We start from the raw sequence: 64,883 nt of genomic DNA, 5'->3' as shown, positions 1-64,883 counted from the left end.
CACCGTGTTACCCCAAAATGGTAAAGCACCATTTACTGGCCCTAACAGCATGCTTATAGGGAATGGCACTCAACATGTACTGCACTGACAGAAATTTCAGAATAATAAGAAGATTGTGGGAGCTGTATTGTTAGACTTCAGTACAGCCTTCGATATTATTGACCATCATTTGTTAAAATGTATACTTTTGACCATCATCTGCCATGTCATGGATGGAAAGCTTTTTATCTAATAGAACACAGATACATTTTTTAATGGTAGCTTCTCTGGGGTAAAACATATAAAGTGTTGTATTCCACAAGGAACCTGTCTTGGCCCATTACTATTCTCTATTTTTACTAATGATCTACCACTAGCCTTAAACAAAGCCTGTGTGTCAATGTATGCAGGTGATTCAACGTTATACAGTGAACAAAAATATAAACACAACATGTAAAGTGTTGGTCCCATGTGGTGGTCACACCAGATACGGACGGGATTTCTGATCCACACCCCTACCTTTTTTTAATGTATCTGTGACCAACATATGCACATCTGTATTCTCAGTCATGTGCAATCCAGATTAGGGCCTTATGAATTTATTTCAATTGACTGATTTACTTATATGAACTGTAACTCAGTAAAATCTTTGAAATTGTTACATGTTGTGTTTTATATTTTTGTTCAGTCTATTTTTAGCTGTTTGAAGTGTACAAAATCTATATTAAGATGGAAAAAATTAATCTTAACGGGAAGCATTGAAATAGCTATGTAAACTTGGTCGGGTCATCAAAGAAGTTACATATTGCAGTTTTAAGTTGAAAAATGTATAATTGGTGGAGCACTGTGGATACTACTATCCCTGTGAGCCTCTCAGGCCAATGTTTTTAAATAGGGAGCAAATTTGTTTTGAGCATTTTATTTCCATGACTGATCAAAACTTGCTTTCTCATGGCTTGAATTTGTCCCTCTGCAGCAGAGATATCATGAGCAATATGTTTGGAACATTGAATCGCAATAAAATCACAGTATGGAATCACAATACATATAGAATAGTGAGAATTCCCATGCAGATACTATATGTATCTAAGCATCGTGATAATATCGTATTGTGAGGTCCCTGGAAATTCCCAGCCCTAGTCTGTATGATGTCAGAGTAGTATTGAGGAAATTATCATTCCATCAAAAGCGCCTGGAAACCTCTATGCTTTGATGGTGTACAGCAGGGTTCCCCAACTGGTGGTCTGTGGGCAGGATTCGGCCTGCAGGTGGTTTGATTTGACCCCCCAAGTTATTTTTTATTGTTTGACATAAGCAACTATAAAAACACCAGGAAATCAGCTCCAAGTGATTTTAATTTTGTTAATGTGTTCTTAAGTATTCCAACACATAATAGAGAGACACTTGTGATCGTACACAAACGTAAGCAAGGTTTGAAATAACTGGCTAAAGTTGGCGAGCTTGTTAGCTACTTCCAAACACAAATGAGAGAACACCTCACTCTGACAATTTTACTCATCCTAGCAGATGTGGTTAGGCTGTTCTCATGTTAGCTAGAGCGTTGACTGTAACTGTGCTGCTGGAAATAATTTAATAACGTTATTTTTGCTGACATTTATATTCAACAGGTGTTGCGTGTTCGTAAATTTATCAGTTATTCTGCACTCTGATACACTCAGACGAGAGTGCTTTGAAATTGGAATAGATAGCCAGAGTGAATTTACGAACGCACTCAAAGTAATGGTTCATATAGTTCCTTTTCGTTCATTTTTTTAACCTTTGAAATCAACGTCGTTTTTACATTTAGCTAATTATTTTACCTCACCAGCTAGCACGTTTAATTGGTCATTTAGGCTATTACTAACATCATAACTTCACAGAATTACGCAATTATATACTAGACATTAGGAATATTTTTGGAACAAAAAAGAACATTGGTAATCAGTTCTCAAGAGTTGAAAATAAAGGTTCTGTTCCAGAATACTAGAGATCACTTTCGTTCTCGGTACTGTTTATATTACTCAAAAAAATGTTGTTCTATTTCCAGCTTTCGGTTCTGTTCCCTGAACCGGTTCCAACCCCTGGTTATAGTTGCCATGTTGTCTGTACAATCTAAAATGCTCTTGATCCAGAGAGTAGAAGGTATGCAAATGTAACAGGTCTGTTTCCAAATTGTACCGGATAAGCTCACCCCACAGCATTTTCGGTGGCTCAACTGGTTTGTACTTAAAGCAGAAGTGCGGTCATATGTGTTGGCGAACAGAAGACTATTGATTCAAGCCTAGTGTTTCTGTTTAATTTCAACTTTATTTAACTAGGTGAGTCAGTTAAAACCTCTACGGGATCGGCGTCCCCCCCGCGGGACGTTGAGCTAATGTAGGCTAATGTGATTAGCATGAGGTTGTAAGTAACAACAAATATTTCCCAGGACATAGACATATCTGAGGTGGGCAGAACGCTTACATTCTTGTTAATCTAACTGCACTGTCCAATTTACAGTAGCTATTATAGTGAAAGAGTACCATGCTATTGTTTGAGGAGGGTGCACAATAATGAACTTGAAAATCTATTAATAAACCTATTAGGCACATTTGGGCAGTCTTGATACAACATTTTGAACAGAGATGCAATGGTTCATTGAATCAGTCTAAAACGGACACACACTGCTGCCATCTAGTGGCCAAAGGCTAAATTGTGCCTGGGTTGGAATAATACATTATGGCCTTTCTCTTGCATTTGAAAGATGATGGTACAAAAAAACCTGCATGTTTTTTTTCTTTGTATTATCTTTTACCAGATCTATTGTGTTATATTCTCCTACATTAATTTAACATTTCCACAAACTTCAAAGTGTTTTCTTTCAAATGGTATCAAGAATATCCATATCCAGGCTTGAAAAAAAGTGTCTAATCCTTTTAAGAACAAATTCTTATTTATGATGACAGCCTACCCCAGCCAAACCTGGACCAATTGTGAGCCACCCTATGGGACTTCCAATCACAGTCAGATGTGACACAGCATGGATTGAAACCAAGGACTGCACTTAGATGCAGTACCTTAGACTGCTGCTCCACTCAGGAGCCAGTAGAGGAAGCAAAGATGTTGGCAGGGCAGTGCTATAATTCACGCAAACACATGCACACCCCTTGATTTATCAGAGATTAAATAAGACATATCAGATTTATTTTACTAGGCAAGTCAGTTAAGAACAAATTCTGATTTTCATTGATGACCTAGGAACAGTGGGTTTAGGTGCCTGTTCAGGGGCAGAATGACAGACCTTGTCAACTCAGGGATTTGAACTTGCAACCTTCCAGTTAATGGTCCAACACTCTAACCACTAGGCCAACCTGCCGCCCCAGTTGATGTATAATAAAATAAATGTGTTCCTGTACAATAAAATAGCCAAGCCTTTTTGTGAAATAGCACAAAGGTCTTTACACTCTCGCTGTGCAATGGTACCTTTCCCAAACGGCACCCTAGTCCCTATATAGTGCACTAATTTTGAGCAGGACTGTCCTTCCCGCTCTCCCTCGTTTCCCTGTCAGATCGTGCTGGTATTTCTAAATAATCCAGTAGGTGGCAGCCCAAGTAAAGTGTGGCCTTATCTTTACCCTGCAATTTCAAAAAATGACCAGCAGAGATCAGAGTACTCACATTGTTGACAGCTGAAGAACAAGCATTTTAGCTTCGACAATGCAATCATATCACATTAAGATGACTTTATTGATCAATTGCACAAAGGTCCAACCGAAATTTTACTTCCGCTTTTAACACCCCCTTCGAAAGACACATACATACATAGGATTTTGGAGAGGCATGGGGGGGTTAAGTGCCTTGCTCAAGGGCACAATGAATGTGGGCAGACCCACGAGCAACTGCGCCCTCTCATGATGAGTTAATATGTTTTGTGGCCCTCACCCCCATCTATCGATAGTTATGTTGGCCTATCATCATACAGTCAGTCATCTATGATTTTGAAATCAACTCGTCATTTGGAGATGGGAAGGGATATTATTTTACGTGGTCCAGCGAACACTAACAATGCACCTCACAGTCAAACAAACATTTTGTTGTGTCAAACTTTACGTGACATTTCATTACCATTCCATCCTCGGAGTGGCCGCATTGTTTGTACGTGCTTAGCTAAACATTTCTACCCTCGATGTATACGTTTGTTTCCAGTGCATTCTTTCTTTTGATTCTCAATGTTTGGAAAGCACATCTATCTACAATAGTAGGCCGCAAAAAAACTAATAACCTACAGGTCACTGCAAAGGTGGAGCGCCTCATTTTACATCTTCAGTGCGCCTGTGCAGACTCACTAATCTGTCCACTTTTAACAGCGATTTCTGGGCACAGTTTTCAAATTGGTAGCTAGCTAATACGTAAGTTAATATATATCTAAGCAGTCTATGTACAAATTAAAATGTATACACTATAGTAACCTGATATTAGTTGTTGCTTGAGTTTTGGCACTTTAGGTAGCTAAATTAGCTGGATATTTTAACTAGTTCCGGCGTTGTAGCTAACACGGGGATTTAAGTCGAGCGACTCAGCTTTTGGAGCAATATTTCAAAGGTAAGTGCATAGCTAGCTATTATATCTTATTTTTCAAGATACATAACTGTCTCACTGAGAACATGCATTATTGTGTTCATTGTTAGGTCAGGAAAGTAGTTAACTGGTTAGTGAATAGCTAGTCATTCCGACATTAGCCGGAACTCTGAAAACTACTATAGCCACCTGTTGCTTGCTTACGTCAGCTATTTTACTAGTAAGTTCCTGTACTTTTACTATAGTAGTGTATCATATCACATACTTTTTTTGTGTATCAACATGCTAGCTAGCCTTTTCATTAACGTTATAGGTAAGGTCAATCTTTATTCTGTCTGACTAAATGTTCTTATAGCTAACCAGCTACAGTAACTATATGATAAATTAGTGCAACTAGCTTGCTGGCTATCCAGCCAGGTAAAGTCGGGTGTAATGCACAACCCCATTTTCCATAACATAACTCCTTTGCCGATTATTTTGTGCCACTATAACGTTAATGGCACAGCCAACATTTTTGCCGACCAAATACTAAGTTGATGTTAAGTTCGTTAGCGCATTAGTTATTTCTGCTTGATAATAGACCCAGTCAGTGCCCTGCTCTGGTTTGCCCACCTGTAATGCCAAGTGCCAAAACAACAATATCTTATAGGTTATTGAAGGCCGAATAGACTTGACTTTTACCACAATTTCACACTATATTTCCATCTGTATGCCATCAAATAGGCATAAAAGCAGTTTAACACACACACACGTGCCAACAAAAGCTGTTTTAAATGGGCTAGGTCTATTTTGTCTACGACAGTCATCAGTTGGAATGTTTTCAGGACATTGTGTATCATCATGTCAGCAAAAAAACAGATGGAGCCATTGTTTACAGATGGCTCATTTCTGGGGTCCTTGATCAACCAAACCTAAACTGTTAGTTTTCACCAAAATAACGTTTCATGTCGAGGCATATCTAATATCTCTTGGAACAATACTTACGATTCACCCCCCCCCCCGTACTATTTCGTGAACAAACGCTCACACTTAACTTTGCTGATAGTAAGTGCATTTTAACTCAAAGTAACTATGACTGATATGTGGTTGGCCCACCTAGCTATTTTAAGATGAAAATACACTCGCTGTAAGTCGCTATGGATAAGAGTGTCTGCTAAATGACTAAAATATAAATCTCAGGTTATTTTAAATGCTTATTTGATAGCGAAGGACACATTCAAATGCCAAATCGTAAGTATTGTTCCTAGAGATATTGGAAATGCCTCTGTTGATGGGAAACTTTATTTTGGCGAAACAGTAGTTTAGGTTTGGTTGATCAAGAATGCCAGGCTGTAAACAATGGCTCGTTGCAGGACTAAGCAAACAGTAATAACCCTTTGAGGGTTATCATTCAGCATTATTAGTTTCTCCAGTTTAATTACCCTGTGCCTCATTCAGTTTGATCTCTCTGGTTTCATTACGGTTGTGATTTGAATTGAAAAGAGACTGCTTGTGTAACCATGTAAAACATAAGATTAGTTGACTGTCATGCTGCTGGGCGTTTTTTAGTTTCCACTCATTTAGAGAGTAGAGGAGCAAATACCTCTCAGGAATTCCTTTACAGCCATTTCAGCTTGTTCCAACAAGTGTCAAGTGCCTTCAGTGCTGACTGGAGGTGGTAAACGGCTCTGTAGAATAGGATACCTCAGGGTTTGTCTGAATCGTCCGGTTCTTTTAGAGAGAAGATGAAAGAAAGGGATTGTTTTATCAGATCGAGGTACTCAATTGTATGCTAGTCAGTCGTTTTAAAGGTAAGGCTATTGTTTCACTTTGTTTTATATAGGCTGCTTTAACACTTCACTGCAAAAGGTGATGGATATCTGTAGTCTGGGTTCAAGTCCATGGTTTTAGTGAGGACATTGATAGATTTCTTCACTTTCCAATTCAGCACATCGTCACATCCATGCTACCTGATTAATAGGCCTACGTGTAGTTAATTAGGGCCTATTTGTTTCCAATGGAAAGTTAATGATGTGTGGTTCATTGTTTCAGACTTTTAATGGTTACTGTTCTGCTGTCAGTTGGCTATATGAATAAATTATAACAAGCCCCCCCCCTCCCTCTGTGTGTTGACATGGCCAGTGCTGCAGAATGAACCCGACACAATGGGTGATTGTACCCACCCAGGTCTTCCAAGCTCTTCCCAGGCTCGCAGCATTGTGCTCTGCTCTAGGAACAAGCCTTTAATAAGATGTCAGGGAGTACAGAATAAGCTGCACTGGTTGTTGCCCTCTACAATATTTATGAACACTATCTCACAATGAAAATGGAGAGTAGCTGATTTAGCACCAGAAGTAAATTTATGTATGCATTTTTAGTCTGATGTAGGCGTTTTGTTGCATCAGTTCAGTTTGAGAAGTTACTTTTCAAATGCCAGGTACAGGTGGCATTACTAATCTGTAGCCTAATAAGTAAAACATCAAAAATTAGGTAGGTGCTTATATTTGTTAGATCTCACATGTGCAAGTGTGTATTATACACGTGTGAATTGTAAATGTGTTTTTTGCTTATCGTAACTCCCCCTGAGACACCCTCGGATAGTAGGGTCATGGCCATGGTCTGGCATTATCAATGGCAATTCTGACGCAATTAGGGTTAGGTGCCTTGTTCAAGGGCACATTTGCCGATTTCTTTTCTTTCTTAATGGCTCAGGGATTTGAACTAGCAACCTTTCAATTACTGGCCCATGCTCTAACTGCTAGGCAACATGTCGCCCATGTAGGCAATGTGTGTATGTAATTGGCACAGTCGAAGGAGCACCCACACGGTCACACACGCACTTTAATTTTGATGAAAGTACCCAAAATCTCATGGCTGCATCACCTTAACAAACCTGAAAATCTGTCTTCCTTCACCTGTCACTTCATTCCTTTTTGTGTCAGGTTCTGGTTTCCTGATGCAGGAGAGAGGCCATAGGACTCTAAAACGGTCAAACAATCACCTAAACATACCAATAAGCACAGAGAGATGGGTCATTACCTGCTCTGCTCACCATTTGAAGTTAAATGGCGCTAGACTGAGGTGTGTGTGAGACTATCTGTTACTTTTTCAAGTGTTCAGGCCAGGACCTATTGTGCATTATGGAGGCCTAGTCTAACCTCTAGTTTACTCTCAGATTGGCCACACAAAGCAGCAGCAGCCAGGTGAACATTTTGTTTGCCTTTCCTGCCTGCTCATAACAGGTCATTTGTTGCTTTTTAAAAGCTAGCCTAGTCTACCTCTCCAGATCTGCATGGGAGTTGAAGTAGTCTATGAGCTAGGCCCTAATGCACAGCTTGGAATTTTGAGTATGGAACTGAGTGAAGCACAGATCTTTCTCTCTAGTGAACAATTTGTGGGCAACCTCACATTGGCTTTACTTGGGCATCCATGTGAAGGTCAAAGGCATTGGCTATATACATGTAGGCCTATAAGAAATAGTCTACTGATTATGCCATTCAATATAAGCAAGCATAATAACCAGGCAGATACTTGGCAAGCTCTGTCTAGTTCTACAGGTGCCTGAGCCTAATGCCCTGGCAGTGGGGATTAGTTAGGCTAATTTAAGTGGCGTACAGACGTACACTGCTACTGCCGTGGAGAATGACATCACGTGTGTCTGTTTCTGTGTCAGTGTCTACTCACTGCAGGGACATTGCCAAACCGGTTAGACAGAGCATAGCTGACCATGCGTGAGATTGCTGCAGCTGAAACGGGACGGCCTAGCCTATGTCCTGACTGTTCTAATGGTTATTTACATCTCCAATGTGCAGCAGCTACATTAGTGTTTAGGTTCATCAGTTCAAGCGGTGTGTTTTTCATGTTGTCAAGGTGAAGTTGTCATGATGTGTCTGTATTAGTCCCTAATGACCGTCCCTGACCTTCTCCTTGGTAGAGATATTGATCTGTATGCATTTTATTGGCCCCAGAGGGCTTCAGTGTTGTCAGCACTCTCTAGTACAGTGCTATACAAATCTGCAGTAGTAGTCACACCTCCAGTCTGTCAGGCTGTTTTCCATGAGGAGTATGTTATTTTGTTTGACCTTCACTGACTGTTTTTCTCTTTTTATATAGAAATAATTCAAGTCCTTCACAGAAGTCAGGAATCCCAGACACTACTTGGCTCTAATCACAGGAATCCCAGACACTACCACTGACTGGGGGACGTTACAAGGCCTATGGTCTTCTGAAGTGAGTAAGTAACCTAGCTGTTGGCCCAGAACGGGCTCCACTTAGTCCAAGTCGTGCTCACTGGCCACCTTGCCAGGGCTGTTACCTTTTGATTGATACAGTGGTTCCTCCTTTAACTTCTTGACGCTACCCATCCCTGTCGCGGGATCATTGTCGTCAGCAACCGCTGAATAGCATAGCATAACTGACAATGAATGGGCGACAAACCTAAATAGTAACTGATAATTGTGCACGACTTCAGTATTACTTACTAAAATGTTACACTAGGGTTGCACTAGTGTTGCTACAGATGTTGGTTCAATACCCATGGCGGCCTCGACTGGGAGACCCATGAGATGACTGTAGGTTTTTCTCCCTCTAAAAAAATTAATTCTAAATCACAAACTGACTTTATTTACAAATTAGTAACAATGTCTCGTCCCATGTTCAAGAATGGCCTTTTTCTCGCTCATTTTACATTATTTGAAAACAAAATCATTTCCAATTATTTTTTCAACAAAGTGATTATTATTAATTTAGAAATATATAAAATCCCATTTGATATTCTCACAGATATATTATTAACCCTGTTATTAGCAGGACAATATATATTGGTCATGGCTCCCGAGTGGCACACAATGGAACTGCCTTGAAGTTCTCCAGCTGTATCCACTGAAAGTGCGTAAGGTTCAAGGCGCGAGGGCAGGGGGCACAGGATGGGCTGCAGAGCCACGCACAGAAGACCGACCGAGCCCATGGGGAAGGGAGGAGGGGGGTGGACCTCCACACTGAACACTTTAGGGGCATTGCACTAATAATGGCGCTGACTAGGGAAACGTTCCCTCTGTTCTTAGTGCCAGTCTGCAGGTTCAAACTAAAACAATGTAATTAATAATGACATCTTTATGCTTTCGTTAGTCAAATAAAAATACTCTGTGAATGAATTACTATCACTGAATTACAGAAATATTGGAACAACGTTTTCTAATGAAGGTAAGCAAATTGTTGCTTACTGGAAAATACTTTTCAAACACACGGTTACGTTGTACGTACCATTATGGCTATTAGCAGGGCTATATTTTGGCCTTTATGGGTGGTGCACAATTGGCCCAGCATTTCTCTCCCTCTAAAACAGAAATACATGTTTTTGCCTTTACAAATATTTTTGCCTTTATTCAGATTACAATTGCTCTCTTTTGTGTTTTTGAAAACTAAATAACCTCATATCTTTATATATTATCAAGTTGATGACAGTCCTATAGCTGGCACCTATATAAAGCTGAGTGACTCACTCATTCATGGCTTTAGATCAAAATAAATAAGTACCAACATTCTTTCTGATAGTCTTTTTAATAAAGAAATGTTTTGGTAATCCTGACCTGCACAGCATGTACAGTATTATAATAGCCCATTATGGGCTATTAGCAGGACAATATACCTTTACCAACACCTCTCTGTATTTTGATACTTTGTGGATGGGGCTCCGGAGTGGATGGTAAATTCTTATTTACAAGGACAGCTTACTCCTTCCTCCCCGTCGGGGATTTGAACCCCAGTCTCCAGCGTGCCTACAGGACACTGGATTCTTTAGCTAAATAGACTAGTACTGTACTCCCGACCGTTACGTTGTACAGCGCCATATTTTACGTTCCATCCTAATGGAAACCCAGAGGGTTTTTGTTTTCTTTGGAAGAGAAACAACCTAATATTAATTAAGCAAGTACCAGTCAAAAGTTTGGACACAGCTACTCATTTCAGGGTTTTTCTTTGTTTTTACTGTTTTCTACATTGTAGAATAATAGTGAAGACATCACAACTATGAAATAACACATATGGAATCAGTTAAAAACAAAATCTTATTTACGAGGACTGCCTACTCCTTCCTCCCTGTCGGGGATTTGAACCCCAGTCTCCCGCGTGCCCGCAATCTCTAATACAGCTATTATTGCAGGCTACCAAATGCTTCTCAAAGATGCCCTCTGGTGGTCAAACTAGCACTAACTAGCATTAATGGTACCAGTGGTTCACACTTAAATAATGTGGCATAGAATTCTGCGGCATCATGCAAGCTGCGCCGCAGTACGCTGCAACTTTTAAAGGAGGAACCACTGTATGTAGGTCAAAGATTTGACTTCCTGTTTGAGATTTGGACCCATGTTCACTAGGCACATAGAAATGTCATAGAGCAGACAAGAGTCCTTTTTCTACATTTCAGAGGGCTTCTTTGTTCTACATGACGTGCAGTGCCTTCATAAAGTTTTCACACCCCTTGACTTTTTCAAAATGTGGTTTTTACGTCCTGAATTTAAAATGTATTCAATTGAGATTATTTGTCACAATGTCAAAGTGGGATTATGTTGTTCTAGATTTTTCAACCCCTTTGTTATGGCAAGCCTAAAGTTCCCAGAGTAAAAATGTGCAAAGTCACATAAGTTGCATGGACTCTCTGTTCAATAATAGTGTTTAACATGATTTTTGAATGATGAATGACTACCTCATCTCTGTACCCCACACATACAATTATCTGTAAGGTCCCTCAGTCAAGCAGTGAATTTCAAACAGATTCAACCACAAAGACCAGGGAGGTTTTCCAATGCCTCTCAAAGAAGAGCACCTATGGTAGATGGGAAAAGAAAAAATCTGACATTGAATATCCCTTTCAGCATGGTGAAGTTATTAATTACACTTTGGATGGTGTATCAATACACCCAGTCATTACAAAGAGACAGGTGTCCTTCTGACTCAGTTGCCAAAGAGGAAGGAAACTGCTCGGTGATTTCACCATGAGGCAAATGGTGACTTTAAAACAGTTAGAGTTGAATGGCTGTGATAGAAGAAAACTGAGGAAGGATCAACAACATTGCAGTTACTCCACAATACTAACTTCATTCAGAGTGAAAAGAAAGAAGCCTGTACAGAATGCAAGTATTCCAAAACATGCATCCTGTTTGCAACAAGGCACTAAAGTAATACTGCAAAGAATGTGGCAAAGCTATTCACTTTTTGTTCTGAACACAAAGTGTTATGTTTGTGTCAAATGCAATACAACATTCTCCATAATTTCAAGCATAGTTGTGGCTGCATTATGTTATGGAATGCTTGTAATTGTCACATGCCAGATCCAGTGGGAGGCACGGTGCTGAGGATGCAAACACTCTTATTTAATATCTGTACACTGTGAGTGTTGCTTTACCACTCTCCATCACTGATGTGGACTACACCTCCGCTGGTATGTTTTGTGCAGAGGGGGGCAACTACCGCTTTTGTTTATTCACTGTTCCGAGCAGGCTAGTCTATGCAATCAACTTGTCTGCCATGGAAATTGATGTGAAGTTGTCCGTGGTCACATTTCTGCCTTTGCCCACGTAAGGCTCCCCGAGTCTCAAAGCCACAGTCTCGGACAGTTGCTCACCCGCTGGCCTTGTCTCATCTTTCCCCAGATATGAAAAACCTTGGTTTCGACACTGGCGGCTAACCAACATTTTACTGAAGTCACATGCACCATTATCAGTTTCTAGCACCCATTCATTGATGACAAAATAGCATATTTTAATTTTACGATTATTATGTTACTAGTTTTTGCTTATAGTAGCCAGAGCAATTCTGCTGCGTGAGTGGTCATGTGCCAAATGCATGGACAACACGGATATTCTTTGAAAAATTGGCATTTGGACCTCTTGAATTTGGAGTTATTTGACAAAGGTAAGTGTCATTGAAACGGCAGAATATTATTTTTCGGATACTATATAGAAATCACAATGTTTTTACCTGCATGTGACTGAAGGAGGATTTGATAAAGCAATGCTCCTTTCCCCACATCTGTCAATTACAATATGCGCCCTTCTCTTCATGTACAATTTGACAATTGAATTTCCTAATGTTGTCACTCATCAGGTTATTGTTGATTTAACCTTGTCTATAGGTTAACTCTTATGTGTGAAATTAGTTTTGGTGTAATTTCAATGTGCAGGTTGACTGGCATCATTTGTTTCCCCCTCATCAACTTGGCTAGAGTCAAGGATGTTTTGTATTATTTTAAAGGCCTTCTGCAACACATGGCATGTTTTCATTTCCCTTACATTAAATTAGTAATAGTTACAGTAAATAAAACATTCCTGTAACAGCTTCTTTTTACAATGTAAAACGTCAGAGAATGGGATCAACCTGCAAGGTGTGCCATCAAATTATTAAAATGAGCGCCAACGCTGATAAATAGGCAGCTCATCATCACACTATTGTTCACACTACTCATCATCACACTACTACAGTCCTAATTTAAATTCTATTGTGAAGTAACTTACACAGTTATCGCCCATTTGCCATTCATTAAGTGGGCTGGCATCGTTTGCCTTGCTAGATAGTCAAGTATATGTTTTGCATTATTCTAAAGGCCTACTGCAATATGTAGCATGTTTTTGTTTCCATTCCAATACATTTGATTAGTAATAGCGTTATAGTAAATAAAACAGTCCCACAACAGCTTCTTTTTACAAATTAAATCATAAAAGAGAGTGGTGTCAACCTGCAAGGCATGCGGTCAAAAGATTTACTGCTGATTTTAATAGGCATAACACAAACTCATTGTTTCTAAATGAAATCAACCTCTTTACCCTCCTTATTCAGTTAGGCCTAATTTAAATGCAATTGTGAAGTAAGGTGCACAATTATCCATTTGTCATTCATTCAGTGAAGAGCGAGAGACTGCATTAGTGCCTGGCTGGGTTCCAAAGTCCTACAGCACATTGTGTTGGCTGATTTTAAGTTAGGAATAGGTGTGAGGAAAAACAGGTACAAGGGCTCATCCTTTTCAGTGTGTGATTTTCAATTCTGACAAATGAGTAGTGTAAAATACCAACCTTTTTAAGGATAAGTCAGGGAAGGAGTAGGTCATAGCTTTTTTGTGGGCTGATAATTTAAATCATAATGTGGCCTACGGCAGTTCAAGTGTTTAACTGGGGAGTGTTTCAGATTAAAAAATAAATGCAATTGACCTAAGCACAGGCAAAATCCTAGAGGAGAACCTGGTTCAGTCTGCTTTCCACGAGACACTGAGATTAATTAACCTTTTATCAGACAATAACCTAAAACACAAGGCCAAATCTACACTGGGGTTGCTTACCAATAAGACGGAATGTTCCTGAGTTAGCTTTTTTGTCTAAAATCTGGCAAGACCTGAGAATGGTTGTCTTTCACTTTTTGATTTTATTTAACTTGGCAAGTCAGTTGAGAACAAATTCTTATTTGCAATGAGAGCCTTCACCGGCCAAACTCGGACGACGCTGGGCCAATTGTGCGCCGCCCTATGGGACTCCTAATCACGGCCAGTTGTGAAAAAGCCTGAATACGAACCAGGGTGTCTGTAGTGACGCCTCAAGCACTGAGATGCAGTGTCTTCGACCACTGCCACTCGGGAGCCCCAGTCTTGCAATGATCAACAACTAATTTGACAGAGCTTGAAGAATAATGGACAAAGGTTTCACAATCCAGGTGTGGAAAGCTCCAAAGGTAATTCTAAATTGTATTGACTCAGAGGGTTACCTATCTAATCAAGAAATACTATTGTTTTTTTATTTTTATTTTTAATGTTAATTTTGTTTTGAGTATTTTGTGTACATTGTAAAAAAATATATTTAAAGACTATTAAATCCATTTTAATCCCACTTTGTAACACAACAAATGTAAAAAAAAAAGTCCCGGGGTGTGAATACTTAGCGGCAGGCACTGTATTTCTATCTGGACATTCCACAACGTTTTGAATAGCTGAACGCAACCCAACCTTGTTTCTGCTCAGGTTAGTCACGTGGGCAGCAGGGAGTGATTCTTTTTATTTTGGTCAGGAGACTTTGTTCAGGGACTACTACATTCCAAAGTGCTGTACCTACCACTAACCGCCCTACACATTTCCTGCTATGATATTCCAGGACCACACCTACTCCTCACAAGTTGGGTGACCACATCATTCTGTGTTGCTGCATTCACTGTTCAATTCTGTTGTGATCTTCATGGGATTGGCCCTTTCTGGTAATCAACTTTGTCAGGTACTGATCCAGCCCTGGGTCTGGTTGCATCTGCTTCAATGAACAAACAATCCCACTGACTGTTTCTCTCTCAGTTCAAAGAGCTGCTCTGAGCCTCCCTGTATACCCTATTAAGCTGTCCTAAGCTGTGATTACAGGAAAGGTATCTGATCACTTGAAGAGGTGATTGTTCCTGCGGGTCATATACAGACGTAGGCTTCCATTTAATGTAATAAGTCACCGGCTACACTTGGCCTGTCCCATTGTCCAGAATAGAGAGTAACATAATTAACTGGTGCTTTGTTTATACATTGTTTGTCATGTAATAGGCTGTAATAAAGAAACCCTACGTGATATCGCCTCCACATGTCAAATCTAATTGTATTAGTCACATGCGCTGAATAAAACGGGTGTAAACCTTACAGTGAAATGCTTACTAACCACCCTGGATGGTTCCGACCTTGAATATGTGGACATCTATAAGTACCTAGGTGTCTGGCTAGACTGTAAACTCTCCTTCCAGACTCATCTCAAACATCTCCAATCGAAAATCAAATCAAGAGTCAGCTTTCTATTCCGCAACAAAGCCTCCTTCACTCACGCCGCCAAACTTACCCTAGTAAAACTGACTATCCTACCGATCCTCGACTTCGGCTATGTCATCTACAAAATTGCTTCCAACACTCTACTCAGCAAACTGGATGCAGTTTATCACAGTGCCATCCGCTTTGTCACTAAAGCACCTTATACCACCCACCACTGCGACTTGTATGCTCTAGTCGGCTGGCCCTCGCTACATATTCGTCGCCAGACCCACTGGCTCCAGGTCATCTACAAGTCCATGCTAGGTAAAGCTCCACCTTATGTCAGTTCACTGGTCACGATGGCAACACTCATCCGTAGCACGCGCTCCAGCAGGTGTATCTCACTGATCATCCCTAAAGCCAACACCTCATTTGGCCGCCTTTCGTTCCAGTTCTCTGCTGCCTGTGACTGGAACGAATTGCAAAAATCGCTGAAGTTGGAGACTTTCATCTCCCTCACCAACTTCAAACATCTGCTATCTGAGCAGCTAACCGATCGCTGCAGCTGTACATAGTCTATCGGTAAATAGCCCACCCATTTTTACCTACCTCATCCCCATACTGTTTTTATTTATTTACTTTTCTGCTCTTTTGCACACCAATATCTCTACCTGTACATGACCATCTGATCATTTATCACTCCAGTGTTAATCTGCAAAATTGTAATTATTCGCCTACCTCCTCATGCCTTTTGCACACAATGTATATAGACTGCCCTTTTTTTTCCTACTGTGTTATTTCTGTTGTCTGTTCACACTGCTATGCTTTATCTTGGCCAGGTCGCAGTTGCAAATGAGAACTTGTTCTCAACTAGCCTACCTGGTTAAATAAAGGTGAAATAAAAAATATTTAAAAAAAAAAAATAAAACCAACAATGCAGTTAAAAAAACACAAGAAATAAAAGTAACAAATAATTAAAGAGCAGCAGTAAAATAACTATGGCAAAACTAATATATATCACACACACACGTGGGTACCGGTACAGAGTCAATGTGTGGGGGCACTAGTTGAGGTAATATGTACATGTAGGTAGAGTTATTAAAGTGACTATGCATAGATGGTAAGAGTTGCAGCGGTGTAAACATGTGGGGTGGGGGGGACTATGCAAATAGTCTGGGTAGCCATTTTGATTAGTTGTTCAGGAGTCTTATGGCTCGGGGGTAGAAGCTGTTTAGAAGCCTCTTGGACCTAGACTTGGTGCTACGGTACCGCTTTCCGTGCGGTAGCAGAGAGAACAGTCTATGACTAGGATGGCTGGAGACTTTGACCATTTTTATGGCCTTCATCTGACACTGCCTGGTATAGAGGTCCTGGATGGCAGGAAGCTTGTTTCTGTTTAAGCGGAAGCTGTGCAGCTGGTACTGTGGTTGTAATTGGCTAACAAACATTTAGGACCTGTGATGCAACCCTGCTTGAATCTGTTCCCTAAAGGAGGGGGAGGGGGTCTCTGATGGTTGATGGGCAGCTCTCGGGGAATTGTGGGGGAATCTTGAATGGTTGTTGGCTTGGCTGTTGGGAGTTAGGTCACTGGTTCGGGTCCTTGATTTGACTTGGTGGGAGATCTGTCGACATGCAGTTGGGCGGGGCGCTTGACCTTGGGTCGCTCTGGATGGGAGTCTGCTAGATGACTGAATGTAAAGTAAATGTTGAGCAGCTTCACTGCAGATTGTATGTATGTTATGTTATGGTTTGGTATGTTTGTTTGTTTTAAAAACAACTTGCTGCTGTCCCATGTGCCCAGAGTCCTAAATGAATTGTGTGTATGAGTAAACATGGCATGTGTTTCTGTGTCTGAAGTGGAAAGCTCAACATCAATGAATTTTTTTCCTGTCTGGTGAGGGTCCATTAACGCAGTGAACACCACAGGTAGTTAACAGCCAGTGCAGCCAGAGGATTAAGGGCCATGTTCATAACTTGGGACTGCCAGGGAAGGCGAGAGACTGATTTCTAAGCTCCATGTGTTAGACTCTGATAAACCATTTTGAATATGGGGCTAGAGCTATTCATTTTACGGTAACTAAACTGCTTCTTCCTGATTGAGGCTTGTCTTAGTCTGTTGGGGAGATGAGAGGAAAGCACCATTTTACTACGCTGTGGCTCCTCTCCCCCTCTTAAAGACAATGCTAGGCCTGCTGGAAAGATGATCTAATATGGTGTGAATTACTCTTTTTAACCAACACTCTTATGAGGGTTAAGGACATCTGATGATGGTCTCCATTGACACACACACACACACACACACACACACACACACACAGAGAGTCATCGCATTTGTTTGTGTCTGATGGTGCCTATTTTAATCTGTTGTTAATTCTACTTCCTCATTTGCTCAGTTTCGTCCCTTGTTTTGTCTGACTTAGGAGCTGTTGTCTGCTGTGCTTTGGACTCTGTGATGGCAAATCGGGGTAAGAAAAGTATGATTTCTATGTAGGCCTGTATCCTATTCTATCATAGCCTACTCCTTTATGAAAAATGGCTTCATTTCTAACATGTCATGCCCTTTTGTGTAAATGGCTTAGGCCTTGTCTAGGAAAATTAGATTTTGTAAGTGGTGGTCTTAGTGCAAAAGCTAAGTCAAAACATCTGAAAACCCACAGAAGACTGTTCTAGCCTAGCTAGTTCTGATAAGTCTCACATGCGACACTGTTGTGCTTTGGAGATTACTATCAGACATGGTATCAGGAAAGCCGAAAGTGGTGAGTCAACACTAATAGTATAAAGTGGCTGCGCTGGCGATACTCTGCAGTCCTATCCATTATGGGGTAGACTCAACGCGACACATAGCTCTGTTGAAACAGTCAGGGGCTATTTGATTGGGCCTGTCCCAGAGCACCCACCTGTATGGGGCTATCTGATTGGGTCTTTCCCCAAGCAGAGGGCACACCTATAAAGGTTAGGAAACAGCTGTTTTTCTTTACCAGCCCCACACAGCCTTGGCTCTAGTCTCTTGTTTCAACCGCAGAAGGACCTCCGTGTGAGTCCATGGAAGAGGACATAGTATCTGGTCTAGACTCGTTAGTTGCTGCCTGTCCTTGTCACAGACCTATATGTTCTGTTAATTGATCTATGAAAGGCTCAAATGGTTGTACGATCAGAGTATAGATGTGAGTAAAATGCTGTTTCTGTTGGTGATTTTGTTTGTTCTGATGAATGTTTTTTTTTGTTCAACAGTTTCAGAAAAAAAATACAATGTCAGTTATTTGTAAGGTGGTTTTATCTGAAAGACTGAATATGATAATTGAATGAGAGAGAGGTGTGACTTGTTTTTACTGGAAGCTGATCCACATCATGTGATGGTTACCGTGTGTGTGGCCTTCCTAAGCCAGGCAGTGAAAGATGTATGGGCTGGTCTGTGTTCTCATTTATTAAACTGTGCAGAGGATTCGTGTCAAATGGTTGTGTACGGACAAAAATATTCTGATATATAACACAGTTATACACAGTGCGCATCCATGTCCCACGCCGGTTTCCCTTCATAAATCACCGTCAACTCGAAATTTGGAGCGCCTTGTCCCGCCCTTTTTAACGGCCATAGTTTCCTAGAAATTAGTCGGTGAAACGCCACTAATTAATATTCATCCATACTGTGTGCATGACGGCAAATCCCGACAGAAAGGCAAAAAAAGAAAACAATGGAAGTTCTCGTAGTGGAGGTTGAAGCAAGAAAAGAAAATAAGTGTTTGGTGGACACAGTGTAGGCATTACAAATGCCAACAAGGCGCTTGTGGCAGATGCTCTGGATGCTGCTGCTCAGAATGTCGGACCCTCTCAGAAATGAAGTGGTCCGGCATAAAAGTGGAGGCCAAAAGGCACAGCCTTAGACAAAGTGTTTGTGCCACGGGCGGAGGAAAGGGGACACCGGAGCTCAACCCCCTTGATGAGCAACTTGCCGGTGTTATTGGGGAATCCCTCCTGAGTGGAGGAGTGACGTACAGTGGGGAGAACAAGTATTTGATACACTGCCGATTTTGAAGGTTTTCCTACTTACAAACCATGTAGAGGTCTGTCATTTTTATCATAGGTACATTTCAACTGTGAGAGACGGAATCTAAAACAAAAATCCAGAAAATCACATTGTATGATTTTTAAGTAATTAATTTGCATTTTATTGCATGACATAAGTATTTGATACATCAGAAAAGCAGAACTTAATACTTGATACATAAACCTTTGTAATTACAGAGATCATACGTTTCCTGTAGTTCTTGACCAGGTTTGCACACACTACAGCAGGGATTTTTGCCCACTCCTCCATACAGACCTTCTCCAGATCCTTCAGGTTTCGGGGCTGTCGCTGGGCAATACAGACTTTCAGCTCCCTCCAAAGATTTTCTATTGGGTTCAGGTCTGGAGACTGGCTAGGCCACTCCAGGACCTTGAGATGCTTCTTACGGAGCCACTCCTTAGTTGCCCTGGCTGTGTGTTTTTGTCTCATCAGACCACAGGACCTTCTCCCATTCCTCCTCTGGATCATCCACATGGTCATTGGCAAACATCAGACCGGCCTGGACATGCGCTGGCTTGAGCAGGGGGACCTTGTGTGCGCTGCAGGATTTTAATCCTTGACGGCGTAGTGTGTTACTAATGGTTTTCTTTGAGAATGTGCTCCCAGCTCTCTTCAGGTCATTGACCAGGTCCTGCCGTGTAGTTCTGGGCTGATCCCTCACCTTCCTCATGATCATTGATGCCCCACGAGGTGAGATCTTGCATGGAGCCCCAGACCGAGGGTGATTGACCATCATCTTGAACTTCTTCCATTTTCTAATAATTGCGCCAACAGTTGCTGCCTTCTCACCAAGCTGCTTGTCTATTGTCCTGTAGCCCATCCCAGCCTTGTGCAGGTCTACAATTTTACCCCTGATGTCCTTACACAGCTCTCTGGTCTTGGCCATTGTGGAGAGGTTGGAGTCGGTTTAATTGAGTGTGTGGACAGTTGTCTTTTATACAGGTAATGAGTTAAAACAGGCGCAGTTAATACAGGTAATGAGTGTAGAACAGGACGGCTTATTAAAGAAAAACTAACAGGTCTGTGAGAGCCGGAATTCTTACTGGTTGGTAGGTGATCAAATACTTATGTCATGCAATAAAATGCAAATTGATTACTTAAAAATCATACAATGTGATTTTCTGGATTTTTGTTTTAGATTCCGTCTCTCACAGTTGAAGTGTACCTATGATAAAAATTACAGACCTCTACATGCTTTGTAAGTAGGAAACACTGCCGATTTTGCAGGTTATCAAATACTTGTTCTCCCCACTGTAGGTGGAGGGGGAAACAGACAATTCAGGTATGTAATTAGTATTCCCTCGTTTTGAAAAGAGTAAACCAAATGCATTCAAGTTGTTTTAAACATTTATTTACACAAACAATTGGCATTTTCTATTGTTTTTGGTTGCTGCCTGTACCAACGGAGTCAGTGGAGCTGCAGCTGAGCAGGAGCTGAGTGCGCCCAGCCTCCACTGCACCTTGTGCGTCACAACCCTCCAGTGTCCGTGTCCACACAGATGCAGTCCTGCAAACGCAGAGACACCATCGACGCTATTAACGAGACTGGGAGTTGAAGGAAATAATAATTATTTTGTGTGATATAAGCTGTACATTGAAAGATTACCCAAAAATGTTGTTTGCATACCTTGTGTTTTTACAAGCGATGCATCACATCCACACGCTGGCTTACGGCAGCTGCGTTTGGTTCAAACGCCTGGGGATAGTGGTCGGGTCCAACACAACCAACAGCGTCAGGGGGTAAAGCCACGTTCCTTAGCTGCGCCACATTATGTATATCACAGCACACAGGCCCCACAATGTCGCAGACCTATTCAAGCTTGTATAAAAGGTTTCCGCCTGAGTCGTCGAGGCAGTACCATCTGCCCTTCAGAAGCCCGATGGTGCGCTCCACAACAGCACGTACCTGGCAATGGTGCACATTGTAGTTCCTCTGCGGTCTGTGGGTTGGAGAAAGGGGTGTGCAGCCACCGCTTGAGGGGATAGCCACTGTCGCCTGCAAGATTTAGTGAATGGGTTAGGCACTGCAGTAGAGAAATTGCAATTGATTTAGAATTTCTACATTACTCATCCGTAACTAGAAGCCAGCCATCACGCACAGCTCCGGCCTCAAGTCTGCACCCAACACTGCTGTTTCTCCATATCAATGAGTCATGGGTTGACCCAGGCCACCGAGCAACTACATTAGTCAGTACCATGTCCGCATCACATTTGATTTAGACTAATAGAATGCAAATGCTTTCGATTTAATAAAGCTAATTCATTCTCACTCGGTGACCTTATAGCAACATGAGTGCAGTTAATAGCACCGAATACATTTGGGAAACCGAACATTGCTGCAAATTGCACTTTTTTTATTTGCCTGTTCACACACCGTGTAAGGAAACTTTTATCTAGAAGTGCGTCAATCCAATTATACCTCCTAACACGTCTGGCATAACATGACTAAAGGTAGATCAGGGATCTCAGCCAGTCAGCCAATTCCCTTTGAAAAGTGCCGGTTGCCAGAAATCCAAGGGTTGTCGGGACTTGAAGTAGGACAGGCATGGCTTGGTATCTGCGGGTGCTTCTCTGTAAAGCTGGGCTCACTACAGCACAGAGATCCAAGAGAACAGCTCTTGGTAATCCAAACCGCCTCATAAGTCACTCATCATTGGCCAGTAAATCTTGCTGGTCTCTGAAAATTTGCTCTCTCCAAATTCTTCCATTTGGCAAATCTTCCAACAGTGCCAAAGCAGCCATTGTGCGTCATTACGCATTGTAATTGCATGTCTTTTTATACCCACCCATTTGTTTGTCAAAGCTACCCAATTGCATAACACCTTCAGGTGTGGTCATTGTCAGTTACAATCAGGGTAATTACAGGGCCATTATCACATTGACAGTTCTGCACAACGAACATGTGATAACATGTATCTGCCCGACTGAGGCATCGAAAACGGCATCAGTTTAAATGTAATTTGTCCTACTGTTCACCTTATTATTTGAGAATACATTTCATAACATGCAACTGTTGTTTAATAATTACAGATCCAATTAAATGATTCCCAATTTAGCTGTACAACTTATTTGAGGGGTTATTTTGCAAAAACCAATCTATTTTTATTATTAATGATCCTAAATGTTTTTTTTTGTGTGCACTCCAGGGAACTCTTCATATATAATATGTGAGATGTAATATTTCTATTTTTTACACAATGGTATAAATTTCGAAGCGTTTCTCGAGTTTCATCCTCCTGCCATCAGTCGCAGTTTCTAATTTCTCCAGGTTTTTTGTGTGTATTCGTATGGGTCAAAGTGTCCGTGGAGGGCCGCACATTCTCATGTCAAGTTAGTTTTTTAAAATAAATGCCAAAGTTTGCTTACAGTGGTGTATGCCTTCCTTTGTGCCTACGGAACGTTTATAAATGAGGCCCTTGGACATGTTAGGGCCTGGTTGACCAACATACATTAGGCCTATAGCAGTCGTCACCAACCGGTCATCGCGATCCAGACCGCAAATTAAGTGCACCTGTAGGTCTACCGCTGGCCAATCAGATGGCTCAGATCACTGTGTCTGCAAAGTTTCCTCATGCCATAGACCGTAAGAAGCCTCCAACGCAAAGCAAAGTTGATTAATGGGAGATTTTCAACACTTAAAAAAAAAAAACATGTCTAGAGAGACACAATGAATACAGCAAAGAGCTGCTGTTTTTATGAGTAAGTTTAAGTAGTTAACTTAACAAACTATAGTTTTGGCAAGTCTGTTAGGACATCTACTTTGTGCATAACGCAAGTACATTTTCCAACAATTGTTTAGACAGATTATTTCATTTATCATTCACTGTATCACAAATCCAGTAGGTCCGAAGTTTACATACACTAAGTTGACTTTGCCTTATAAACAGCTTGGAAAGTTCCAGAAAATTGTCATGGCTTTAGAAGCTTCTGATAGACTAATTGACATAATTTTAGTCAATTGGAGGTGTACCTGGTGGATTTATTTCAAGGCCTACCTTCAAACTCAGTGTCTCTTTGCTTGACATCATGGGAAAATCAAAAGAAATCAGCCAAGACCTCAGAAAAATAATTGTAGACCTCCACAATTCTAGTTCATCATTGGGAACAATTTCCAAATGCCTGAAGATACCACGTTCATTTGTACAAACAATAGCACACAGGTATTAACACCATGGGACCTTGCAGCCGTCATACCGCTCAGGAACAAGACGCTTTCTGTCTCCTAGAGATTAACCTACTTCAGTGCGAAAAGTGCATGTCAATCCCAGAACAACAGCAAAGGACCTTGTGAAGATGCTGGAGGAAACGGGTACAAAAGTATCTATATCCACAGTAAAACTGGTCCTATATCAACATAAACTGAAAGGCCACTCAGCAAGGAAGAAGCCACCGTTTCAAAACCGCCATTTAAAAAAGCCAGGCTATGGTTTGCAACTGCACATGGGGATGAAGATTGTACTTTTTGGAGAAATGTCCTCTGGTCTGATGAAACAAAAATATAACTATTTGGCCATAATGACCATCGTTATGTTTGGAGGAAAAGGGGGAAGCTTGCAAGCTGAAGAAAACCATCCCATTTGAAGCACAGGGGTGGGAGCATCATGTTGTGGGGGTGCTTTGCTTCAGGAGGGACTGGTGCACTTCATAAAATAGATGGCATCATGGGGAAAGAATGTTGTGGATATATTGAAACAACATCTCAAGACATCAGTCAGGAAGTTAAAGCTTGGTCGCAAATAGGTCTTCCAAATGAACAATGACCCCAAGCATACTTACAAAGTTGTGGCAAAATGGCTTAAGGACAACAAAGTCAAGGTATCGGATTGGCCTTCACAAAGCCCTGACCTCAATCCTCTAGAACATTTGTGGGCAGAACTGAAAAATTGTGTGCGAGCAAGGAGGTCCACAAACCTGACTCTGTTACACCAGCTCTGTCAGAAGGAATGGGCCAAAATTCACCCAAATTATTGTGGGAAGCTTGTGAAAGGCTCCCTGAAACATTTGACCCAAGTTAAACAATTTAAAGGCAATGCTACCAAATACTAATTGAGTGTATCCAAACTTCTGACCCACTGGGAATGTGATGAGTAATAAAAGCTGAAATAAATAATTGTCTCTTCTATTATTCTGACATTTCACATTCTTAAAATAGTGGTGATCCTAACTGACTGAAAACAGGGAATTTTTACTAGGATTAAATGTCAGGAATTGTGAAACTGAGTTTAAATGTATTTGGCTAAGGTGTAGGTAAACTTCCAACTTCAACTGTAACCAATAAGAAGACCATATTTGCCCTTGACTCCTGTGTGTGACTTGATAACACAACACAAATTCCACAATACTGATGAATTGAGTCATGCAGTAGCCTGTTTTTATTCAGCTTAACTGTTTGTTTTTTTCATAGTAGATGTGACGAGGAGAAAAAAATCTACCTATTCATTTTCACAGAATCTGTTTCCTTTGATTTTAGGCTGGTATGGTTTCCTATAGAGACCAGCTGACAGCCAGGGATGGTTCCCAGGGTAGCGGGCCTGATTAGGACCTTTTTATCAAAAAGATCACCTATAGCCTTGCATTCCTAACATTCCTGCCTGTCATTTCCCCTTGAAAGAGCTCTTTTGTGTCGTTACCTGGTTCCACCTCTAGAGAGGGCTACAGTGGTGTGCGCTATAGCTCAACAGAGGCAAAGGTTTTGGAATGGAGTCGTGTCAGATTTGAGAAGACACACACACACACACACACACACATTCAATGTTTATTTTAAGTTAAGGTAATTCACTGTGGACATTCACACACTGACAACTTCATTCAGAATAGTTGGCTACTTTTTATGGGTTACACATGTAAAAATAGCTACTGTTTGAAACCTTGACATAGGTTTGAACTTGTGTGAAGTAAGTTATCGAGCCAAGAATTGTTCTACCTCTAATTGAACGGTTTAGGCACGTGTTATATGTTCCGTCTCAAGTCATTGACTTCATAGTTGCCTGTGCCATTGAGGTGCTTTACAGTGTCAACAAACAAGCTGCACATTCCCACAGACTACTAGTCTGTCAATCGTTCATTGATTTATGGTGTAGCTCAGTTAGTAGAGCATGTCACTTGTAGGTTCAATTCCCAGCACCACCCAAAAGTTTAAAAAATAAATAAAGTAAAAAGAAATATGCTCGCATGCCTCTAAGTCACTTTGGATAAAACTGTCTGCCAAATGGTTATTATTATTATTATTATTACTACTACACGGTGGCCAGTTTGTTAGGTACACCCATCTAGTATTGGGTCAGACCCCCATGCTTGAAAAGCACAGGAGGGTGGTCTGTTTCTGAGATACCGGAACCGGCACGCTTGTCTCCGACCATCAGACCTAGGGCTGTTATGGTGACTGTTTTACAGCCACAACGGCAGTCACGAGTCACGTACGCAGTCAAACTCCACGTGACCGTTTTGTCATGGTAACTAGGCTTGTCCAAGCTCTGATGCTGCTGATGGTCATTAGTAGTCTACCAAACTTGCTAACTGCCTGGTACTGAGCACTCTCTTGTCCCTCTCATCACTCTGACATCAATGCAAATGTACCGTTCAATCAAACAGTAACTGAACTATAGCAAGCCACAGCCACGTCTGTTAGCACAAACCTTTTTTATTCACAAAGTTCAACTCCGGCTATGTGAGTTTGGTTGTCTTTTTATTGTAGGCTAGCCTTTAATGGTTGAGTAAATGCAGTTCTGTGACTGCGTAGGTTAATTAGGCTACTCACTTAGTCTTAGGCAATTATAGCTAGACTAAGGGAAGAAGCAACTGTTGATTCCTTCATGCTCCCAATCATAGTATGAGATGGACTTTCTTCATGTTGCTATTGGTATTACTTAGATGTTTTCTCTATCTTCCAGCAGGGGTTACTGTGTTTCATAGCAGTTTATCACATTTTTAGGTGGGCTAATCTGTTATGTTTTGCCACAGACTGAGTTTGAAGGCATTTTCATCTCTGCAAGATTTATTTTCCAGGAGCGATTCAAAATCATCGCTAGTTTGTTAGGCTATAGGCCTAGCTATTCACAAATTTGCTTCGAGGTCGACCAGGCAACGCTGACTGGTCTGGCAATTGTCAAGTCTGCTGTTGATTGTCAGTAAATGGAATGTGTTTGCAGACGTGAAGGGGTTGCATCCCTAGTCTAGTGCACAGCCTGCTCTGACATACCTTCTTCTTACCTCCATCCCTCTAACTAACCTTATCTTCTTAGCTATTTCTCCTCTCTCCCTTTCACTCTAAACAGACTGATTTACATGTAACCACACCACTCACTGCTAATACAGTTCAGTACAACAGGACTGAAGGAAGATTTGCTGTTCTCCATGCTCAACAGGGATTTCTGACTGACACATTAAGCATTCACTGAAATCTCCTGCCCCTCTGTCAGTTCACTTCCCCCAATAGTCCCACTATGAAAGAATGGATGGTTTTAGAAAGCAGAAACACCTATTGAGGAAATATGTGCTTCGGTTTAGAATTTAGCATGCACTGAGATATTGTGGTGTTGATATAGCATTGTGTTGGGGCATCTTAGGTGAGCTGCTATGCTAGTGTCTTCTCTCCTCCTCAACAGTTCTCTCCTCAAGCTGTCCATCCAAACTAATCCATCCATAAAATAAGAAAAGTGTTTCAATTAAGCTGTCAGCAACCGCTCAAACATTCAGCTGGCCTTCTGTACAACAACACATGCACATTATCGGCTATATGGTTGACTTCGGGTGTGCAACACGACACCTGAGTGACATCACATCCTTTCTGGCTGGTGCAGAGCTCCACCTAGACTGGTCTCACCTTCCACCACTTCTCATGTTACAGAGAGAGGGAGAGACCTCCCCTCCAGTTACCAACCACTTCCCCTCAGGAGAACTGGGATCAAATACCATTTGAATTCTCTCAAATACTGTTTTGCCTCCTGTGAACTTTGCCATGAGGAATGACAGGCTTCGGAGTCTGCCGGTATGCAACTGCCTTAACTGGTGTACCTTATTTATGAAGTCAGCTACACAGACAAGGGACTTTGCAAATTGTGAGAGTGTGTGTGAGAGCGAGAGACCGAAACACACAGTGAAATAGACTGAGGAAGGAAGGGAACAACGTGACCCGAGGGAGTAGGAGAGTCTTGGGTTACAGGAGCATTAAGGCGGTTGGGTTTGTTGGCGAGGATCTTAGCAGGGGATCTATTTTTCCTCTGTATCCCTCCTCCCTACCGTGGACACCTGGAGAGTTGGGGGCCGGTGGGTCAGAGGGGACAAGGGCGTGGGGTAGTATGGGACAGAGTGCCAGCGACGTGGAGACAGTGCCCCAGCAACACCAACCGCAACCTGCTCAACACAACACTGGTGAGTCCAAGGACAGAACAGGAACCTGTACAGAACTTGAGGACATGAGCTTTTGTATTTGTTTTTGGAGGAGGAGTTTGAAGTAGCCTACTCAGGAAAGCTCTATTTGTTTGTTTTAGCATGGAAGAACCTGCTTTTGTATTGCTGCCTATGGGAGAGGAGTTTGTTTGTCGAATGTTTTGTAGAGAACTGTTTGTTTTAGCATGGAACAGAAAGGGTAGGTGGATATGGAAGATATGTGTTGCAGGGGTTTTTGTTTTGGAAAGCGAGACCGAGAGAGAGGAGGCGGAGATGGGCAGGCACAGACAGGTGAGGGAATGTATGCTGATGGAATGTGGTGATTGTGTAATACACCGACCCACACTGCTGTCTAAACTCCCTTTTCCCCTCACCCCCCTCCGTTTTACAACGGAACATGGGATTTTTTTGTTAACAGTGGTGCTGGGAGTGCAAGGCACCAGGCTGTATCACAACCGGCCGTAATTGTACGCCGCCCTATGACACTGCCAATTGGCCCACTTCGTCCGGGTTTGGACGGTGTAGGCCGTCATTGTAAATAAGAATTTGTTCTTAACTGACTTGTCTAGTTAAAAGAAATCTGCCGTTGTCTGTTTCTCAGGATTCCATCATTAATTATGGTGCTGTACCGTTTGCCTAGCCTAAAGCCCCCATCGTTCCTCTCTAATATACAGAGACAAACACAGAAACCTGTTTTTGCCGCTGTGACTGTCTGTCAGAGGGCGGAACACATAACTGTTGAATTTGGACAACTTGACTGCTCCATAGTAAACTGTGTGCAGGGAGGGGTCTCTTGATGGTGTGGTGGCTCAGTGTAGTTTATTAGGCTGGGGTTGTGAGTTCTAGTCAGTGAGAAGAACACATTACAGTTGGATTTAGGCCTAATTGTCTCTGTACCATGCTGAGTTTAGGTGGGGGTGGTGGCTCATCTGGGATTGTCTTAGACGGGTTGGAATAAAACAGCATGCTACTTTCTGTGGACAAAGTCATCTCCATATTATCCTGCTTCTTCTTGTGCTCAAGTTTATTGGGCTTGTATTGTGATTTTCCAATCCGTCTTTAACTTAGCCCCTGTAGGTTTATTTGCTTAGTAAAAATGTGAACCACATGACACTGTCTGGTCAGTCAGTGTTTGCTGTGTCATGTTGTGGACTTTTAATAGGTTAGCATTGTTTTGTTGTGCACTGTACTTTCAACTCTTTAATAACTAAACAAATTGCATGCCTTGGTTTAGCCATTTGTTTCTGAACAACTGGGTTTTATATTGGAGCCCGTGGGGGAATGTTAATGTACTGTAGGCCTAGTATTAGTTGGAATTGCATACTTTAGACTGACTTGGTAATGTAGTTATTGCATACAATAAACTTGTAACACATGGTGGCAAATACAGTGGAGCACATGCAGTACATTCGGAAAGTATTCAGACCCCTTCCCCTTTTCCACATTTTATGTTACAACCTTATTCTAAAAATGATAAAATAATGACCAAAGTGAAAACAGGTTTTTAGAAATTTGTGCAAATGTATAATAGAACAGATACATTTTCATAAGTATTCGGACCCTTTGCTTTGAGAAAAACCAAGCCATGAGGTTGAAGGAATTGTCCGTAGAGCTCCGGGACAGAATTGTGACAAGGCATAGATCTGGGGAAGGGTACCAAAAAATTTATGCAGCATTGAAGGTCCCCCAAGAACACGGTGGCCTCCATCATTCTTAAATGGAAGAAGTTTGGAACCACCAAGGCTCTTCCTAGAGCTGGCCAGCCAGTCAAACTGAGCAAGCGGGGAGAAGGGCCTTGGTCATGGAGGTGACCAAGAACCCGATGGTCACACTGACAGAGCTCCCGAGTTCCTCTGTGGAGATGGGAGAACCTTCCAGAAGGACAACCATCTCTGCAGCACTCCACCAATCAGGCCTTTATGGTAGAGTGGTCAGACGGAAGCCACTCCTCAGTAAAAGGCACATAACAGCCCACTTGGAGTTTGTCAAAAGGCACCTAAACAAGTTTCTCTGGTCTGATGAAACCAAGATTGAACACTTTGGCCTGAATGCCAAGTGTCACAACTGGAGGAAACCTGGCACCATCCCTACGGTAAAGCATGGTGGTGGCAGCAACATGCTGTGGGGATGTTTTACAGTAACAGGGACTGGGAGACTAGTCAGGGTCGAAGGAAAGATGCAAAGTACAGAGAGATCCTTGATGAAAACCTGCTCCAGAGCGCTCAGGACCTCAGACTGGGGCGAAGGTTCACCTTCCAACAGGACAACAACCCTAAGCACACAGCCAAGACAACGACAGGAGTGGCTTTGGAACAAGTCTCAATGTCCTTGTGGCCCAGCCAGAGCCCGGACTTGAACCCGTTCGACCATCTCTGGAGAGACCTGAAAATAGCTGTGCAGTGACACAGCCCATCCAACCTGGCAGAGCTTGAGAGAATCTGCAGAGAAGAATGGGAGAAAGTTCCCAAATACAGGTGTGCCAAGCTTTGTAATGTCATACCCAAGGAGTGTCGAGGCTTTAATCGCTGCCAAAGGTGCTTCAACAAAGTACTGAGTAAAGGGGTCTGAATTTTTATGTAAATGTAATATTTTGTTTTATTCTTAACCTGTTTTTGCTTTGTCATTATGGGGTATTGTGTGTCGATTGAGGGGGGAAAAAATATTTAATCAATTTTAGAATAAGGCTGTAACGTAACAAACTGGAAAAAGTGAAGGAGTCTGAATTCTTTCTGTATGCACTGTAAGTATAATTGTATTTCTTTAGTACAGTACTCTCCTGTGCATGCTTCCACTCCATGCATATATGGTATACCACCACCGTGCTATGTTCATAGCAATAGAATGTCATTCGAACTTCATGGCTACACTACTCAATGCAGTTGTCAGAAACTATGTTGACTCAGTGCGTGTCATGTCATTGTTATGGGTCATTTACCTTATGGACCATTCAGTATGACTGCTGGTTGAGTAAGAACAAACCAAGGCTTCTCTAACCGCTCTCTGCTTCTCTCTGCTTGTCATGTTCACCACAAAACAATGGGTACATTCACCTTGACAATATTGTCACAGATTTCTGTTCAAACAAGACGTTTGTGTACTATTGTTGTAAAATATGTAGCCTGCATGCCAGTAAGACAGTGCTCAGCCTGTAGATGGATGTCAAACTGTTTATTTGATGGCCTGTCAGTCTCTGTGGAGCAGTGGCCTGTCAGTCTCTGTGGAGCAGTGGCCTGTCAGTCTCTGTGGAGCAGTGGCCTGTCAGTCTCTGTGGAGCAGTGGCCTGTCAGTCTCTGTGGAGCAGTGGTTACCATCAGTCAGTCCAGGGTTGTTTGACTGTGCCGTCACCTTTTATTCCCCAACTCTGATACCTGCTTTCTCTTCTCACGTTGTCACGTTCTATTGTAACACAAGGACGCCTCGCCCCACACAGACAGAGCCCCTTCCAGCACCAATTAGTGTCTGTCTGTCCAGGAACAGCTGTGAGGCTAATGTGTTTGACAGAGGGAAGGTTCAACGCCCACCACCGCTCCCTGTCCCCCACATCACTGCAGTGCCATACAGTTCAGGTTAGGACCTCTTGGTCAACTGGGGATCACACGAGACCCATATAGGAACTAAACGGACAAACAGACTTGTTTCTCAGAGATACATGCATCTAACAACATGGTTGTGCATTTAAAGGGACTTAAAAAGGAACACTCATTTTGAATGAGATGAATCATTCACAGCAACGTAAACTAAGGCTTAGACTTAATCCGAAATGAGTTAATGTACTATACAGTGTAGCTAAGCTAACAGTTATGGTAACTTGGCATAGTGATTGCTGGTGTTTTGAAGTTCAGTTGGTATTGATAGTTCTGGAGACCATGATAAAGTATGATTCCTCAGTTGTTCCTGTATGGAACTGTCTGTACCCAAATTAAATGTAATATCCTGAGCTTTGCTGCTGCTACATTTAGTTTAGACTAACCTTGAGAAGAACAACAGTATTGCTGGGAACTGCATCTCTGAGTGTTCACTGTTTCCAGACCAGCACAATTACCATGTGGCCTGGATGTGGAACTACAGTATTTACAGTATATATTACGCATACTAGATGCATATTCTCAGATGAATATTGGCATTGGGTCTGACAGGCTAGATGCTACAGACAAAACAACTGACCTCAAAGTTCTGGTGGGATTCTCTAATTGTTTTGTTTTTGCTGGCACTGACTGGCTTGTCTCGCTCACTCTCAAACTGTTTTCTGTGGAACTGGCGCCTGCCTGCCACAGGGATATCAACACTCTAATTTTTCCCCTTATGAATCCTGTCCCCGTTTCGCACGACTTCCCATGTCTTGTCTCCGACCCCTCTCTTTTTGCTGTTTTGCTCTCCCGCTTTCTTTCTCTTTCCTCTCTCTCCCTCTCTCTACTAGTCTTTTATAACATTATCTATTTGTTTAACAAACACCCTTGCCCTCAGTGAATTGCACTGACTGGTATGCTGTTTTTAGCATTCGTTTACTATTTAGGGGCATGATATACCTCTGTCTGTCTCTGTAAAATGATCAAGTGAATTCGATCTGTTTTCTCTCCGCTTACCTTTCATCCCTCTTTCTCATGCCAGGGTGTTTTCTGGTAAGAGTCAGAATACAGGGGGATGTGGGATGAATGAATGAAATGGAGGATGCAAATTGCCACTGTCCCCCATAGACTGGACTGTTGTGACCTCATCAATATAAGGCCGATGACTGTAACATATGTCTGGTGTTTTTATATAGATCTCATGCTATTCAAAGCTTCCTGGTTTGTTCCTTAGGGTGTGACTCAGTCAGTCATCCATCAACATGCTGTATGTCCTAAGCACCGTCCTCTTGTGCAGCAAGTGTGTGTACGTGTGGTTGACTTATCACCTAAGAATGTGTGGATATTTCACGCCCATAATAAGTCTTCCTTGCTCTATTGCATGGTTTACAGCAGCATGTGATGTCATCAGCTGGAGACCAGTTATGAGTCATGATTTCTGGGAGACTAACCTTATCCTCTCCAATGTCTTGTTTGTTTGTTTATTCTGCTCTCTGTCTGCAGTTTCTGTAGTAATTATGTTTGTACTCTTGACAGGAAGTGTGTTGGGCTTATGTTTGTATTGAAACTGTATTGAAACCATCCCACTCTCTTTCCATGCTGGTGGGGAGAAGTCTCAGTTCAATGTTAGAGACTCGGCAGCCAATAAGAGTGGAATTCAGAGCAGCCTTCAGCTTTAAGCCTGGCTAAGTCTGTATTGTGGTCTAGTATAACACTCTGTACAGTCGTGGCAAAAAGTTTTGAATTACATAAATATTAATTTTCAAAGTCTGCTGCCTCAGTTTGTATGATGGCAATTTGCATATACTCCAGAATGTTATGAAGAGTGATCAGATGAATTGCAATAAATTGCAAAGTCCCTCTTTGCCATGCAAATGAACTGAATCCCCCAAAAACATTTCCACTGCATTTCAGCCCTGCCACAAAAGGACCAGCTGACATGTCAGTGATTCTCTCAGACCGTCTCCTAAAGTTGATTCAGCTGCAGGATCGGGGCACCACCAAGTACAGAGCTTGCTCAGAAATGGCAGAGGGCAAGTGTGCATCTGCATGCACAGTGAGGCGAAGACTAATGGAGGATGGCCTGGTGTCAAGAAGGGCAGCAAAGAAGCCACTTCTCTCCAGGAAAAACATCAGGGACAGACTGATATTTTGCAAAAGGTACAGGGATTGGACTGCTGAGGACTGGGGTAAAGTCATTTTCTCTGAATCCCCTTTCCGATTTGCTTGGGGCATCCGGAAAAAAAGCTTGTCCGGAGAAGACAAGGTGAGCGCTATCATCAGTCCTGTCTCATGCCAACAGTAAAGCATCCTGAGACCATTCATGTGTGGGGTTGCTTCTCAGCCAAGGGAGTGGGCTCACTCACAATTTTGCCTAAAAGCACAGCCATGAATAAAGAATGGTACCAACACATCCTTCGAGAGCAACTTCTCCCAACCATCCAGGAACAGTTTGTTGACGAACTATGCCTTATCCAGCATGATGGTGCACCTTGCCGTAAGGCAAAAGTGATAACAATGGCTCGAGGAACAAAACATCGATATTTTGGGTTCATGGCCAGGAAACTCCCCTGACCTTAATCACATTGAACTTGTGGTCAATCCTCAAGAGGCAGGTAGACAAACAAAAACCCACAAATTCCGACAAACTCCAAGCATTGATTGTGCTAGAATGGGCTGCCATCAGTCAGGATGTGGCTCAGAAGTTATTTGACAGCATGCCAGGGCGGATTGCAGAGGTCTTGAAAAAGAAGGGTCAACACTGCAAATATTGACTCTTTGCATCAACTTCATGTAATTGTCAATAAAAGCCTTTGTAATTATACTTCAGTATTCCATAGTAACATCGGGCAAAAATACCTAAACTTTGTAGAAATTAATATTTGTGTCATTCTCTCAACTTTTGGCTACTACTGTACTTTAACATGACAGTGGAATGTAGCAACAACCAGCTCAGGCCTAGTTCATACTGTAATGTTACTGTTGAAGATATACTATAGAGTTAGTTAGGGCCTATTATCATTTTCTATCCCCCTTGCCTTCATCTTATATCTTGTAATAAGCGTCATGCCATTCCCCTCCCTCTCTCCCTCCCTCTCTAGATGATGAGGTGGACTTGCAGCATAGTACGACAGGGAGCGAGGGGGAACTCATCAGGCGAAACCCCTCCCTCCAAACGCAAGGGCAAGTTCTCCAGCTTCGGCAATATGTTCAAGCCCTGGAAGTGGAGGAAGAAGAAGAGCAGTGAGACGTTTCTGGAAACCTCAATAGGTACCTACCCTTTAGAAATAGTAACCTTGATGTATGGATTGTACAACTGTAAGGACCTGTTCTCTTAAGTCAGCTCAAGTCTTCATGGTCTCAGACAATGTTACTCATCAAGCCACCTCTGTTACGGGAAAATGAAACATTTGTTTACTTTCAGTGTTGGAGAGGAAGATCTCAGTAAGGAGACCTCGTCAGGAGCTGATTGACAGGGGAGTGCTGAAAGAACTTCCAGAGAATGGTATGCAGACCAATGCCCGTATCCACAAAGACCCTCCGAGTAGGAGTGCTGATTTAGGACCGGTTTAGCCTTTTAGATCATAATGAATATGATTATATGGGAAAATCCTAGCTCTGCACTCCGACTCTGAGATGCTTTGTGCATACGGGCCCTGATAGGTAAAGGACCTACAGAGATACTAGTGGCCTATATTTTATGAACGAGAAACAAAACTATAGTAGGGTAACAATTTTAGAGAATATTGATGGAGAGAATATCTTTGCTGACCTCAAATTCCTTATCCGTATGTGTTTCTGTGTAACAGAGAGCAACGATGTGAACCACTCCAAAGTTCCGGGGGTGAAGAATGGCCAGCCAGTATCCATGGACGTCGACCGGGTCTCAGAGTCGGGGGTGAGGGGGTCGCGGGGGGAGCCAGGCCCAGGGCTCAACCCCACTTGGCTGCCCCAGGGAGTGGACCCCCGGCGGGGCACTGTCCCTTCAGACGACCCAAGGAGTAGGATCAAGGTGCCCTCTGATGCCTCTCGCTCCAACCGAGCCCCACTGGACGTTGACTTGCATGCCAGGCTATCGGCCATAGATCTGGAGAGACGGAGCAGACTGCCCTCTGACGTGTCGGAGAGGAATGGAGGGTCACTACCGAGAGGACTTGCTCCGGAGGACGGGACGCACCGGAGAGAGGGGAAAGAGGACAAGCGAGAGGAGAGGAGAGATGGGAAAGAGGAGAGGAGAGATGGGAAAGAGGAGAGGAGAGATGGGAAAGAGGAGAGGAGAGATGGGAAAGAGGAGAGGAGAGAGAGGAGAGATTTGAAAGAGGAAAGGAAAGAGAGGAGAGATCCTTGTGATGAGAGAGAAAGAAAGGATCAGAGGGAGGAGAGAGACCGGGAGGGAGGCGAATGGAGGGATGATAAAGACAAGGAAAAGAGAGACAGGAGAGATGACAGGGAAAGGAGGGACAGAGATTATCGAGAGGAGGACAAGAAGAAGAGAGATGGGAAAGGAGAAAAAGATGACCGGAGAGAGGGAAAAGAGAAAAGAGACGAGAAGAGAGATGATCGAGAGAGGAGGGATGACAAGAGAATCGATTGTGAAAGGAGAGATGCTCGTGATCGCAGGGATGATGGGGAGGAGAAGGATAGGAGAAGGAGTCCTAGGACTGGGAAAACAGAGACTATCTTGAGACCTGTAGAAGGGAGTCGTCCGGTGGTCAGACCCCACTCTGAGATGGAGCTGAAGCCCAGTCTCCAGAAGACCTCCTCAGAGGACCGCCGTAGCAGGGTCCGCCCTGCCTCCGAGACTAACTGTGGAAGCACCCTGCCCAGGTACATGCCATCTGAGGAGACCAAACGAGGGGAGACCCGCGGAAGAGCAGGTAAGAAACTGCCTGGGATGTGTAAGTAAATCCTCTCACTTGTACGTCTGAAGGTTGCTCTTCAGCTGTTGGAGAAGTTCAACCATTATTAGTGGAAAAAAGCATTTTAAAGCAGTTTGGGCACTTTGCAAGGGCAATGTCTGCTAATTGAGTGTCTAGGAGATTCTTTCAAATCTACTGTGTTGTGTGTGTATATATGGTAACTTGTAAATCTCCTTGTTCTCACCCCTGTGAAAGGTGTGAGGACTTGACCAGTATCCGTCTTTAGTTAGTTAATCTGTTAAAAAGCTGCTTATTGTCTAACGTTGAGTTGCAGCTTATCTCAGCTCTGTGTTCTATGTGCTCAGCACTGTACAGTAACAGTGTGTGTTTGAGGCTGCACTTTGAGCCCAAGGACCAGGTGGAATAGAAACACTTATTATTTCTTATTATTTATCCTTCTGACATCCGGGTCTGTGTTTTGTCTCTGTCGGTCTCCGTGTTTTGTCTGTAGAGTCCACTGGTGTCCGCTTCGCCCCAGGCCCCACCCCAGACCCTGACTCCGCCTTTAACTCCTCTTCCTCCCGGAGAGCTCAGCCTCCTGCCAAACAGGCCATGCTCCTTCCCAAGGGCCAACCCACCACCACCTCCACGGAGCCTGGCCGGACCTCCACCCCACCTTCCTCCTCCTCCTCCTCCTCTACTTCCTCCACCTCCTCTGCAATAGCGGTGGCCAAGCCACCCAGGACTGTTTCCCTGGTCATCAGTGATGACCCTCCTCCTAGCCCCGTCCCCCCTGCGCGGTTCAGCCATGTACCCCCATCCTTCATCCCGGGAGAGTCGGCCACCCCTCCCCTGTACCCCCATGCCAAGCAGCCACCTGTACCCCCACCCAAACCCACCAACCGCAACAGCAACCTCGCTCTGCTTGGTGAGTTTACCCTGCCACTGCTCCCTGTTTGTACTGCTGTTTCACTCCATAATGTTACTGGTTATCATTGTTTTACGTAGGTTTATGGATGAGGTAAGTCCGGTACCCCTCAAGTAAAGTGTTACAGTTACGTTTGACCTTTTTTGAACCCAAATCAATGACTCTGGTGTTTCTAAGTGTCCTGTTTCAACAGAATATGTCCTCCTGCAGTATAGTGGTTGGTCTCGATGTGTACTGAAACACAGGGTGTTCTATGCAGTACTTAGGCCTTTTCTCAATTGGATTTGCTCAACTCCTGCATCCTCTCTCACATCCTTTTGAAAAAAGTCTAAGTTAATCGAAGAGAGGGAATGTGGAAGAAAATGCGTTTGTATGAAATGACTGTCCTCTGCTCACATCAGGCAAATTACTTTTACAGGGGTGGATGCCCAAAATAAATGTATAAAGTAATTTTTAAAAATTGTTAGTTTAGCAAGACATTTTTATAGATAAAATGTTTGCATCATTTTCTCCTTCGAGAAAACAATGGTATGTGGCAGAGTTTAAAACTCTTCTGTAAAGGACTTGAGTAGGATATACTTGTGCTTCTTCGCCAAAACAAGGCTATTGAGGAGGGGAGGACCATCTTCCATTTGCCTACTAACGAATTGACACGTTCCTCGACCACTCATCGGTTTTCCGGTCACAGAGGAGAGAGGGCGGAGGACAGACTTATGTCCAAACAAGAAAAGGCCCTAGTCTGCAGTTTGTGTACAGCGAGACAGTCTCCAAAGAGAGGGGTAGGCAAGGGCTTTTCTTTACCGGGGTTATTCAAGCTCACACACACACACACACAATGCTGTGCTGGCGCTCTTCCAACAGGCCTGGAGCAACTCCAGAGCATCCAGGGCTCTGATTTGCTGCCTCAGTTTTCCATATCCTCTGCCCCGGCTGCCCTAGGTCTGGAGCCCATTACAACAGTCTGTATAGTGACAGTTGTTGTGACTAGGGCTGTTGTGGTGACCGGTAATTAGTAGCCTACCAAACTTGCTAACGGCCAGGTACTCGGCACTCTATTATCCCTCTAATCACTCTGGCATCAATGAAAATCTAATCAAACACATGTTGCGCAACATTTCTATTGGCTATCAAACGGTGATGGCCTCTTAAAAAGAGGATCCCATTAGATTTCTATAGGCTAGACCTACTGTATTTCTCAACTTTCCTAATATTAAGCAAATATTATGCACATTGCTTATCATTACAACAGGAGTATAGCCTACCTGGTTGGCATTAAAATGAACTACAGGAAAAGCGTCCTCCATTCACTATTTAACTGCAGAGAATACATGTATTTTTTTCACCTGCCCCTGTTTTAAAACAGGTGCATGACAATGGTCCATTCTAAATCAAAACGGATTTCACACACATTATTTAGTATATGTAAAGACAAAATTAAATCAAGAATAGTCTGATGGGTGACAATATTAGCCTATCACTTGTGAACGATGCCCAGCTTAAGGCAAGAAACAATGCCTTTTTTCTTATTTGAACTTTTTCGAGTCCTAGTCCACACCTCATGTAGCCTAGCCCATAGGCCAATATGTTTGCATCACAGCTAAAATGACCAAATGGCTCTTTAAAATGAAGCACATGAACCCCCTTTCCAACCGGTGTGGAGCCTAACTGGCATACATAAGCAGCACGAGTTTCAAGTTTGGGGAAGATCATTTTCACCATTTAAAAATGCACCTTTATAATAAATGCATTGCATGCATAACCTCATTTGTGGTCACTTTTGATAAAGGTGTTTTCCCACTAATGTAACATTGGCGCTTCTAGCCTACTGCCGTGTGCATTGCTGCGCTTATAGTGTGAAGCAGGCAGCACTCAGGGAGAAGGGCAGCAAAAGGCATGGATTCTTTTTACGGTACATTATTTCCACACAAAGAGGATGCCGCCAGGAAATTCAAAGCATTATCAGATGCTTCTCAAATTGTGAATGAGAGACTGAAGTGTGAACAGCCTGCGCAAAAAACAAAGCAGAGCTCATGCCTTTCAAGTGACTTTTTTGAAATCATCATTAGTTGCATCATGCAGCCTTACAATGTATTAAAAATCTAAACATATAGCCATACATATAACATATAGTATTAAACATCAAAACATATAGCCCAATGTTTGTAGAACAACTATAGTTACATTATTAACTCTGAATTAACCATATAAGTATTCTGTATTCTGATTGGCTGCTACACTGACACACAGTGCATGTCTCCTGGCTAATCCCAAGAGTGGCGTTTGTCGATGGTTATGTAACCCTGTCATTGGTCGTATACCATACAGGATCCACAGAATACAAACATCCATTCTGTCACTGCAAGAGAGAGCAGGTTTATGTATCACAGTATATACATACAATAGGCCAGCGTCCTCACCAGTCTGTCAACAGACAATCATGCTGCCTGGCAGTTTTCTATATCCGAAGCCTATCTTTAGGTTAGATATTAGATATAATAAGATGTTAGATATTGAGGTAACAATCTGCCTGGCTGGGCAACAGTGGCCAGTTATTCAGTGTCCCGCACCTCCAACAACAAAAAAACAATGCATGGAAGTTAGGCTAACTGCCAGGCAGTGTGCCCCAGCTTGTTGGTTGTCTTCTTTGACTTTAAAGAGAGGTCAAGAGAGACTGCTGAGGCGTGTGAAATGACTTAAAAATAATGGACTAAGACTAATAAAATGCTTTTCAGGTTGTTTTCAAATTCCGGTTTTGATACTGCACGGAATGATTTTCATCTGAACCATAGGATAAGATATGGGCCATGCTGCTAATGTCCAGATTTGATATCATCATGATTTAAAAAATATATCCCATCCATCCACAGGTTAAAAATGCATTGTGCCTTCATGAAACTAAACAACTCATCATAATCCTTTTAACCAGTTTGCTTACGTGTGAATGTGATGCTTTGATGCCCTCTCTCCCTCTGACCTCTGTCAGTTCTGTCCTTGTAAATGACCAGTATTCATTCTGTTGTGTGTTTTTTGTTCCATAGCGGAGCTCTCTCAGGCTGGCAGTGGTGTCATCGTGTTTCCTGCCCCCACCAGGTGCTCTCCACCCACTCCGCCCAAGAGGATGACCCCCGTCACCAAGAGCCTCTCCGACGACCCGTCCCTTGAGGCAGAGACCTCCTTCCCATCTAGTTCTGCCCCTGTTCCAGTCCCCATACCTACTGTCTCTGTACCCCCCATCGCTGACCAAGATGCCAATCGGGACACCCTTAAAGCAGTAGGCTTCCAACTACCCACCTCTGACCCTGTACCACGACCTCTGTCCCATATACCCATGTCCACTCCTAGCTCCCACCCCCACCTACCTCTCCCCAACTCTGTCTCCGTCCCCCTCCCTATCCATCAGAAGGATCCTCCCAGCCCCACCACAGAGCCACCCAACCACCCCCCAGCCTCAGTCCCAGCCATCCCCCTGCACATCCTGATCCAGAGGGCCCTGTGCTCCCCCAGCCCGGCCCAGGCTAACCCAGACGGATCCCAGAGAGCCCACTCCATGCTGTTTGAGTCCCCTCCAGAGTTCCTCACTGAGGCTGGAGTCCGACGCTCTCTACCCATCACCATAGAACTGCTCAGACTGTGAGTGCTGAACTTATCATGCTTCCATAATGTCACAGCATGTCTATTAACCACAATATCAACTGGAACAATATTGAGCTAAAAATGTGGCTCCAATCATAACAACAGAAAAATTATAGACATACCTCAAACACACGATCACACACTATTCAAGAGTCAGACTAAAATTGTTGACATTTGTCCCTCTTTCTTTCGATCCCTCTCTCCAGACCTGAGGATGATGACTTCAACATGGAGGAGGAGTTGGAGAAGCTTCACCCCGGGCGGATGCTGCCCTCCCAGCCCCCCAGGCAGCCTGAGCTGGAGCCCAGGAGCAGAAGGGGTCTGATGGGGGAACCCAGGGTCAGTGTGATCCCAGAGGGCCGGGGGCACGGAGACAGCAGTGAGGAGGATGAGGATGAGGAGACGGACTCTGACGGACCCATCCTCTACAGAGATGACGATGAAGACGAGGACGAAGATCCACCAAGTAAGTAGATCTAAAGTCTGTTGATGATATCACATGGGGCTGGTGTTTATTGTAGATCTGAAGTCTGTTGATGATATCACATGGGGCTGGTGTTTATTGTAGATCTGAAGTCTGTTGATGATATCACATGGGGCTGGTGTTTATTGTAGATCTGAAGTCTGTTGATGATATCACATGGGGCTGGTGTTTATTGTAGATCTGAAGTCTGTTGATGATATCACATGGGGCTGGTGTTTATTGTAGATCTAAAGTCTGTTGATGATATCACATGGGGCTGGTGTTTATTGTAGATCTGAAGTCTGTTGATGATATCACATGGGGCTGGTGTTTATTGTAGATCTGAAGTCTGTTGATGATATCACATGGGGCTGGTGTTGATTTCAATCTCAGAAGTAAAAAAAGTACAATACTATTAGGAAGACACTTTCATTATTAGTGAACATCAATAAGGGAAATTCAATTTGAGCCTGTGTCTTTCGATTTTCTTCCTTCATTGTATGCATTTTACTACTTGCAAATGAGTAGTCTAATGTGATGCAGAGCCCCAAGTTAAACTGTCTGTTTTTGTCTGCACCACCCAGGTGCCTTGGCGAGCCGTGTGACGAGGAAGGACACCCTGGCCCTGAAGCTGGAGAGACAGCAGGAGAGAGAGGAGCAGCAGGAGGGAGGAGAAGGACAGGACGGAGTCGGCTGGCAGAGCAGAGAGCAGTGGGAGGCACTCAGGAACAAGATCGGTACTACACTCAACAGGTAACTACATCCAGAGACGGGTGTGTGTTGGGAGGGGGGGGTGTGTTCCCCTATCCTGAACGTGTGCGTGTGCGCTCCCCTATCATCAACAGGCGTGTGTTGTGTGTTTCTTTAATCAGGAGGTTGAGTCAGAGACCCACAGCAGAGGAGTTGGAGCAGAGAAACATCCTTCCAGGTAACTCTCGCTACATATTTTTTGTCTGCATTTTTATGTCAGATTTTATTATAATGTTTCCAGTCAATATCAACTTCACGCTTCATTCATTTCCCCTCCTCAGTTGCTTTAATGTCTGTTACATCTAGATAGACAAGCATCTCTCTGGTTTTACTAGTAACCAAAACTGTAACTAATACAGTGTGAGATGATCTCCACCCGGCACAGCCAGAAGAGGACTGGCCACCCCACATAGCCTGGTTCCTCTCTAGGTTTCTTCCTAGGTTTTGGCCTTTCTAGGGAGTTTTTCCTAGCCACCGTGCTTCTACACCTGCATTGCTTGCTGTTTGGGGTTTTAGGCTGGGTTTCTGTACAGCACTTTGAGATATCAGCTGATGTACGAAGGGCTATATAAATAAATTTGATTTGATTTGATTTGAGATGTCAATGTGTTGTAGACATCTGCCATACATCAGTCTACCCTCTAGTGGTCTGTAAAAGTACTTCCATACAAGAAAAGATATGGCTTGCTTCACTGTGTAATTTGACCATTGCACTTGTTTGTTCTTGAGTTTAGCATTGGGACGAAAACGGTAGTGCCAACACTTTTTAAGAAGTTGAGATTATATTTTCGAAAACATATTTCTGCTCAGGTATCCAAAATGGAATGTTTTCACATGTCTTATGGTTGTCCTCAGACTACTCTGAAAGCGCTACTTAAAAGCTTTGTCCTTAGACAGCTTTGTAAAAGGACTACACAATGTGCAGAATTCATCTTAGACAAAGGACGTCCTTGTCCCCGAGAGGGGAAAGACTGATTTAAAACAACTCCTGTGCTGTGTAGACGCCAGGAGAAGCTCAGGTCCCTGAGTGCTTGTCTAGGATCAGGTCCCCCCTGACCATATAATCATATTCATTATGATCTAAAAGGAAAAACAGATTCTAGATCAGCACTCCTATTCTGAGACGCTTAGTGAATATGGGTGCTGTCTGTCTCTGTCTCTCTCTATATGCCACTGACCGACTGCCTGCCTGCCCGCCTCTGACCGACTGCCTGCCTGCCCGCCTCTGACCGACTGCCTGCCTGCCTGCCTCTGACCGACTGCGGTGTTTCTGTCTGTCTTGCCTCTGACCGACTGCAGTGTTTCTGTCTGTCTGTCTGGCCTCTAACCGACTGCAGGATTTCTCTGTCTGGCCTCTGACCAACTGCGGTGTTTCTGTCTGTCTGTCCTCTAACCGACTGCGGTGTTTCTGTCTGTCTGCCCTCTAACCGACTGCGGTGTTTCTGTCTGTCTGCCCTCTAACCGACTGCGGTGTTTCTGTCTGTCTGCCCTCTAACCGACTGCGGTGTTTCTGTCTGTCTGCCCTCTAACCGACTGCGGTGTTTCTGTCTGTCTGCCCTCTAACCGACTGCGGTGTTTCTGTCTGTCTTGCCTCTGACCGACTGCAGTGTTTCTGTCTGTCTGTCTGGCCTCTAACCGACTGCAGGATTTCTCTGTCTGGCCTCTGACCAACTGCAGTGTTTCTGTCTGTCTGTCCCTCTAACCGACTGCGGTGTTTCTGTCTGTCTGCCCTCTAACCGACTGCGGTGTTTCTGTCTGTCTGCCCTCTAACCGACTGCGGTGTTTCTGTCTGTCTGCCCTCTAACCGACTGCGGTGTTTCTGTCTGTCTGCCCTCTAACCGACTGCGGTGTTTCTGTCTGTCTGTCTGCCCTCTAACCGACTGCGGTGTTTCTGTCTGTCTGTCTGCCCTCTAACCGACTGCGGTGTTTCTGTCTGTCTGTCTGCCCTCTAACCGACTGCAGTGTTTCTGTCTGTCTGCCCTCTAACCGACTGCAGTGTTTCTGTCTGTCTGTCTGGCCTCTAACCGACTGCAGGATTTCTCTGTCTGTCCTCTAACCGACTGCGGTGTTTCTGTCTGTCCTCTAACCGACTGCGGTGTTTCTGTCTGTCTGCCCTCTAACCGACTGCGGTGTTTCTGTCTGTCTGTCTGCCCTCTAACCGACTGCGGTGTTTCTGTCTGTCTGCCCGCCCTCTAACCGACTGCGGTGTTTCTGTCTGTCTGCCCGCCCTCTAACCGACTGCGGTGTTTCTGTCTGTCTGCCCGCCCTCTAACCGACTGCGGTGTTTCTGTCTGTCTGCCCGCCCTCTAACCGACTGCGGTGTTTCTGTCTGTCTGCCCGCCCTCTAACCGACTGCGGTGTTTCTGTCTGTCTGCCCGCCCTCTAACCGACTGCGGTGTTTCTGTCTGTCTGCCCGCCCTCTAACCGACTGCGGTGTTTCTGTCTGTCTGCCCGCCCTCTAACCGACTGCGGTGTTTCTGTCTGTCTGCCCGCCCTCTAACCGACTGCGGTGTTTCTGTCTGTCTGCCCGCCCTCTAACCGACTGCGGTGTTTCTGTCTGTCTGCCCGCCCTCTAACCGACTGCGGTGTTTCTGTCGGTCTGTCCGCCCTCTAACCGACTGCGGTGTTTCTGTCGGTCTGTCCGCCCTCTAACCGACTGCGGTGTTTCTGTCGGTCTGTCCGCCCTCTAACCGACTGCGGTGTTTCTGTCGGTCTGTCCGCCCTCTAACCGACTGCGGTGTTTCTGTCTGTCTGCCCGCCCTCTAACCGACTGCGGTGTTTCTGTCTGTCTGCCCGCCCTCTAACCGACTGCGGTGTTTCTGTCTGCCCTCTAACCGACTGCAGTGTTTCTGTCTGTCTGTCTGGCCTCTGATGGAATGTCTTGTCTTATTGTAGCCAGGAACGAAGCTGATATCAGGGCAGAGAGGAGCGAGATCAAACGCAGACTAACGAGAAAGGTTCGCCTGACACACACACTGCAGAATGAAAACACACAAAGATACAGTACATTATCCTGCATGTATACACACACTCCGGTGACAAAACAATCATACACAGATATACAAATAAAACACTTAAATGTAACTAATAACCATAAAGTGTTAACTTAGCATTTTAGTTCCAGACAGTCAGTGTGTTTTCTTTCTACCCGGCAGCTGTCCCAGAGGCCCACCATAGCAGAGCTTCAGGCCAGGAAGATCCTGCGTTTCCATGAGTACGTAGAGTGTACCACAACTCAAGACTACGACCGCCGTGCAGACAAACCCTGGACCAAGCTCACGCCCTCTGATAAGGTGAGACTCAGTTAAAGGGCATTTTCAAAAATGTTCAACTTCATATTAATCATCTCCAGCACCATCCCAACATCATGAAAATGGTGCGTTTATATGTTTTGTGAAAAAAAAGATGAAGGAAGATGGATGTTTCCAATGACATCATCAGTGTGCATCGTGTGATTTTGACCAACTATGAGTATGCATTAACTACAAATTGCCTAATTGTCTCTAATTGGTAGATGTCATCTTTTTTTACTACAAAACATAAACATAGCTATTTTCATATGTTGAGGTGGTCCTGGAGATGATGAATATAAGATTGTAAAAAAATGGTAAGTGTGCTCCTCAACTGTAATAGTCATAGTAATAACAGCCTGTCATACACTTTTAAACCTTTGTACCTTTATTTATACCAGGAAGTCTTCTGAGGTTTAAACCTCTTCATACTGAGAGATCTTTTATCATTTCAGCAGGGTTTTGAATTCCAGACACATACTGTGTCAAACAAAAATCCCAAGAATGCAATATAATCGCTTCTTAATGGCTGTGCTGAGTTGTCCCCAGGATATTACCTGGTCTAGTGAAGCTAGGAGAAGAGGTTGAAACAGAAATTATAGCATACTTTCTGCTATTCAGAGGTTTAAAATCCGTCACCATTACTTAGATGAGAACTGACATTTGCGGTTTTATTTTTAATTTGCAGAACTTTTATTGGCAAGTTAAACTATTGAGAAGTTCATATTTATGATTGGATGGAAGTTCTGAGGTGCCAGGATTTGGATATGAGGCAGGATTTGAATACGTGTGCCATCGCAAAAAAACTCTGCAAAAAAAGAAAGGTCCTCCTACTGTCAACTGTGTTTATTTTCAGCAAACTTAACATGTGTAAATATTTGTATGAACATGAGATTCAACAACTGAGACAAACTGAATAAGTTCCACAGACATGTGACTAATAGTAATGGAATAATGTGTCCCTAAACAAAGGGGGGGTCAAAATCAAAAGTAACAGTCAGTATTTGGTGTGGCCACCAGCTGCATTAAGTACTGCAGTGCATCTCCTCCTCATGGACTGCACCAGATTTGGCAGTTCTTGCTGTGAGATTTCTGGGGGGAAATAGCCCTGGCCCTCACCCTCTGATCCAACAGGTCCCAGATGCGCTCAATGAGATTGAGATCTGGCCTATCCCTGGCCATCGCAGAACACTGACAAATCATGCACAGAACGAGCAGTATGGCTGGTGGCATTGTCATGCTGGAGGGTCATGTCAGGATGAGACTTCGGGAAGGATACCACATGAGGGAGGCGGATGTCTTCCCTGTAACGCACAGCGTTGAGATTGCCTGCAATGACAACAAGCTCAGTCCGATGATGCTGTGACACACCGCCCCAGACCATTATGGACCCTCCACCTCCCAATCGATTCTGGTCCAGAGTACAGAGCTCAGTGTAACACTCATTCCTTCGATGATAAACGCGAATCCGACCATCACCCCTGGTGAGACAAAACCGCGACTCGTCGTTGAAGAGCACATTTTGCCAGTTCTGTCTGGTCTAGCGACGGTGGGTTTGTGCCCATAGGTGACATTGTTGTCGTTGATGTCTGGTGAGGACCTGCCTTACAACAGGCCAACAAGCCCCCAGTCCAGCCTCTCTCAGCCTATTGCGGACAGTCTGAGCACTGATGGAGGGATTGTGCGTTCCTGGTGTAACTCGGGCAGTTGTTGCCATCCTGTACCTGTCCCGCAGGTGTGATGTTCGGATGTACCGACCTGTGCAGGTGTTACACGTGGTCTGCCACTGCGAGGACGATCAGCTGTCTGTCCTGTCTCCCTGTAGCGCTGTCTTAGGCTTCTCACAGTACGGACATTGCAATTTATTGCCCTGGCCACATCTACAGTCCTCATGCCTCCTTGCAGCATGCCTAAGGAATGTTCATGCAGATGAGCAGGGACCCTGGGCATCTTTCTTTTGGTGTTTTTCAGAGTCAGTAGAAAGGCCTCTTTAGTGTCCTAAGATTTCATAACTGTGACCTTAATTGCCTACCGTCTGTAAGCTGTTAGTGTCTTAACGACCGTTCCACAGTTGCGTATTCATTAATTGTTTATGGTTCACTGAACAAGCATGGGAAACGGTGTTTAAACGCTTGACAATGAAGATCTGTGAAGTTGTTTGGATTTTTACAAATTATCTTTGAAAGACAGGGTCCTGAAAGAGACATTTTATTTTTTTGCCGGAGTTTGTCTGACTCAGCTGGAGAGAAGAGCAGACACTGGCTTGCTTGTCAATTGATTCTCATTGAAAAAAGCCTGAAGTCTAGGCACTAATCGTTTGATCTCTTTGTCTGTACTGTACAGAATTACAAAGTAGAACTGCTCTAGGTTGTTCCTGCCAGTACAGTGACTCCGGTGTTATGTGATGCATCTTCCCCCTCTATTATTCTAGGCTGCCATCCGCAAGGAACTTAATGAGTTCAAGAGCTCTGAGATGGAGGTTCATGAAGAGAGCAGGATCTATACCAGGTTAGTGTCCTATACAACACCAATATCTATAAATTATTCAAAATGACTCCTCAGATTTAGCTGAACACTTCAACATTTCTTCCAACTTTATGGTTCATATTTTATTTACTTATATCCAGGCCCGGAACTCCAAACTAACCAGGATTTCTCTAAAACTCAACTGTTGTTGAATGTTGTAAGTTGCAGCCCTATATCTTCCTAGCCAGTGTGCATCATGACTTTCCTCACTCCTCAGATTCCATCGGCCTTAGCTGTGCTCCCTGGCCTGGCTGCAAAAGAAGAAGTTAAATGCAATACGGAGCCGGGGGTTTGCAGGACTCCATGGAACGCACAGACCCCCTGGTGACTGCAATACCCACATTCCCTTGTCCTGGAACAAGCCTGTTCCTCTCCCGGAAGGCACAGTATTGATGGCTGTATCTGAAACCATGGCCTATCTGTGACCATGTACTATGAATTTGTGGATGTGGTTCCTTGGTCAATCCAGTCATTGTTGAAGCCACGGACTAGAGGTGAGTCCCATCGGTCCAAGCCCTCAGATATGAAACCATGGGGCTACTGGTACTACTGTACTGCAGCGTTGAGCTTCCTGACAAGATGACCCATGGGGGAGCAGGAGGAGAACAACAGGTGGTGGTTTAGGCCTATTTCAGAGGACATTTTGTTACTTCCCTGTGCCAACACTGTGACTTACGATAGGCATGACAAAAGGGACAGAGATTGACAGAGAATGTCCTGATTTGTTCATCACATCTACATTCTCTGTCGCTACCTAAGGTAAGAATATTCCCAAGAGGCCTTCTGCACCTGCTTTTTAGACTTCCCTCAACACTTTGCCATATTTTTATTTGAGAAGAGGAAAGAATTGTGTACGTATTGATTGTTGATCATGATGATGGTTGACATTCATACACGGTGGTACTAATTATTTAATGTCCAAATAAATGAGAAACTGAACTTTGTTAGACTACATGACACTGGTGAAACCCTCCAACGTGTGTGTGTGTGTGTGTACCCACTGGTACTAGCCTTATCGCTGTTGGGACAATACATGGAGGGGTATGAAAACTGTACAGAGGAAATGTGAAATGGCTATATGTAGCCTACATATATCAGTGACGGGTTTAGTTAAAGGAAACTCAAATGTAGCCTCAACTAGTCCGCTTACTAGCTGTTTTACATAGACCTAGATCTTATTCAACAGCTCCATTCTCCCCATACACAATGATGTGCATTTTTACTGTATTCTGTACATTTTCTGACAGCCAATAATACAAGCTAACTAATTGTTTTTTCAAGCATAGCAATAAGGCACCATATTGTTAAAATGGGAATTTAAAGTAAAAAATGTAATTGTACAATTTGAAACATTAGAATAATTGAATAAGACCTAACAAAGCTTACATGCACGATAATTACTTCACGGAGGGAGTTGAAGGCCTGCAGCAGGAACATGGATATATTTTTACTTAAGCATTTTTTTATTATGTTACTTTGTATGTAGGCCAATGGTTGGCCTCAGCTGTATAAACTTATCCTGTAGATTTGACTTTATATTAAATACTGCATGTCTTCCTAATGTTAACAAAAATGTATTTGAAATGTAATTAAAGTATTACAACAGTGCTATTTTCTAATAATATTACAGAAATTGGTACAGAAAAAGCGTCCCCTTATTTTGCAGATGTTTTTTAAAAAAGAGATCTTTAAAATGATTTGCAAACCTATTGTATAAATGAATGGTCAACTTGTACTCAAATTAAAATAAATGGTTTATCATGAAGAATGTTGTCAACTTGTTATTTTCCCAACCATTTGCATTTTAAAAAGTACTCCATGTGAGGGCAGTATTACACAAACTGTGTAGTTTGTCTGCTACTTGCAACTTCTATTCTGGATGGAAAATACAGGGCATTTGTGTGTGTTTTTTGGGGTCAACAATAGCCTTGAAACTATTATGAGCCTTTCCTTTCGCCATACATGCAGATGAGAAGTGTAGTCTACCGTGTACCCAAACTATGGCAATAGAGTATTCTTGTGTATCTTCTTCGACCACTGGTTCATGGGATAAACAGCCTTCCTCGATCAGACATGTTATATCATACTGCACATCGAGCCCCAAGTTAAATCGGGTCCTATTCGCTCCTCTCTTCAGCCTTTGAATTGCTAATCATGGAGTCGCGTAATAGAAATACATATTAAATGTGCCCATTCTACCTCATGTTAGTTCTTCTAAACCAATTGGCCCAAGAATATTATTATGCCATTTTTTTTTTACCAAAGTGAACTAATATCTAATACTCTTCCACCCTTTCTTTATTGCCTTTCATCTTTGTTGATCTATTCTGTTTTTTAATGTTCAATTTATATATTTCATTGAGTCTTTAGACTATCAATTGTGGACAATGTGTTCCACCCGCAATAGCCGTCAGTGGGTCCTTACCGATACCGACGTCATTAAGAACCGCTGCATCACCGAGAGTATCATGACTGGCTGCATAACTGCTTGGTATGGCAAATGCACAGCCCTCGACTGCAAAGCACTACAGAGGGTGGTGCGAACAGCCCAGTACATCACTGGGGCTGAGCTCCCTGCCCTCCAGGACCTCTATCAGGCGGTGTCAGAGGAAGGCCCAGAAAATTGCCGTAGACTTCCGCCTCCCAAGCCATGAACTGACTCTGCTACTGTCTGGCAAACGGTACCGTAGCATTGGCTCTCGAACCATCAGGGGAAGGAAAAAAATGTAAATGAATGCACTCACTACTTGTAAGTCGCTCTGGATAAGTCTGCTAAATGACAAAATAGCTTCTACCCCCAAGCCATAAGACGGCTAAATAGCTCATTAAATGGTTACCTCGACCCTATTTTGCACAGACTCTATGCACGCTTTAGACGGGTTGGCTGACAATGTCACAAACGATGCCCGCGCATCGACGAGGCAGAAGGATGGGTGGTGTTATGATTCTGAAAGGTCAGATCTCTAGCAACAATGACAAGAAGCTGCCATGTTGGGAATCGTATGTGGCTCTGGAGAAAACCAGGCACAGCTCATCACCCGTCTAACACCATTCCTACCGTGAAGCATGGTTGTGGCAGCATCACGCTATGAGGATGCTTTAAATAGAGCCAAATACAGGCAAATCCTTGATGAGAACCCGCTTCAGAGTGCAAATGACAGACTAGGGCGAAGATTTACATTCCAACAGGACAACGACCCCAAGCATTCAGCCAAAGCTGGAATGGCTTCAGAACACAAATGTGAATGTCCTTGAGTGACCCAGCCAAAGCCCAGAATTGAATCCCATTTCAAATCTGAACTAAATTAAATTGCTGTTCACTGCCGCTCCCATCTAACTTAACAAAGCTTGAAAAAATCTGCTAGGAAGAATGGGAGAAAGTCCCTAAAACCAGATGTGCAAAGATGATATAGACATACCCAAGATGACTGAAAGCTGTAATCGCTGCCAAATGTGGTTCTACAAAGTATGGAATAATGGTGTGAGATATAGTTCAGTTTCAATAAATTTGCCCAAATTTCTAAAAACACTTTTTTACTTTGTCATTATGGGGTATTGTGTGTAGATGGGTAAGAAAAATACATTTCATCCATTTTGAATCCAGGCTGTAACAACAAAATGTGGAATAAGTCAAGAGGTATGAATACTTTCTGAAGGCGCTGTACACACACTCTCCACTGACACACAACCCACACAAGCATACATATACACATTTACACATCATTTGCTGCTGCTACTCTGTTCTTTGTTTTAGTTTTGTCTATCCTGATGCTTAGTCACTTTACCCTGCTTTCATGTACATGTCTACCTCAAGTACCTCGTACCTCTGCACATTGATCTGGTATTCCCTGTATATACAGTGGGGCAAAAAAGTATTTAGTCAGCCACCAATTGTGCAAGTTCTCCCACTTAAAAAGATGAGAGGCCTGTAATTTTCATCATAGGTACACTTCAACTATGATGCAAATAAATGTATTAAAAATCCTACAATGTGATTTTCTGGATTTTTTTTTCTCACTTTGTCATAGTTGAAGTGTACTTATGATGAAAATTACAGGCCTCATCTTTTTAAGTGGGAGAACTTGCACAATTGGTGGCTAACTAAATACTTTTTTGCCCCACTGTAGCTTCATTCTTGTGTATTTAATTCCTTTGGTCTTTTTTACTGCATTGTTAGGAAGGGCTCGTAAGCAAGCATTTCACAGCTGTATTTGGCGCATGTGACAAATAAAATGTCCTTTAAATTGAAACCGTTTTTTATAGAAGACCATATTGTTAGATTGGTGAGGCTTTGTGTTCCTGTTATATTACTTCCATTGAGTCCCTTGTAGAGCTTAAAGGAGGAATCCTACAGCACATCTACCAGAGGTGATCACACAGCTTCAGGCTCTGAGACATTCGGTCTGAGCGATTGCTCTGTAATAGTGATTGCAACCTATTATGCCCCACCCCCTCCTTCAAAAGAGAGTTAAAAGGATGACTAGATAAATGATAGGCTCTGTCCCAAATTGCTCCCAATTCCCTATATAATCACAACTTTTGATCATTTGGGACTCCGCCAGAGACTCCACTCACTGGTGTATAAAATGGATAGTAGAGTACTTATCTGGGGAGACGCAAGAAAATAAAATTGTGGCTTGCTCTTCAGCAGTAACCTACATTGCTATTATTTATAATGTATATTGGAGATCCACCTATATGCCCTTGTAGTTTTGTATTTCATCTCAAAGCATTTAGCCCATGGGCCCTCCCTGGTTCTGCCTTATTCAAGTTGCCATTGGAAACAATATGGTCCTGTTGAAAAAGTGTTAAATGGTGTTTCCTCAGCAGATTATCAATCTTGTTAACCATTTCAAAAACTGAAACAAAGGAAGGTATATTTAATGTACCTTCTTGGCTCCTGGAAATGGTGGACCTTTCCAAGCTACTAAGACAGTAAGCCTGATGTACTGTGAGATTTCCTTCTGGGTTATGAGAGTATGACACTTTAACAACCCAATACCGGCCATAACACTGACCCTACCTTTCCCTATGCAATGGACTGACAGTGGACGGATCTCTCTCTCTACCATGTAATTGTTGTTGTCATGTAGACTACTTTAGGCTTAGTTCCCCGTGACAGACGTTTGATTCTGGGTAACAAATCTATTCTATTGCACAACAGGTAAATGGAAGGTTTTGAAGTGTAATTACAGTTATTCAGCTGAGCTGAATGTCAACTGGCACTATACCACTACTTACTTGTTCACAAAACACCCACTTATCTACCCATCTATTTCTGTCTATGTATTTGTTCACTTTAGTAAATTCTCCTGTACAGGACAATGTTGATCATGGATCTGAATTTGTGTTAATTTTGCTCCATTATAATGTTTTTATCAACACTATGCCTTTGGAACACAGTTGCTTGGTAACTATGGACAAATCTGATATATGGAAGGGATCATGGTTGTGTTGTCGATCTGGTATATTACAGTAATGAGAGAAATCCTTTCTCATACAGTTCTTCTCTCAGATGTATTATACTGTATATGTGAAGTGATACAACGTGTGAAAGTGACACTCTATCCTCATTTTGTATCCTCATTTTGTAGGCTAAGAATGAACCTCAAATGTGCATAGTCAAAGTCATGAAAAAGTGGCCATTTAATTCCATCGGTCACAATAGTGCCTTAATTTTCAATACATTGAATCCATGATGCTCATGGTATAATAAAATGTCTTAATGGGAAAATACAATAGCTCAAATTTTAAATATATATATATAAGCAGATTTTAATTTTTTTTGTAGATTGAAATTTTGTTTGATTATAGATATACTTGATCAAGAGAGTTTACAGATCATTTTACCATTATAAATTAGCCTTTACATACAGTATGTTTAAATCAGTGATTTTGAAAGTGAAATGTCATAAAAGGCTGAGGCCACCATGGCATTAGCGATCGCTGAACACTGTTCCATGCTGGCATGTGATCACATCAGAGAAGCATGTAGAGCTGCTTTCTCAGACTCCACTGCTGCTACCCACTTCAAAATGCACAGGACAAAGTGCACAGACATGATTAATGGTGTTCTAGCATCATACTTTCTGAAAAAGTTGGTCGCTGATGTGGGTGACCAGTGTTTCAGCCTCCTCCTCGATGAGTCCACTGATGTGGGTGACCAGTGTTTCAGCCTCCTCGATGAGTCCACGGATGTGGGTGACCAGTGTTTCAGCCTCCTCCTCGATGAGTCCACGGATGTGGGTGACCAGCGTTTCAGCCTCCTCCTCGATGAGTCCACGGATGTGGGTGACCAGCGTTTCAGCCTCCTCCTCGATGAGTCCACGGATGTGGGTGACCAGCGTTTCAGCCTCCTCCTCTGAGTCCACGGATGTGGGTGACCAGCGTTTCAGCCTCCTCCTCGATGGGTCCACGGATGTACGTGTTTCTAAGTACCTGGGGGTTGTTATAAGGTACTTTAGTGACACCAAGCAGACAATTGTATCAACATTTCTGGGGCTTGTTGAGTTGGAGGGAGGAGATGCCAAATCTATAGCCCGTGCTGTTGTGGCTTTCCTCGAGAAGTGTTGTCTTAAAAAATAAAAACTCCTGGGGATAGGGACTGACAATGCCTCTGTTATGACGGGGATTAACAATGGGGTCCATAAAGTGCTGAAGGAGGAGGAGTATGTTCTTATTCGCTGTGTGTGCCACACTCTGCAGCTTGCTGTAAGTCATGCTACCAATGACACCATCCCCCGTAGTGAGGAGTATGTTCTTATTAGCTGTGTGTGCCACTCTCTGCAGCTTGCTGTAAGTCATGCTACCAATGACACCATCCCCCGTAGTGAGGAGTACTTGGTACGAGAGACTTATAACTGGTTTTCAGTGGCTCCAAAGCGCAGGCAGTCCTACAAGGACATATATGAGACCATCAACTGTGGGGAGAAACCTTTACAGATAACCAAGGTGTGTGCCACACGTTGGCTCTCCATTGAACCTGCGGTTTCATGCATTTTGGACCAGTGGGAGGAGCTTAGGCTGCATTTCGCAGTCACCAAGTCCAGTGAACACTGCTACATGGCTGAGGTTTTATACTCCTGGTACAGTGATCCTCAAAACAGATTGTATCTGGCTTTCTAGAAGTCAGTGCTGGGTGAGGTACAGTAGTGCTGGGTGAGGTACAGTAGTGCTGGGTGAGGTACAGTAGTGCTGGGTGAGGTACAGTAGTGCTGGGTGAGGTACAGTTGGCCATCGAGGCTTTTGAGGGAGAGCAAGTAGATACTCTTAATCTACTTGACAGCTTGGTTAGCCTGATCAAGTCAGTGAGCAGCAGGGTGCTGAATCCACTGGCAAATGTTGATGTACTCAAAGGGCCAATAGATGGATACATCAGTCCCAAACCGTACCTTGGTTACCTTTTTGAGTCAAAGGCAGCTGAGCTCCACCTTGCGCCTGAGGATGACAACAATGTTCGAATGAGACTGCCGGACAACATCGAAGCATTGCAGTACATGTCAATTTTCAATGTGGAGGAAACTCTAAAGCACAATAAGAGCCCTGGAGAAATAGAAAAAATAGCCAAGCTCCTTGGCTACTCCCCTGCAGAGATAGACAAGATTGTCCAGCAATGGCGTGCCATCCATCTTAGTAAATGGAACAAGACAAAAACACACTGTGCTTCTGGAGTGAGATTTGGAAGTTCAGGGATGCAGCTGATATCAACCTGTTTCAAGAACTTGCCATGGCTGCTGTGTCTGTGTTGTCCTTGCCACACTTGAATGCTGAAGTCGAGAGAGTATTCAGCCAGATGAGTGTGGTAAAAAGCACACTTAGAAATCGGATGTCCTTGCAGACCCTTAACTCCATCCTGTACATTCAATATGGATTGAAGCTGTCTGGTGAGACTTGCAGCTTTTTGGCACATCAGCTGCTTACTCATTTAAGTCAGCTCCCTCAGTTGCTGAACCTGCCATAGCGAGCCTTGACCAAAATGATGATGACCCATTATTTCTGTGAGCCAGCACAACCTCTGTGTGTGTGGAGGGGGGGTCTGTAAATGTATTTATTTTTTAACCTGAATTAGGGCCAAACTAGTTACCATAATTTTCTCACATTGCCATTGGCAGTTTTTTCTATTGTCTCTTTTTGGTCCATTTAGATTGTATACAAAAAGAATGTTATGGTTAAAAATGTTCATATTTTACTGTGACTTGTTTTAGGCTCCTAAGTGGACCATAAGGTTAAAAACCAAATTAAGAAAACTAAAAAACAAAAAACAACAAGTAACTCCGCCAGAGTGTCTCTTTTGGGTCACTTTTGCCGGTCCCAAGGATAAAGGAGGAGGAGGAGGAATTGTGACATAAAAAAAACAAGAATCGACAGAAGAAAGTTCATTTGCAGTTCTAAACATATTTAGGGTGTTTTTTACTTACTTTTTGTCTCTCCCGTGACGTTATTCCTCTCTCCTACAGCGTCCATCACAATTACATGCACATGGCAAATTAAGTGTTGATGTCATTTAGCGACTTTTAGGACAGCCAATAGCTACTTTACTGAGGAGTTGGCAACATTGTTCCATTGTGACAACATCACTTCCAACAGCCATTCTCTCTGTACATGGAATAATGCAACTTTTGACACAAATCAGCTACTTTGACCACTTTACAAGAAATGTTCACATCTTTGTATAATTCTCTGCTACTCACATCTGGCGTTTGAACAAAAGATAATATTCTGATAAAAAGTTACAGCTGTTTAAGTAACTGCATACCGAACATTTTTGCGATTTTGACCACTACCCTCAACCAGTTAAGACAAAGTTAGACTGTATGGAAAATTTGTCTACTTCTCTGCTATTCATATCTGTTCGCGGAACCAAAATACTACAGATCTTACGGTACAGCTGTTTTATTTACTGTGTTACCACCTTTTCTTCCACCTTTTTCCAAACAACTGCCATTTTGACCACTTACCCAACAATTTAGAAACATATTCAAAGGCATGAAACCTTCACCGACTTATTTGCTTGTCAAATCATCTGTAACTAGAGCCGTTTTACGAACCCACTGCCTGCTCTCTTTCTAGCTGCAGTAAATCATGTCAGAAGCGAGCAGATTAATTATTTACCAACAGCAGCTGTAATTTCCTATCAAACTACATCACGTTTTGAAGTTCACTTTCCTTGCTTTCTCTAACAACACTATCATGAATCTAGCGAAGTCGTGTTGTGGGTCAGAGTGCAGTGTTTAGTTCATATTAAAGAGCAAACTAACTATCTTAGCCTGCATCTCTCTTGCTTTCGTCAAAAGGCAGCAGTGTTGCCAAGGCTACTGTTGCCTAGCAACGCTAGTTTGCCTGTCTCTGAGGAGAAGGGTGGACTATACCCCTCTGATGGAAAAGAGCGGATTAGGAATAGCTTCCACCAATAAAAACTAAATTGTCTGTTGGAGTTTAGAGTGACAAAAAGTTGCATGCTGACGTCTATTAACCCTCTCTTTCTAAAATTATCTGCCGAAATTGTTGCAACCCCTATTACTAGCCTGTTCAACCTCTCTTTTGTATCATCTTTCCAAAGATTGGAAAGCTTCCGCGATCATCCCCCTCTTCAAAGGGGGAGACACTCTAGACCCAAACTGCTACAGACCTATATCTATCCTACCCTGCCTTTCTAAGGTCTTCGAAAGCCAAGTTAACAAACAGATTACCGACCATTTCGAATCCCACCGTACCCTCTCCGCTATGCAATGTGGTTTCAGAGCTGGTCATGGGTGCACCTCAGCCACGCTCAAGGTCCAAAACGATATCATAACCGCCATCGATAAGATACATTACTGTGCAGCTGTATTCATCGACCTGGCCAAGGCTTTCAACTCTGTCAATCACCACATTCTTATCGGCAGACTAATCAGCCTTGGTTTCTCAAATGACTGCCTCGCCTGGTTCACTAACTACTTCTCTGATTGAGTTCAGTGTGTAAAATCGGAGGGCCTGTTGTCTGGACCTCTGGCAGTCTCTATGGGCGTGCCACAGGGTTCAATTCTCGGGCTGACTCTCTTCTCTGTATACATCAATGATGTCGCTCTTGCTGCTGGTGTCTCTGATCCACCTCTACGCAGACGACACCATTCTGTATACTTCTGGTCCTTCTTTGGACACTGTGTTAACTAACCTCCAGACGAGGTTCAATACCATACAACTCTCCTTCCGTTGCCTCCAACTGCTCTTAAATGCAAGTAAAACTAAATGCATGCTCTTCAAATGATCGCTGCCCGCACCTGCCCTCCCGTCCAGCATCACTACTCTGGACGGTTCTGACTTAGAATATGTGGACAACTACAAATACCTAGGTGTCTGGCTAGACTGTAAACTCTCCTTCCAGACTCACATTAAGCATCTCCAATCCAAAATTAAATCTAGAATAGGCTTCCTATTTCGCAACAAAGCATCCTTCACTCATGCCGCCAAACATACCCTCGTAAAACTGACCATCCTACCGATCCTCGACTTCGGCGATGTCATTTACAAAATAGCCTCCAATACTCTACTCAACAAATTGGATGCAGTCTATCACAGTGCCATCCGTTTTGTCACCAAAGCCCCATATACTACCCACCATTGCGACCTGTACGCTCTCGTTGGCTGGCCCTCGCTTCATACTCGTCGCCAAACCCACTGGCTCCAGGTCATCTACAAGTCTCTGCTAGGTAAAGCCCCGCGTTATCTCAGTTCACTGGTCACCATAGCAGCACCCACCCGTAGCACGCGCTCCAGCAGGTATATCTCACTAAGTCACCCTCAAAGCCAATTCCTCATTTGGCCGCCTTTCCTTCCAGTTGTCTGCTGCCATTGACTGGAACAAACTGCAAAAATCACTGAAGCTGGAGACCCAAATCTCCCTCACTAGCTTTAAGCACCAACTGTCAGAGCAGCTCACAGATCACTGCACCTGTACATAGCCCTTCTGTAATATATCCCATCCAACTACCTCATCCCCATACTGTATTTATTTATTTATCTTGCTCCTTTGCACCCCAGTATCTCTACTTGCACATTCATCTTCTGCACATCAATCACTCCAGTGTTTAATTGGTATATTGTCATTACTTCGCCACTGTCATGAAGTTGGCCTGGGGGTAGGTTTATGACAGTCATGAATACATCTTCCCCCCTTTTTCCTCTCTCTACCCTACTGATGTTACATTTGCAAACAACATGGTTAACATAGAGATTCTGGGAACATCAGAAGTTGGGGGGAAATTAACTATATTCTGGTAATCCGACCAATTGAACATATGCGGTGGTATTTAATGAATATGATGTCAGTTCGGTCGTCATCTGAGACACTCATCAATGATAAGATGACATAAACTCTACAATGGAAAGTCTACTCATCAGAGTTATCGGATTCACTTGGAATTGTTGTTCAATTTAAATGTTTGAATATGAAATTATTTGTGATTGGATGAAATGTGATTTTAGCTTCTAAAATGTGAGATTTGGGTTTTCATAAGGTTAGGGATAGGCTCAATCAGTGGCCCGCCCCTGTGAAGGGACATGGGCTATAAAACTGTTCAAACACGCCCTCCTCTCCCTTCCTATATAAAGCCTTGACGACAATGTAACCTCCTGTTCCGAGGATGTGAGGACGACGATCCGATGTCAGAATGGTTCAGATAATAACTACAGAACGAAACCAACATCAGCGTGAGCTTTGGTTGCGAATGGTTTGAACTTTGAACTCTTATTCACTACAGAAGTGATACCTCCTAGCCGTTGAGTTAGCAACAGCCGCTGCAAACGATGGTTAGGAAGGAACAAACAGAGTATTCCGTCTATCACACAACGACGTTACTACAACGTATCCAATTGACCACCATTCTTTAAAGACATTCTTTAAAGGACTCCATTTGTTAACACGGCCTTCCATCTACCACCAACCTACTGAAGCGCAGCTCAGTGTAAATATCCATTGCATTTTTCTTTTCCAAATGGGCGGTAATTTAGAATGCATAAGATACTGTATTTACGATAGCACAGCTTCACCCTTTGTTCCTCAGTCTTCCCGCTCTTTCACTCAAACCCAGCCTCTTTTCTTTTGTGTAACAAGCTGTCATATCTGTTCCGCCCGCTAGGGACGTTTTCCTTTACGACATAATTTCTAATCAAGTTATGATTAATTATGTGTATGTGTAATTCTGTGTGATTAGTTAGGTATTTAGTAAATAAATAATTAAACCCAATTTTGTATTGCTGATTCAACTTGTTAGCCAGGGTTCGTGAAGATAACCAAGAATTTACAACATTCAGATGAGATTGAATTAAGGTGACGATTAATATTGACTGCTATTGATGTAATGTATTACTAGGTCTTTAAGAGTTTATTTGGAAGATAACAGCTCTATAAATATTATTTTGTGGTGCCCCGACTCTCTAGTTAATTACATTTACATGATTAGCTCAATCAGGTAATATTAATTACGGATAAATTATTTTATAGAATAGCATGTCATATCACTTAATCCGGCATAGCCAAAGACACGACACCACCATGGCCTATTTATTGCCTTACCTCCCTTATCTTACCTCATTTGAACACACTGAATGTAGTTTTTTTCTACTGTATTATTGACTGTATGTTTGTTTATTCCATGTGTAACTCTGTTGTATGTGTTGAACTGCTTTGCTTTATTCTTGGCCAGGTCGCAGTTGTAAATGAGAACTTGTTCTCAACTAGCGTACCTGGTTAAATAAAGGTGAAATAATAAAAAAAACAATAAATAAATAAAAATTAACATCTCTCTGTGTCATCATTGAGTTGCAACGGAGCCGTTGCTATGATACACAGACACAAAGCCCAAACATTATGAGGAGAGTGAAGAGTGACCACAATTACTGACCACAACAACACAAACAACTGAACCACACATCTACAGACCACAACCACACAAACTATGACCACACAACTACTGACCACAACAACTGACCACAACCACACATCTTGTGACCACAACTACTGTCCACAACCTCTGACCACACAACTATTGACCACAACTACTGACCTAAACCACACAACTTGTGACCACATCTATTGACCACAACCACACAGCTACTGACCACAATCACACAACTTATGACCACAACTACACAGCTACTGACCACAACCACATAACTTATGACCACAACTACACTATTGCTCTCCACATCTAATGACCACAAAAACATAACTACTGACCAGAACCACACCATTTCAGACCACAACTACACAACTATTGACCACTTCTAGTAACCACAACCACACAACTTCTGACCGCAATCACACAACTACTAACCACAACCACACACTGCACACAACTGCACAACTGACCACAACCACACAACTCTAGTCTGACCACAACTACTGACCACTCATTTACTGACCACAACATCTGACCACAAACACACAATAAATGACCACAACCACACAACTTCTGACCACACACTAACTACACCACAACCACACAACTTCTGACCACAACTACACAACGTCTGACCACAACTACTGACCACTCATTTACTGACCACAACTTCTGACCACAAACACACAATAAATGACCACAACCACACAACTTCTGACCACACATCTAACTACTGACCATATCCACACAACTTTTGACCACAACCACACAACTACTGACAACAAAATTATTTCACTATTTGGATAATATAATCCAAGTACAACTTCTTTCACTAATACATTTTTTTAAAGAGCTTTAGCAAGCTCCACAACTTTACTTGTAAAGTTATCAACTAGTTACAATCAATATTGGGTTAGACATGCAGATGTACACCTGAGCTGTGTTCGAATACTCATACTCATACCGCAATAAACATACAATTTGTGACATAATTTGAGTATGTCATATGCTTATTGGTCATCGTTTGGATATAGTTAGTATTCCAAAAGTTCCCGGATGTCGTACTAAATTCGCCAAAATACAAAGTATACAAGCAGTGGACACTATTTCTGTGCTTTTAGGGCCCATAATGCAATTCTTCAGAAAATGGCTGTTGCCTCGCAACGTTTTCAGATTTTAAGAAAATGGCGGAAAATATGCAGCCGAAGTCCAACGAGAGAGGATACAAATTCATTGCTTTAACTTATTATGACAAATGTTAAGAAAATATTGAGCAATGTAGTAAAGTAATGACTTTTCAAATATGTTACACGTTATGCTGGCTGACAATGTGTTAGCTGACGCTATCCTTACGAACCACATAGCATTACAGCAGAATGTTCCGGTATGTTAGCTAGTTACCTAACGTTAGTTGGCTACTAATACATGGAACTTGCCAGGCAGTACATTAACTATAAGCTATCTAACTAACTACCCAACGTTTATTGATTTGATTATTCAAATCATTATTAGCTAAATGGTACAGTCGTTGTGCTTTCTCAATGGACATTGTTAATTCTGGCTATCTACTCCGATTTAAGAGCACCCTCGTCTGAGTGTGCCAAAGCGCAGAATAACTGATGAATTTACGAACGCTCAACACCCGTTGAATATGGCCGGTGTCAGTAAACATTGGCAAAAAAAAGTAATTCAATTGTTGTCAGCAGCACAGTTACAGTCTCCAACGCTCTGGATAACATGAAAGCATAACCAGCTCTGCTAGGGTGAGTAAAATGGTCAGCGTGAGGTTCTCTCTCATTTGTGTCTGGAAGTAGCTAGCAAGCTAGCATTTAGCTTGGTTGCTTGACTGCCGATGTGAGGTCAGAATGCTTGGATCAACACTACTCCTTGGCCGGAGCATCCAGTGTGCACTCTGAGAGCGAAACACTCTGAATTTAAATAAAATAACATTTTATTGATCACATACACATGCTTGTGCTTCTAGTTCCGACAGTGCAGTAATATCTAACAAGTGATCTAACAATTCCACAACAATTACCTAATACACACAAACCTAAAGGGAAGGAATAAGAATATGTACATATAAATATATGGATGAGCGATGACTGAGCGGCACATGCAAGATGCAATAGATGGCATAAAATATAGTATATAGAGTTGAAGTCAGAAGTTTACATACACCTTAGCCAAATACATTAAACTCAGTTTTTTACAATTCCTGATATTTAATTCTAGTAAAAATGTCCTTAGGTCAGTTAGGATTCCCACTTTATTTTAAGAATGTGAAATGTCAGAATAATAGTAGAGAGTGATTTATTTCAGCTTTAATTTCTATCCCCACATTCCCAGTGGGTCAGAAGTTTACATACACTCAATTAGTATTGCCTCCTGACAGAGCTGCTGTAACTGAGTCAGGTTTGAGGTCAGGGCTTTGTGATGGCCACTTCAATACCTTGACTTTGTTGTCCTTAAGCCATTTTGCCACAACTTTGGAAGTATGCTTGGGGTCACAGTCCATTTGGAAGACCCATTTGCGACCAAGCTTTAACTTCCTGACTGATGTCTTGAGATGTTGCTTTAATATATCCACATCATTTTCTTCCTCATGATGGCATCTATTTTATGAAGTGCACCAGTCCCTCCTCCAGCAAAGCACCCCCACAACATGATGCTGCCACCCCCGTGCTTCACAAATGGGATGGTGTTCTTCGGCTTGCAAGCCTCCCTCTTTTTCCTCCAAACATACCGATTGTCTTTATGGCCAAACAGTTGTATTTTGTTTCATCAGACCAGAGGACATTTCTCCAAAAAGTACAATCTTTGTCCCCATGTGCAGTTGCAAAACGTAGCCTCAATTTTTTTATGGCGGTTTTGGAGCAGTGGCTTCTTCCTTGCTGAGTGGCCTTTGAGATTATGGCGATATAGGACTGTTTTACTGTGGATATAGATACTTTTGTACTGGTTTCCTCCAGCATCTTCACAAGGTCCTTTGCTGTTGTTCTGGGATTGATTTGCACTTTTCGCACCAAAGTACGTTCATCTCTAAGAGACAGAACACCTCCTGAGCGGTATGACGGCTGCGTGGTCCCACGGAGTTTATACTTGCGTGCTATTGTTTGTACAGATGAACGTGGTACCTTCATGCTTTTGTAAATTGCTCCCAAGGATGAACCATACTTGTGGAGGTCTACAATTTTTATCTGAGGTCTTGGCTGATATCTTTTGATTTCCCATGATGTCAATCAAAGAGGTCCTGAGTTTGAAGGTAGGCCTTCAAATACATCCACAGGTACACCTCCAATTGACTCAAATGGAGTCAATTACCATATTAGAAGCTTCTAAAGCCATGACATAATTTTCTGGAATTTTCCAAGCTGTTTAAAGGTACAGTCAACTTAGTGTATGTAAACTTCTGACCCACTGGAATTGTGATACAGTGAATAATAAGTTAAATAATCTGACTGTAAACAATTGTTGGAAAAATTACTTGTGTCATGCACACAGTAGATGTCATAACCGACTTGCCAAATCTATAGTTTGTTAACAAGAAATTTGTGGATTGATTGAAAAACGAGTTTTAATGAATCCAACCTAAGTGTATGTAAACTTCTGACTTCAACTGTACATATGAGATGAGTAATGTAAGATATGTAAACATTATTAAAGTGGCATTATTTAAAGTGACTTTTGATCCATTTATTGAAGTGGTCAATGATTCGAGTCTGTATGTAGGCAGCAGCCTCTCTGTCTCTCAAGGCACTTCATGATGACAGAAGTGAGTGCTACGGGGCGATAGTCATTTAGTTCAGTTATCGTCGTCTTCTTGGGTAGAGGAACAATGGTGGCCATCTTGAAACATGTGGGGACAGCAGACTGGGATAGGGAGTGATTGAATATGTCCGTAAACACACCAGCCAGCTGGTCTGAGCATGACCTGAGGATGCGGCTAGGGATGCCGTCTGGGTCGGCAGCCTTGCGAGGGTTAACACGTTTAAATGTTTTACTCACATTGGCCACGAAGATGGAGAGGGGGAGCCTGCAGTCCTTGGTAGCGGGCTGTGTCGGTGGCGCTGTATTATCCTCAAAGCAGGCAAAGAAGGTGTTCCGTTTGTCTGGAAGCAAGATGTCGGTGTCCGTGACGTGGCTGGTTGTCTTTTTGTGGTCCGTAATTGTAGACTCTGCCACATATGTCTCGTGTCTGAGCCGCTGAATTGCGACTCCACTTTGTAGTCATTTGTTACACTAACAGGCTAGCAAGAGGTTGCATAGCA

The 64,883-nt window shown here is 42.9% G+C and overlaps 1 protein-coding gene across 8 annotated transcripts; it reads left to right on the top strand.

The window, feature by feature from the left end:
* The first annotated feature begins 4,287 nt into the window (after positions 1-4,287).
* Positions 4,288-49,499, top strand: LOC112233994 (phosphatase and actin regulator 4A-like). Of its 8 annotated transcripts, none has more exons than XM_042309887.1 (15): positions 4,288-4,560; positions 8,629-8,745; positions 17,686-17,730; positions 34,387-34,555; positions 34,710-34,790; positions 35,095-36,162; positions 36,656-37,072; positions 40,111-40,702; positions 40,912-41,171; positions 41,753-41,921; positions 42,041-42,096; positions 44,814-44,875; positions 45,074-45,211; positions 47,640-47,716; positions 47,952-49,499. In XM_042309887.1, the coding sequence occupies exons 4-15, from the start codon at positions 34,387-34,389 to the stop codon at positions 47,965-47,967; spliced, it is 3,105 nt and encodes a 1,034-aa protein (XP_042165821.1). In that variant the 5' UTR covers positions 4,288-4,560; positions 8,629-8,745; positions 17,686-17,730; the 3' UTR covers positions 47,968-49,499. The 8 variants fall into 8 exon arrangements, with proteins under 8 accessions (XP_042165821.1, XP_042165819.1, XP_042165826.1 ...); XM_042309885.1 differs by having other exon boundaries at positions 8,629-8,749; XM_042309889.1 differs by lacking the exon at positions 4,288-4,560 and adding an exon at positions 6,184-6,326 and having other exon boundaries at positions 8,629-8,749.
* Positions 49,500-64,883: the final 15,384 nt, after the last annotated feature.

This window comes from Oncorhynchus tshawytscha, linkage group LG31 (genome assembly GCF_018296145.1).
Source record: "Oncorhynchus tshawytscha isolate Ot180627B linkage group LG31, Otsh_v2.0, whole genome shotgun sequence".
NCBI classification, from domain to species: domain Eukaryota; kingdom Metazoa; phylum Chordata; class Actinopteri; order Salmoniformes; family Salmonidae; genus Oncorhynchus; species Oncorhynchus tshawytscha.
This window is presented reverse-complemented; position numbering and strand designations above follow the sequence as displayed.

Bases quoted from the DNA above. Each gene is read 5' to 3' on its own strand.
- LOC112233994 (XM_042309884.1), top strand. From the start codon at position 27,822: ATGGAAGAACCTGCTTTTGTATTGCTGCCTATGGGAGAGGAGTTTGTT. The intron at 41,922-42,040 runs GTAACTACATCC...TTCTTTAATCAG, and splicing joins ATCGGTACTACACTCAACAG to GAGGTTGAGTCAGAGACCCA. The intron at 42,097-44,813 runs GTAACTCTCGCT...GTCTTATTGTAG, and splicing joins GCAGAGAAACATCCTTCCAG to CCAGGAACGAAGCTGATATC.